This window comes from Glycine soja, chromosome 18 (genome assembly GCF_004193775.1).
Source record: "Glycine soja cultivar W05 chromosome 18, ASM419377v2, whole genome shotgun sequence".
Lineage (NCBI taxonomy): Eukaryota > Viridiplantae > Streptophyta > Magnoliopsida > Fabales > Fabaceae > Glycine > Glycine soja.
Genome location: NC_041019.1, coordinates 7,913,249 through 7,985,337, shown reverse-complemented (window position 1 = coordinate 7,985,337; position 72,089 = coordinate 7,913,249). Strand labels below are relative to the sequence as shown.

The following is a 72,089-nucleotide window of genomic DNA, read 5'->3' as shown; positions in this document are numbered from 1 at the left end:
TGTAAGGCGCAGTCATTTGTTGGGTAATGCTTTCTTTCGAGCCTTAGGGGTAGGCTAGTAGTTCTTTGCATTCCATGTACGGGCCAATGTAGCCACTTGTATTTGCACTGCTTGTGCTTCTTATTATCAAAATATATATATATATATATATATATATATATATATATATATATATATATATATATATATATATGTATATTATTTCGTCGATAAGAAAAACTTATCATGTGACCCTAATATCAAATAAACAATACCAATCCACAAAAAGAAAAAGAAATAACCTACTATATAGAGTCAAACAAGTAGTAGATAATTTGAGTAGTTTCATGAAATCATAAGTTTTAAATGTTAAGTTTGTGTTCATCTTCTTAAGCTACGATAAATGAAATTATATATATTAAAACAGATTTTATTTAAAAATAAATAGAATTTTAAAAAAATAATGAAGTTTTTGTGATTAAATAAATCAGGAGAAATAATTTTATTAATTAAAATAATGTTTGTAAGGTAAATAAAATAAATATATGTCCTTAGAAAATAAAAATGATGTTTTATTTATTAATTTGATATAAATTAAAATAGAATTCCTTTTTATAAAATAAATATATGCTCTTTTAAGACTTTAACATATTCTTTTTTTACACACTATTTTCTATTAGTTGAAATTAATTATTTTGCCTCCATTTTTGTTTATAAGACTTTTAAAATGATATTTATTCTATTTTATAAAACTCAATCTATAATATTTCTTTTATTAATTATTTTTAGACTAAAAATATCCATCATTAAAAGAAGAAAGAAAATGTATTGACAAACCATTAGACGAGAGAGAAGTATAAGTACAAGGATAATTTTAAAAAATATTATAAACATAAGACAAACTTATTAAAAAGGATGGGACAAACTTATTAATCACTCATCATGGGTGGCATGTAATGGAGAATGTAACATTCAATTTTTCGTAAAATAAATTAAACAAGATTTTACTTATAAATAAATAAATTTTTAGAAAAATAATAAGATTTTTATAATTAAATAAATAAAGAGAAATAATTTTATGAATTAAAATAAAATTTGTAAGGTAAATAAAATAAATATATGTCCTAATCGACAAACATCATTTGAATCGACTAATTAGTTTTCTCTAACATAATTAGTTTTCGTACTTATTTAAAAATTGGGTAGCGTGATATGGTATGGATAGGTGACAAATAATTAACATTAACAATGGCAAATTCAGTGCTGGCATACACACGTTCAGCTATGTCTGAAACTAGCGCTGGTCATATCTAGCATCTGTTTTTAGGACAAGTGGATGATACTTCAACTTGGAAATGTAATATATTATGACTTAAACCAATATTACTTTGGCGTTTTCGTATTAATTGGTTCAACCATAATGGAATATTTCAATACATTGAAATAAATCTACTTCATAAATTAACAAGACATCCAACGTGCTGAATCAAAGAATATTAAATATTAATCAATTGTCCTCCTCTTACTACGGACATGGCTATATATAATGTTGAAGAACATCAAGTTTTGCACTCACAACAAACCAAAAAAAACAGAGCTAGCTAGCAAGACTAAAATAGCAGAAACTGCAGTGTCCTTGGCTGGTCAGCATGCGCTTCCAAAAATATTGGAAGCTGTCAAAATGTGGAGAGATCTCCCAAAAGAAGTTAGAGACATTTGTTGTTTTTTGTTAATAATAGCAGGCAGAAATATTAAAGAATGAAAGGGAGCATAAAGAAACAAATTGAGACGGCAAAGACTTGTTTTATTCTAATATGAAGCAACGTATTTAAAAACATGAAAAAGATAGTAACTGCTAATAAAAAGATAACACCACTAGCAGATCATGCCTAGAGAATAGGATTAAAACTGTTTTATCCTATCAGTCATGACTTTTATTTTTCCTAAAAAATAGCATAAAAATCTTATTTACTATAGTTTGTTAGACAGTTTCAACAGTCACATCTTAACACTCCTCCTTAACTTTGGAACTGCAAACTTCAAGCTTTTGTCTCAAGTATTCAAATTTGGCTTTTGCAAGTGCCTTGGTCAGAATGTCAGCACTTTGATTCTCTATTTTGCAGTACAGTAACTTCACTTCTCCTTCCCTTTGAACTTTTCTTAGAAGAAAAAGCTTTATCTTGAAGTGCTTAGTTTTGCCATGAAACACTGGATCATTAGCAATTGAGATTGCAGCCTGGTTGTCCACAAAAATCTGTGTGCTTTCTTCTTGTTTCATATGCAAATCTGTCATAATTTTCATGATCCAAAGAGCTTGATTCACTGCAGCAACAGCAGCTACATACTCTGCTTCTGCAGTTGATTGAGCTACAACTTCTTGCTTTTTAGAACACCAAGAAAAGACTCCAGAACCAAAGGAAAAACAATAACTAGAGGTGTTTCTCATATCATCAATACAACCTGCCCAGTCACTATCAGAATATCCATGGAGCTTAAAATTATGAGAATGAGAGTACATTATACCATAGTCTAAAGTGTCTTTAACATATCTAATAACTCGTTTGGCAGCTTGAAGATGAACTTCACTAGCACAATGCATGAACCTTGAAAGTATACTTACTGCAAACAAAATGTCAAGTCTGGTTGCAGTAAGATATATTAAGCAACCAATCAAGCTTCTGCAATGCATTTCATCAACTTTATCAGCTCCATCATCCTTGCTAAATTTCTCCTTTTGGTTCATTGGAGATGTAGTGCTTTTGCAGTCCTCCATATGAAACTTCTTGAGTATTTCCCTTGCATACTTCTTTTGGTGAATGACGATTCCATCATGATCTTGTTTCACCTCCATTCCCAAAAAGAAACTCATCAAGCCAAGATCTGTCATTTCAAATGCTTTAAGCATTTCAGCTTTAAACTCCTTTATGAGTTTCTCATCACTTCCTGTCACAAGTAAATCATCAACATAGACAACAATAATTATTAAATTTGCATCTACCAATTTCACATATAATGCAGCCTCACTTAGACTTTTGACAAATCCAAGATCTTGAAGATGATCATCTATCCTGCTATACCAAGCCCTAGGAGCCTGTTTAAGACCATATAATGACTTTTTCAACTTTTAAACTTTTTGCTCCTCTCCTTTGATTTGAAACCCCTCAGGTTGCTTTACATAAATCTCCTCCTGCAAGTAACCATTTAGAAAGGCAGATTTTACATCTAAATGATAAACTTTCCACCTTTTATGTGCAATCAAGGCAAGTAGTATTCTAATTGTATCAAGACGTGCAACTGGAGCAAAGGTTTCTGAAAAATCCACTCCAAACACCTGAGCATAGCCTTTCACCACCAACCTGGCCTTGTATTTATTTAGAGAACCATCTGGATTAAGTTTGGTTCTACAAACCCATTTTACCCCTATAGGTTGTTTGTGTTGAGGTCTGTCCACTAGCTCCCACGTGTCATTTTTTCGATCATTTTCAACTCTTCCTTCATAGCATTTATCCACTTGTCATCCTTTTCAGCTTCTTCAAATTCTGCAGGTTCTAGAACAGCTACATTACTCTTTTGATAAATCTCAGATAAAGATCTTGTACCTCTGACAGGAATGTCATCTACATCATCATCAAGGAACTATGGGATTTCTGGCAGTTGCTTCCTTATTGGCTCATCCCAACTCCATTGTTGATCTTCCATAAATTTGACATCTCTACTCACAAGAATTTTCCCATTTTGAGGTTGGAAAATTCTGTAAGCTTTGGAGGTGTTGCTGTATCCAATGAAAACTCCAGGTTCTGCCTTTTTATCAAGTTTGTCCCTTTTAACCTGTGGAACATAAGAGAAACAAACACAACCAAAGATTTTTAGATTTTGTAAATCCGGTTTGTTACCAAACCAGCCTTCAAATGGAGTTTTTTTGTGCAGAACTCTTGTAGGTAGTCTATTCAGCAAAAATACTGCAATGTTTGCAGCCTCCGCCCATAGCTCCTTTGACAACTCCTTTTCATGCAGCATACACCTTGTCATCTCCATGATACTTCTATTTTTTCTCTCACTCACACCATTTTGTTGTCGGGTGTAAGGTACGGTGAATTGGTGCTCAATGCCAGCTTCTTCACAAAATTTATCAAAAACATCATTTTTGTATTCCTTCCCGTTGTCAGACCTTATTGTTTGCAACCTGCAATCACTTTGATTCTCCACCAATGCTTTAAATTTCCAGAAAATATTAGCAACCTCAGTCTTGGATTTAAAGAAATAAATCCAACAAAATCTAGTATAATCATCAATAAATGTAATATAGTATTTATTACCATTTAAAGATGATACTCTCTGAGGTCCCCCAACATCTGTGTGAACTAATTGCAGCTTTTGAGTTGCTCTCCAAGTTGATTGAGGAAATGGTTTTCTAACTAGCTTACCATATTGGCAAGCCACGCAATCGGCTAACTTGTCTTCAAGCATTGACACACCTTTCACCAAGGCATGTTTTTGCATGTATAAAAGTCCAGCAAGATGGAAGTGTCCGAGCCTTTTGTGCCATAGTTCAACATTGGTGGTCATGCTTGAAAAAGCTATTTGCTTCTCCTCCATTAGATTTAGAGCATAGCTTTAAGCCCTCATTTTCACCCTGAATACGTCTTTTCCTTTTGCATCTTTGATCAAGCACCAATTTTCTTCAAATATAACTTTGAAGCCTTTCTCTACAAGCTGAGCAACACTAAGTAGATTTTGATCAATGTCAGGCACATATAAGACATCAAAGATATATTTCAAACCTGTCAAGCTTTCAATAGCAACAGTCCATTTTCCCTTGACTGAGATGACATCACCATTTCCAATTTTTGCTTTGGAAACAATGGTTTTGTCAAGTTCTTTAAAGAGGTTCAGGTCATTGGTCATATGGTTTGTGCAGCCGCTGTCTATTAACCATGAATCACTGGAACTATTGCTTGTGGCAAAGCATGTTGCGACAAAGAGTTGCTCATCTTCTCGTTCCTCCGCAACCACCTTTGCTTCCTCTGATTTGGACTTGCATATTTGCTCTACATGTCCCATATTGCCACAATTTCTGCACTTGACATCTGGCCTCCACCAACATTTTCTTTCAGGATGATTTGTCTTTTTGCAATGCAGACAAGGAGGAAAGGTCTCACCCTGCTGCTTGTTGGAGCCTTCTGGTTTTTTGTTCCTCCATTTGTTGTTCTTCTTGTTTTTGCCACCTCTTGAATTTTGTGCTTTCGTATGAAACACACCTTGTACCACCTCCTCTTGTCTCATAATTCTTCTCTGCTCCTGGGCTTGTAGAGCATTTATGAGTTCTCCCAAGGTGATGGTTGATAGGTCTTTAGACTCCTCCAATGCTGATATCTTCGATTCATACTTCTCGGGTATAGTGACCAGGATTTTTTGCACTATTCTTTCATCAGGAAAGTCCTTCCCAAGAAGCCTCACTCTATTTGCTATGCCTAACAGTCGGTCAGCGTAGCCTTTAATTGTCTCAGTCTCTTTCATGCTCTGCATCTCGAATTCTCTGTCCAAGTTGAGTACTTGTATGCCTTTGTTCTTTCACAGCCTTGATATTCTGATCTGAGATAATCCCAAATCTGTTTGGCAGACTTGAAGTTCATAATTCTTGTAAAAATAATTTTTGACACAGCAGAGAAAAGGAAATTTTTAGCCTTAGCCTTTTTGGTCTTCCTTTCTCTGTGATTCTTCATCTGAGCCACCGTTGGATCTAAAGGTAGTTCAGGAACATCATAATTTTCTTCTACTGCCTCCCAAAGATCCAAAGCTTCAAGATGAGTGGTCATCCTTGCAGCCCATAATTCGTACTCCTCACCATCAAAATTGGTGATGAACCTACTGTGTATGATGTTTCTCCCTCCATTGCGATTTCTCCCAACTCACAGATCCCTTAAAGATAAGAGCTCTAGATACCAATTTGTTGTTTTTTGTTAATAACAGCAGGCAGAAATATTAAAGAATGAAAGGGAGCATAAAGAAAGAAATTGAGACTGCAAAGGCTTGTTTTATTCTAATATGAAGCAATCGTATTTAAAAATATGGAAAAGATAGTAACTGCTAACAAAAAGATAACACCACTAACAAATCATGCCTAGAGAATAGGATCAAAACTGCTTTATCCTATCAGTCAACATGACTTTTATTTTTCCTAAAAAATAGCATAAAAATCTTATCTACTATAGTTTGTTAGACAGTTTCAATAGCCACTGTGACACCCTCTACCCCACACATATATGTACTAATAATAAAAGAATAAAAAAATTAAACTTAATTCAAGTTTTTAAAACATATTTAAATACAAGCCTTTCAAGAGGGTAGTAGGCTCACATTCACCTTTCTAACATCATCATAAAACTTTTCTAAATAAATAATAAATTCACTTCGGCTCAAACAAGGCCGTCTATAAAACCCTATATCCCAATGTCACATCCTATCAGAGCGTTGTGTCCCGACGTCCTTCAGCACATGGTTCCTTAAAGCAATTCACCTAGTCATCTGCTCCCCCAAACACAAAGTTCAAGATCATCACAGGATCCAAACACCAACAACACACGGGGAGTGGGTTATCACATTCCTAACTAATAGAGAAGAAAGACAACTAGATATACATATCATATAAGCCAAATAAAACTCACTTGCACATAACTCACGTAATTCCGTCACTTTGTCATTCAAAGTTCACTTTTCAACCATCAATCACATTACACAAGAATCCCACACTCCGATCAAGATATAATAACACATCAATTAGCAATCATATGCAACAATTATGCTAAGACTCAATCCTATATGCAATGTTGTACCATGTCAGTGAAAAACTACCCTGGGGCGCTTAGGAGTATATAACAAGACACATCACACAATGGGTTTGTCAGGTCACTCTCACTAAGTAAAATCATAGGGAGACCAGTCAGGGTCATGATGTTTTGCGAGAATGCTCTAACCATATGGGATCAGCACAGGCTTAAAGGAGCACTCAAACCCGGTGACCCCCAAGGCCTACACTCCGAAGAGTCCGTCAGGGCCTCTCCCTCCTGATTCAGGTCCAACCCCTAAAATAATTTTTGCATGCAGACACTGCTCATAAATTATACAATACCCACAACCTTACACTTATTTTAAACACGTTCAACACAATTGCTGGACCACAATATCACAACTTTAAAACAAATAATTTGATAAGTGACAAAGAAATTATTCCTTTAACAAATAATCTGATAATCACATTTTCACATAAGCTGGACCACAATATCACAACTTGCTCGCAAAAGAGACGCTGCAAAGCTCAAAGTCTTCGTCTCCGCGTACACAGTGCACTAAGTTACAAAATATCATCTCAGTATGACATAGATAAAAATAATTTATAAAAAAAAAAATTGATAACCGACACCTGTTAATCATGACTTTAGAACTTATAAATAGAGAATCATGTTAATTTTAAAATTTTGTTGAAATTATATGGTTAAGATATTATCATAAACAGTGTCCGTGTCATTGTTTGGCTAAGTACATTTATTGGCTATATAACGTTGCAGAACATCAAGTTTTGCACTCACAACAAACCAAAAAACAGAGCTAGCTAGCAAGACTGAAATGGCAGAAACTGCAGTGTCCTTGGCTGGTCAGCATGCGCTTCCAAAAATATTGGAAGCCGTCAAAATGTTGAGAGATCTCCCAAAAGAAGTTAGAGACATTACAGATGAACTTGAAAGCTTTCAAGATTTCATCAATGATGCTGATAAAGTGGCTGAAGCCGAAGAAGATGATGGAAGGCGTCATAGAATAAAAGAAAGGGTGATGCGGCTGAGAGAAACAGCTTTTCACATGGAAGATGCCATCGATGAATATCACATCTCCTGTGAGGATAAGCAACCTGATGATCCTCGATGTGCAGCTTTACTATGTGAGGCTGTTGCCTTCACCAAAACTCAAATCCTTCTCCTTCAAAGTGCGTATAAGATTCAGGATGTTAAATCCCTTGTTCGTGCTGAAAGAGATGGTTTCCAAAGCCATTTTCCTTTAGAGCAAAGACCAACCAGTTCTAGAGGAAATCAAGATGTCACCTGGCAGAAACTTCGAATGGATCCTCTCTTTATCGAGGAAGATGATGTTGTGGGGCTTGATGGCCCTAGAGATACATTGAAAAATTGGTTGACAAAGGGAAGAAAAAAACGCACTGTCATCTTTGTGGTGGGAATTCCTGGGGTGGGAAAAACAACTCTTGCCAAGCAAGTTTATGACCAGGTGCGTAACAATTTCGAGTGCCATGCATTGATCACAGTTTCTCAATCCTACTCTGTAGAAGGATTGCTGAGGCATATGCTGAATGAGATTTGCAAAGAAAAAAAGGAGGACCCTCCCAAGGATGTTTCTACCATCGAGTCGTTGACCGAAGAAGTCAGAAACTGCTTGCGCAACAAGAGGTATGTTGTCTTGTTTGATGACGTATGGAATGGAAAATTTTGGGATCACATTGAATCTGCTGTAATTGATAATAAAAATGGAAGTAGGATATTAATCACAACCAGGGATGAGAAGGTTGCAGCATATTGTAGGAAATCATCATTTGTTAAGGTGCATAAGCTAGAAAAACCTTTAACTGAAGAAGAATCTTTGAAATTGTTCTGTAAGAAGGCATTTCAGTATAGTTCCGATGGAGATTGTCCAGAAGAACTTGAAGATATATCTCTTGAAATTGTTAGAAAGTGTAAAGGTTTACCTCTAGCAATAGTGTCCATTGGTGGTCTTTTGTCTCAAAAAGATGAAAGTGCACCTGAATGGGGACAGTTTAGTCGAGATCTAAGTTTAGACTTGGAGAGGAATTCTGAGTTAAATAGCATAACAAAAATTTTAGGTTTAAGTTATGATGATTTGCCGATCAATCTCAGATCATGTTTATTGTATTTCGGAATGTATCCGGAGGACTATGAAGTTCAATCTGATAGACTGATTAGACAGTGGATAGCTGAAGGGTTTGTCAAACATGAAACCGGAAAATCTTTGGAAGAAGTTGGGCAACAATATTTATCAGGGTTGGTCCGTAGAAGTTTGGTGCAAGTATCCTCACTTAGAATTGATGGCAAAGTTAAAAGGTGTCGTGTTCATGACTTAATACACAACATGATACTTGGAAAAGTCAAGGATACAGGATTTTGTCAGTATATTGACGAGCGTGATCAATCTGTATCAAGTAAGATTGTTCGATGCCTGACAATTGCAACCGATGATTTTAGTGGAAGTATAGGAAGCTCACCCATTCGGTCAATTTTTATTAGCACAGGAGAAGATGAAGAAGTATCTGAACACTTAGTAAACAAAATCCCTACAAATTACATGCTATTGAAGGTACTTGATTTTGAAGGTTCTGGTTTACGTTATGTTCCTGAAAATTTGGGGAATTTATGCCACTTGAAGTATTTAAGCTTCCGGTATACAGGGATAGAAAGTCTATCAAAATCCATTGGTAAGCTCCAGAATTTGGAGACCTTGGATATAAGAGGCACAGATGTGTCTGAGATGCTAGAGGAGATTACGAAGCTTAAAAAGCTACGTCATCTTCTTAGTTACTATATATCTTCAATTCAATGGAAGGATATTGGAGGCATGACATCCCTACATGAGATACCTCCAGTGATTATTGATGATGATGGAGTGGTCATTAGAGAGGTAGGAAAGCTAGAGCAGTTAAGGGAACTGACAGTGACAGATTTTACGGGAAAACACAAAGAGACTGTGTTTCTTGATAAATGAGATGCCACTCTTGGAGAAAACTACTTATTAATACAGCTGATTGGAGTGAAGTAATTGACTTGTACATTACGTCACCTATGTCTACACTTACGAAGCTTGTCCTATTTGGGAAGTTAACAAGGTTGCCAAATTGGATTTCACAGTTCCCAAATCTTGTGCAACTGTATTGAAATCACTAAAAAGTATACATTGAAATCACTTAAAAGTATGCCAAGGTTAATGTACCTCCGTTTCTTTTACAATGCTTATGAAGGTGAAACATTGCATTTTCAATGTGGAGGGTTTCAGAAACTAAAGCAACTGCAACTGGGATCTTTGGATCAATTGAAGGGCATCCTTATCGACAGAGGAGCACTGTGTTCTGTGGAAAAAATTGTTTTAGAAGACCTCTCCCAACTCAAAACAGTTCCCTCTGGAATTCAACACTTGGAGAAACTTAAAAATCTCTCTATCAGCAACTCGTCAACTGAATTTGAGCAGCGCATTGCTCCTGATGGAGGAGAAGACCACTGGATCATCCAAGATGTGCCCCATGTACGTATTTGGAGGACAAGACCACGTCAACAAGCTTTACTTTTCTTTCTCTATAACTAGAAGGTGCGTCTTTTTCACATCTATAACTGGATTGAGTTTTTTATTTCCATGTTGATAAATATTTGAACAATTTCATTGTATCATTTTAAGAAGAAATTAACTTGGTGTTTTTATAGGGTCGTAAGCATATATTTCATGTAAATGTTGTGGATTTTTAAAGTTCCATTATGATTGAAGTCCAATAATGTGAATTTTTTTCATAAATTAGATTGTGTTAAATGTTCCTAATTTTGATGCTTTGAAGTTTGACCCACTTTGTACAACCATGAATTTTAGGGAAGCACGGAGGGAAGATTGTAAGAGGTGTTCCAAATCCAATGTTTCCCACTTCCAATCATGTGATTTATTAACTTTTAATTATTATGTCCATTTTAGCGTTATTAACACCAACACAATACGAAGAAGTTGAAAATAGTGTTCCTACAAAGACAGACAATTTTTTACAACGGGAAAACTCAAGATTCCCTCAAGTTCTTTCTTTTACAGCCCGTGAAATGGTGGATGCATGAGTGGATTTGAGGCATCAAATTGATTTTTTAAGCTTCCTTCTTCTCTTTCTCTTGTTTCCCTTTTTTCTAAAATGTGTACCTCAAATTTTGTTAACTTGATATAATTTGAATACTTGTCTATAATTCAAGTTCATTTCTTTTAATTTGATTGTTTGTCTTTGTTTTAATTTAATGTCTTTATAAATTGGCATTTGGATACTTATAGTGTGTTGATCGTATATATATTCCTATCCACAACTGTGAAAATGAAATAAGGATTGAATTTAAGGTATAATACAACAAGATTGGAGATTCTATAGGAATAAATATCAACAATTACGATAATTTAGATATTCTTGAACCTAATAATTGCCCTAATTGAGAAATTCTAAAGATTTAGAATTTTCAATTGCGGAAGAGTTTTTGAGTTAAGATATATTCACCTTCAATTATAATAGTAAATAATAAATTCAGTTTTCAATATGCTTCTAGAACTTGAATTGGAGTAAAAATTTGGGTGGTACATGTTAAGTTTGGGGTGAACTCGTACGGTAACAAGACATGTTAAATTTTGGCTTAGCACTTTAATCCTCTTAGCATAGTGCTTCAGCAATTTTGGTACCAAACTTTTATGTTCAGGTTTGATCCCATATTTTTCAAAAAAAATTAATGGTTGAATATATGTTATTAAAATCAATTTATATATCACTTATCTGGAGTAAGATAAATTTTTCAAGGCTTAATTTTATCTTTTTTTCTCATTCATTATTTATTTTATTTAATTTTATCCTCTTAATAATAAAATCTTTAATTTGATTGCTTGATTCCAAATCGATTCAATTTGGTCTCTTTTGTCCAAATTCACTTGATGTAGTTTAATAATAGTGGGATGAGATTGAATCAAATAAAGGAACAAATTAAATTGTTTATTAAAATTGAAAAAAAAATATGAAAAAACAAACAGTGAGAACAAGAAGTTTATTAAGGGGTCAAATTGCACCGTTTTGAAAATTAAAGTACTAAATTAAATTGTTTATTAATAGAGGACCAATGCTAAATAAATAAATAGCACGACAAAAAATTAGGGTTTCTTTTTTACTTTCAGAAAATTTGAAAATTTTATTGAATTCTAAAATATTCAATTAACTTGCCAAGTTTTTTGTTTATTCACTCTTTTTTTTTCCTTTTAATCCTTGATGTTTGAAAACTTCAAAATTCTTTTTGATCACAAACATATTTTAACTCTCATAAAACAACAAAACAATGTTTTCTAAAATGAGACTGATATAAGTTATTGATAAATCACTTTCTGAGTGATATTTTGTACAAACTTTTGTGTTATTTTGTAGCATTTTCTTGATACAATTCACATTTGAACATTAGTTTTGTATTCGAGAAGTATAACCACACAATTGAGTGAAAGAGTATGAAATTGTACAAATTTATGAAGATTTAAGAACTTTACATAACTTGATTACTATCGTGGTACATTGATCACGATAAAGTGATAACAGTCCTCCCAAACGTTTTTATAATAAAAACGTGATATTGATTCAAATGTTTATTTAATCTCACAAATCATTTAAAGAAATAGTTAGACCTAAAATCAAAATATAAATATAAATAACACCAAAAATAAAAATTTAAACAGATGAATTTTTTATAATTATGAATATAAATTTGCTTTATATCTTGTCGATCTAAAAGAGTTAAATTCACTACAACTTTTATTGGTACATCTAACACTATTAACAATTACAATAAACATTATTTTATCACATTTACAGGCTAGGAAGATCAGAAATTCACATGATGTTGTAGTAGGACAAAAATAAGGAGAGAAAATCACTAATGTGTTCACAAAAATATTTAGAATTACCTAAGGCTTTAGTTTTTAAATTTGATTTGAATCCATAAATTCTTGTCTGACTAGTCAAAGTTTTTTAACTTTAAAATTTTAATTTTTAGTTTTTGAATAAAAAATTAAACCCATTATTTTTATTAATTTAATGAGTTTTTAATAATTATAAATCAATTTTTTAAAAGTTTAGAAATTAAAAATCTTAATGAAAAAAAAGTCGAGAGACATTGACCCGTCAAATAAAAATGTAGGAACTAAAAATCTTCAACAAAAAAAAGTTAAAAGATCTTGACAAATAGAAAAAAAATTTAAAAATTAAAAACCAAATTTTGAAAAAGTTTAGTAAAAATTAGCCCAGATATTTAAGAGAGATGCTGGAATCTCAAAGTCTTCCTAAAGTTTCAAGGTAGACGTTGCACTAATTTTTTTGTAAACACTAGCATGGATAAAAAATATGATGTGAATTTGATGTGGATAAAAGTACGTCGTAATAAAAAAAATCAGCGTATATCATTTTTAAAATGATTATTATAAAAGTTGATAATTAAATTTATTATATATATATATATATATACCATTTATGATTAGATGAGAGAGTAAAGTCTTGCTTCTACAAAACGTTTATTCTTAGCCAATTTATGAAGACTCTTTGTAAGCATCTTTTAGTAGTATTAAACTCTCTAGGAAAATCTTCATCCAGTATTTTAATGACAACTAGGTGATCCTCGATCCTGCGCAAAAATAGGAAAGCAAATTTTGTTCTTCTAAATTAAAGACCAACGAAATAGATAGAAAATTTCCATTTTTGAAAGAAAAAAAGAGAGAGTAAATTTTAAAGCTTAGAGTAAAACCATATGCAATGATAAGAAGGATACACCAGCCTGTATATAGCTTTTAAAAGTAAATAGAATAGCTTAATTACCCTCTTTCACCAATGGTTAACCTAGTTAAAAAAAAAAACTGTTCCTGTGGATCAGCATTTAATTTCTTGCTCATCATATAATATATTATTATTGTCAGCATCGATTAGATCAAATCAGGTGGCTGACCTATTCAACGGTAATTCATCATCTCAGACCAGTTTCAAGATCAATCCTCAAAATGATGAATTGTGTAAATTATCGGCGCAAACTAAAACACTAGAGCCAAATGAATAATCAAAATAATATATAGATACCTGCAAGGTGACAAGTGTAAGATATTTTATTTAAATTTTATCGGTACAATAACACTGACAAATACATCTGACATTGTTTAATTAATCAAATTTATATACAATTAACTAGATAGCAAATTCACAACTTGCTATAGCACGAAAAAAATAAAGGAAAAAATATCACAACTTGCTCATAGTATATTTAAGATAAATGATGCTGAAAAGTTCAAAGTCTTCCTCTCGACAGATGTGATAAATTTTATATATCACTTATGGGTACAAAATATATAACACTAATATGCTATAGATAAAGGAGATGTATTCGACAAAACCTGATGACCAGAAAAGTTAATCATATCTGTATAATTATGCATATATTATTATTTTACTCAAAATTAATTTTATATTTATTGTATTTGTACAATTAAGATTAATTAATCGTGCGTGAGACTAACAAGAGTTGACACATTTGATGGAGACTTTTGTCCACATGCACTTGCTATAACTTGACAGTCTTCCTTGACTTTATAAGAGGTGGCATGGCTTCCCCTATTGTAATTTTTCACCTCAAAAATAGGATGAATGGTACGTGAGAACATCATCTTACACAGCTTACTGGATATAAATGCAATATGAAAATATACAAGATATTATAATAAAGTTTGTGTCAATGTGTATCATCGCGTGTGGCTAACATGCAATCAATACATTGATCGAATGGAGAAAAAAAGATCATAATCATAATAAGAAAAATATTAAGAGCATGTTCTTTTAAGACTTTAACATGCTTTTTTTTACACACTGTTTTCTATTAGTTGAAATTGATTATTCTTTTCCTGTTCTTATTTATAAGACTTTTAAAATAATGCTTATTCTTTTTTTATAAAATTTAATTTATAATATTTTTTGCATCAATTATTTTTAAACTAAATATGCATCATTAAAAAAATAAAAAATATATTAACAAACCATTAGACGAGACAAAATTTTAATGACAAAAATAATTTTAAAAAATATTATAAATGTAAGACGAACTTATTATTATGAATTAAATTAATCACTTTCTTTAATCATAATGAAATAGGTAATTGCATGGAGGGACTAAAAATCATAAAATTGAATGGATTTCATCAGTTCTTATTTAAAGGACTTTACTCATGATTTTTCATTTTTAACAAATTTCAACCCATAAGAAAGTATGCTAGAAAGTGTAATGCCAACACTCAAAACTTTGTGTTGTAATACTAATTTTAAGTGCTAATCATGAGTAGGTTTGATTTATGAAAGAAAAGTAATACTTCCTGTCATTTCAAATATAAGAAAAAAAATTATTTTTAGTCTCAAATATAAGAAAATTAGTATTAATTAAATTTATTTTATTTAATGTTATTATCTCTAAAATATCTTTCATTTAATTGATATCTTTTTTATTTTTTATTTTTTTAATACAAAGTTTCAATGAATGATAAGTTAAGAAAAAGTTAGTTTTAATTAAATGTGGTTAACTAATTTTCTTAATTAGAACAAATGAGTATTTTCTTTGGTAAATTCCAACTAATATCCTTAACACATTAGGTAAAGAACTAAAAGTAGAAATATTTTAATGGAAGATAGAAAATTATGCTGCTCATGATTTTTTTGCATTCTCTTATAATTTTTACAGTGAATATTTTCTTGTTTTAGTTTCTTAACTAGTGTTCTTTTCTTCTTTTAATTTCTTAACTAGTACTCTCAGGACACAAGTTTAGCAAGACCATTTTTCTTATATTTGAGATCCAACAGAGTATGAACTTTACAGGTTTTTGTGCAATTGGTCCAAATTTAGATTAAATTAAAATTAAATCCAAATGAGTCATGTTGGATATATTATATATTGGTTATATTTGATTTTTTTAAAAATAAATCATTCTATTAATGTCATTTAAATTTTTTTATCTCCACTAAGTGTTGATTTTTTATTATCTAAAACTGTAAGCAAATAAATATATTAGAGAATCAAACAAATTGTATTTTTTTAAGCAAATGAATATATTAGAGAATCAAACAAACTGTAATTGGATATTCATATTTGAAGTAAAAAAAAAAAAAAAAGAGAGAGAGAACTAATTAATCAAACCAATTTGAATCAAAACAATTGATTTGATTTAGATTGTGAGTTTATCAAGTCAATTTGATCAATGCTCCTAAAATGAAGAAAACAAGTGAAAAAAAGAGGGAAAAGAAGTTTAAAATGACCACCCAATTTGTTAGATTTTCTTTTTCATTTGTTACTATATTATAGGTGTAAAAGTAATCTATCAACTTTGTCAATCAATATTTCTGTTAGAGAATGTGATTCGTACACCATTAGTGATTGTTTGTTCATCTTGTATTTAATTGTGTAGTAAATAAATAAAAAATTTATATATACTCAAAATAAGACGTATATATACTAAAAATGATAGTCTTATGTAGTCCGTCTGGATGTTCCTCCGTTTTCTCGGAAAATAAACAAAGCTTGAAAGATTGGCCGCTTGAATTGATATTGCACTGCATCTGTTTAACAAGTTGTACTTTAAACATTAAACTGTTTTTATATGATATATTCACAAACAAATTTGTCTTTTTTATTCGTTTAAACTTTGTAGTTGCAGAGTTCAGATGTATATTGTTAAGCAAATAAGTTGGTAACGGAAGTATGAGCCTAAAGCTACAGAGAATAGAACAAGCAAATATTAATTTATTACTAACAGGCAATTAAGTTGACAAGCAGGGCCGTTTAATTTTGTTGGTAAAACTAATGCCGACAAACATCATTATTTGAATCGAATAATTAGTTTTCATACTTATTTAAAAACTGGGTAGCGTGATATGGTATGGATACGGTAACAATTAAATAATTAACATTAGCAATGGCAAATTCAGTGCTGGCATGCACGTTGTGTCTGAAACTAGCGCGGGTCATATCTAGCCTGTGTTTTTAGAAGGATTCCACGGATTCGTTTCAAGGTCCCGCAATTGAGAAAACTGCTATCTTCCAAGCAAACTCGTTTGATTCGATCTAGACTAAGTTAACACAAGTTTAGTCTGCGTGTCTACCGAGTCTTGTCTCAATATGCTAAAAATGAGTTTGAATACTATTTAACCCCTATAAATCAAATAAACTCTTAAACTCACATGAATAGTAACTGAAAATATCATCTTACAGACCACTGGTTATAAAAAAGGCAATATAAATAATATGTGAGAACATCATTTTACATACTTATTGGATATAAAAAATGGCAGTATGAAAATATACAATATATTATAATAAAGTTTGTGACTATGTGTGTCATCGTGTGTGACTAAGATGCAATCCATCCATTGATCAAATGAAGAAAAAAAATTATAATCATAATAAGAGAAATATTGACAGCATGCTTTTTTAAGACTTTAACATATTCTTTTTTACATATTATTTTTTATTAGTTGAAATTAATTATTCTCTCCTTGTTCCTAATTATAAGACTTTTAAAATAATATTTTTTTATAAAGCTCAATTTACAATGTTTCTTAGATTAATTATTTTTAAACTAAAAATATTCATCATTAAAAGAAAAAAAAAGAATGTATTTACAAATCATTAGACGAGAAAGAAATATTAATGACGGAATTTTTTTTAAAAAAGATTATAAATGTAAAATAAACTTATTAATATTAATTAAATTAGTCACTTTTTTTAATTTTAATTAATTAGGTAATGTGATCATGTATACAAGAACAGAGAGAGAGTACAAATCATAAAACTGTATATATTTCATCACTTCTTATTTAATGGGCCTTATTCATGATTTTTTTTTTAATATTAACAAATTTCAACTAATAAGAAAGTATGCTAGAAACGGCCAACAGTCAAAACTTTGTGTGGTAATACTAATTTTAAGGGCTAACCATAATTAGGTTTTCTTTATGAAAGAAAAGTAATACTTCCTTTATAAGATAAAATTTATTTTTTTAGTTTCAAATATAAGAAAATTTTAAGTAAATTTACTTTATTTAATGTTATTATCTCTAAAATATTCTTCATTCAATTGAGGTTTTTTCAATGATTTTTTATGTTTAATATCAAGTTCCAATGAAATATATGCTGAGAAAAAAAATATTTTTTAATTGAGATTGATGAATTAAATGTGATTAATTAACTCTCTTGGTTAGTACAAATAAATATTTTGAGACCGGAGGGAGGGAGTATGAATTTTACAAGTTTTTGTGCAATTGGTCAAAATTGAGAGTAAATTAAAATTAAATCCTAACCAGTCATATCCAATTATATATTGGTTATATTTGAAATTTTAAAAAAAAATCAATCTATTTTCTTTTAAGTTTTTATCTCCACTAAGTGTTGATTTTTATGATTTTAAACTTTATGTTAATGCAAGGAAAAAAAGATAAATTAGAGAATCAAACAAATTGTAATTTTTTAAAGCAAAAAAATATAGTAGAGAATAAAACAAACTGTAATCGGATATTCAAATTTGAAGTAAAAAAAACTAATTAATCGAACCAATTTGAATCAAAATAATTGGTTTTATTTAGAATGTCGAATTTATGATCAAGTTAATTTGATCAATGCTCCTAAAATGAAGAAAATAAATGAAAAATAAAAGTAAAAAAAGAAGTATAAAATGACCTAATTTCTTAGGTTTTTTTTGTTGTTATTATATTATAGATGCAAAGTAATTTATCAATTTTACCAACAAATAATTTCTGTTAGAGAATCGGATTTGTTCATCTTTAGTGATTTTTTTATGAGAGAAAAAATTAAAAAAAGAATTTTTATTTTATATTTAATTATGTAGAAAATTTTAAAAAAAGTTATATATACTCAAAATAAGAAGCATATATACTACAAAGGATAGTTTTATATCGTCCATCTTGCATGTTCCCTCCGTTTTCTAGGAAAATAAACAAAGCTTGAAAGTTAGCCCGCTTGAATTGATATTGCACTGTAGCTGGTTAACAGGTTGTACTTTAAACATTAAAATAAGAAGTATATTCACAGAGATTGTCTTTTCTATTCGTTTAAACTTTGTAGTTGCTGAGTTCAGATGTTATTGTTAAGCAAATAAGTTGTTGACGGAAGTATGAGCCTACAGCTTCAGAGCCAATAGAACATTCTAAAGCAAATATTAGTTTATTCCTAACAGGCTATTAAGTTGACAAGCATGGCCGTTTAATTTTGTTGGTAAAACTAGCTAATACCGACTAACATCATTGAAACATAATTATTTTTCTCTAAGGTATTAGTTTTTATAATGTTGGAGAATATAAGTGTGACGTGAAATCAAGAGTAGAAGTGAAAAGTTACATCATATAAAAAGAAAATTCATAAACTAAGTGTTAAAATTTTGAATCAAAGCATGTTGTCAAATTTTCTTATTTGATTTTTTATGGTTCATTCATATAAATCTTCAATTATATGGTAGCATGACATGGTATGGATACAGTGACAAGCAATTAACATTAACAATGGCAAATTCAGTGCTGACATGCACGTTCAGCTGCGTCTGAAACTAGCGCTGGTCATATCTAGCATGTGTTTATAGGACAAGTGGATGATACTTTAACTTCCACATGCCAACTATTATGACTTCGTATTAATTGGAATAAATAACTATTGTTTTATCACATTTACACATTAGGAAGATCAGAAATTCACATAATGTTGTACTAGGATAAAAATAAGGAGAGAAAATCACTAATGTGTTCACAAAAATATTTAGAATTAGCTAAGGCTTTAGTTTTTAAATTTTTTAAATTTGATTTTAATCCCTAAATTCTTGTTTGACTAGTCAAAGATTTTTAACTTTTAGAAATTTTAATTTTTAATTTTTGAATAAAAAATTAAATCCATTATTTTTATTAATTTAATGAGTTTTTAATAATTATAAATTGATTTTTTAAAAGTTTAAAAATTAAAAATCTTAATGAAAAAAAGTGGACACATTGACCCATCAAATAAAAATGTAGGAACTAAAAATCATGATAAAAAAAAATTGAAAGATCTTGACCAATAAAAAAAAAATTTAAAATTAAAAACTAAATTTTGAAAAGTTTAGTAATAATTAGCCCAAATATTTAAGAGAGATGTTGGAATCTCAAAGTAGACGATGCACTAATTTTTTTGTAAACACTAGCGTGGATAAAAAATATGATGTCAATTTGATGTAGATAAAAGTATATCGTAATAAAAAAATTATATTAAATGTGTATATTATTTTTAAAATAATTATTATAAAAATTGATAATTACATTTATTATATATATATATATATATATATATATATATATATATATGATTAGATGAGAGAGTAAAGTCTTATATTTTCGCATTAACTATATCTTGCTTCTACAAAACATTTATTCTTAGCTAATTTATCACCAGAAGACTCTTTGTAAGCATCTTTTAGTAGTATTAAACTCTCTAGAAAAATCTTCATCCAGTATTTTAATGACAACTAGGTGATCCTCGATCCTGCGCAAAAATAGGAAAGCAAATTTTGTTCTTCTAAATTAAAGACCAACGAAATAGATCGAAAATTTCCATTTTTGAAAGAAAAAGAGAGAGTAAATTTTAAAGCTTAGAGTAAAACCATATGCAATGATAAGAAGGATGCACCAGCCTGGATATAGCTTTTAAAAGTAAATAGAATAGCTTAACCCTCTTCCACCAATGGTTAACCTAGTTGAAAAAAAAAAAACTATTCCTGTGGATCAGCATTTAATTTCTTGCTCATCATATATAATATATTTTTATTGCCAGCATCGATTAGATCAAATCAGGTGGTTGACCTGTTCAACGGCAATTCATCATCTCAGACCAGTTTCAAGATCAATCCTCAAAATGATGAATTGTATAAATTATCGGAGCAAACTAAAACACTAGAGCCAAATGAATAATCAATATATATATATATATATATATATATATACCTGCAAGGTGACAAGTGTAAGATATTTTATTTAAATTTTATCGGTACAATAACACTGACAAATACATTTGACATTGTTTAATTAATCACATTTATATACAATTAACTAGATAGCAAATTCATAACTTGCTATAGCAGGACAAAAATAAAGGGGAAAATATCACAACTTACTCATAGTATATTTAAGATAGATGATGCTGAAAAGTTCAAAGTCTTCCTCTTGACAGATGTGATAATTTTTTTATATATCACTTATGGGTACAAAATATATAACACTAATATGCTATAGATAAAGGAGATGTATTCGAGGAAACCTGATGGCCAGAAAAGTTAATCATATCTGTATAATTATGCAGATTATTATTTTACTTAAAATTAATTTTATATTTATTGTATTTGTACAATTAAGATTAATTAATCGTGCGTGAGGCTAACAAGAGTTGACACATTTGATGGAGACTTTTGTCCACACTTGCTATAACTTGACAGTCTTCCTTGACTTTACAAGAGGTGGCATGGCTTCCCCTGTTGTAATTTTTCACCTCAAAAATAGGATGAATAGTACGTGAGAGCATCATCTTACACAGCTTACTGGATATAAAAAAGGCAATATGAAAATATACAAGATATTATAATAAAGTTTGTGCCAATGTGTATCATCGCGTGTGGCTAATATGCAATCAATACATTGATCCAATGGAGAAAAAAAGATCATAATCATAATAAGAAAAATATTAAGAGCATGTTCTTTTAAGATTTTAACATGCTCTTTTTTACACACTGTTTTTTATTAGTTGAAATTGATTATTCTTTTCCCGTTTCTATTTATAAGACTTTTAAAATAATGCTTATTCTTTTTAAAAAAATTAATTTATAATATTTTTTGCATCAATTATTTTTAAACTAAATATGCATCATTAAAAAAATAAAAATATATTAACAAATCATTAGACGACAGAAAATTTTAATGATAAAAATAATTTTACAAAATGTTATAAATGTAAGACAAACTTATTATTATGAATTAAATTAGTCGCTTTCTTTAATCATAATGAATTAGGTAATTGCATGCAGGGACTAAAAATCATAAAATTGAATGGATTTCATCAATTCTTATTTAAAGGACTTTACTCATGATTTTTCATTTTTAACAAATTTCAACCAATAAGAAAGTGTGCTAGAAAAAGTGTGCTAGAAAGTGTAATGTCTACATTCAAAACTTTGTGTTGTAATACTAATTTTAGGTGCTAATCATGAGTAGGTTTGCTGAATGAAAGAAAAGTAATACTTTCTTTCGTTTCAAATATTGTTTTTAGTCTCAAATATAAGAAAATTAGTATTAATGAAATTTACTTTATTTAATATTATTATCTCTAAAATATCTTTCATTTAATTGATATCTTTTTTATTTTTTTATTTTTTAATACCAAATTCCAATTAAGGATAAGTTGAAAAAAGTATACTTTTAAATGTGGTTAACTAATTTTCTTAATTAGAACAAATGAGTATTTTCTTTGGTAAATGCCAGACTAGTATCCTTAACACATTAGGTAAAGAACTTAAAGTATAAATATTTTAATGGAAGATAGAAAATGACGCTGCTCATGATTTTTTTGCATTCTCTTATAATTTTTACACTGAATATTTTCTTCTTTTAGTTTCTTAACTAGTGCTCTCAGGGTACAAGTTTAACAAGACCATTTTTCTTATATTTGAGATCCAACGGAGTATGAACTTTACAGGTTTTTGTGCAATTGGTCCGAATTTAGATTAAACTAAAATTAAATCCTAATGAGTCATGTTGAATATATTATATATTGGTTATATTTGAATTTTTTTAAAATAAATCATTCTATTGTCATTTAAAATTTTATCTCCACTAAGTGTTGATTTTTTATTATCTAAAACTGTAAGCAAATGAATATATTAGAGAATCAAACAAATTGTATTTTTTTAAGCAAATGAATATATTAGAGAATCAAACAAACTGTAATTGGATATTCATATTTGAAGTAAAAAAAAAAAAGAGGACCAATTAATCAAACCAATTTGAATCAAAATAATTGATTTAATTTAGATTGTGAGTTTATCAAGTCAATTTGATCAATGCTCCTAAAATGAAGAAAACGAGTGAAAAAAAGAGGGAAAAGAAGTTTAAAATGACCTAATTTGTTAGGTTTTCTTTTTCGTTTGTTACTATATTATAGGTGTAAAAGTAATCTAAAACTTTGTCGATCAATATTTCTGTTAGAGAATGTGCTTTGTTCACCATTAGCGATTGTTTGTTCATCTTATATTTAATTGTGTAGTAAATAAAAAAAAGTTATATATACTCAAAATAAGACGTATATATACTAAAAATGATAGTCTTATATAGTGCGTGTTGATGTTCCTCCGTTTTCTCGGAAAATAAACAAAGCTTGAAAGATTGGCCGCTTGAATTGATATTGCACTGTATCTGTTTAACAAGTTGTACTTTAAACATTAAACTGTTTTTTTATGATATATTCACAAACATATTTGTCTTTTTTATTCGTTTAAACTTTGTAGTTGCAGAGTTCAGATGTATATTGTTAAGCAAATAAGTTGGTAACGGAAGTATGAGCCTAAAGCTACAGAGCCAATAGAACAAGCAAATATTAATTTATTCCAAACAGGCAATTAAGTTGACAAGCAGGGCCGTTTAATTTTGTTGGTAAAACTAATACCGACAAACATCATTATTTGAATCGAATAATTAGTTTTCATACTTATTTAAAAACTGGGTAGCGTGATATGGTATGGATACGGTAACAATTAAACAATTAACATTAGCAATGGCAAATTCAGTGCTGGCATGCACGTTGTGTCTGAAACTAGCGCGGGTCATATCTAGCATGTGTTTTTTAGAAGGATTCCACGGATTCGTTTCAAGGTCCCGCAATTGAGGAATAAATGACAATCCTAATCGCTAATTGACCCAAGAAAACTGCTGTATATCTTCCAAGCAAACTCGTTTGATTCGATCTAGACTTAGTTAACACAAGTTTAGTCTGGGTGTCTACTGAGTCTTGTCTCAATATGCTAAAAATGAGTTTGAATAATATTAATTTAACCCACATGAACCAAATAGATTATCAAACTCATATGAATAATACGTGAAAATAGACTTGTGAGTTAACAGAGTTTAGTTTGAGTGTAGTGAGTCTTGTCTCAATATGCTAAAAATGAGTTTGAATACTATTTAGCCCGCATGAATCAAATAAACTTTTAAATTCACATGAACAGTAACTGAAAATATCATCTTATACACCAGTGGTTATATAAAAGGCAATATAAATAATATGTGAGAACATCATTTTACTCACTTATTGGATATAAAAAATGACAATATGAAAATATACAAGATATTATAATAAAGTTTGTGGCTACGTGTGTCATCGTATGTGACTAACATGCAATCCATTCATTGATCGAATGAAGAAAAAAAATCATAATCATAATAAGAGAAATATTGAGAGCGTGTTCTTTTAAGACTTTAACATATTCTTTTTTACATATTGTTTTTTTATTAGTTGAAATTAATTATTCTCTCTTTGTTTCTAATTATAAGATTTTTTAAAATGATATTTTTTTATAAAGCTCAATTTATAATGTTTCTTAGATTAATTATTTTTAAACTAAAAATATTCATCATTAAAAGAAGAAAAAGAATGAATTTACAAATCATTAGACGAGAAAGAAATATTAATGACGGAATTTTAAAAAAAAAAAGATTATAAATGTAAAACAAACTTATTATTATTAATTAAATTAGTCACTTTTTTTTAATTTTAATTAATTAGGTAATGTGATCATTTATATAAGAACAGAGAGAGAGTACAAATCATAAAAGTGTATATATTTCATCACTTCTTATTTAATGGGCCTTAATCATGATCTTTTTTTTAGTTTTAACAAATTTCAACCAATAAGAAAGTATGCTAAAAACGGCCAACAGTCAAAACTTTGTGTGGTAATACTAATTTTAAGGGCTAACCATAATTAGGTTTTCTTTATGAAAGAAAAGTAATACTTCCTTTATAAGATAAAATTTATTTTTTTAGTTTCAAATATAAGAAAATTTCAAGTAAATTTACTTTATTTAATGTTATTATCTCTAAAATATCCTTCATTTAATTGAGGTTTTTTTCAATGATTTTTTTATGTTTAATATCAAGTTCCAATGAAGGATATGTTGAGGAAAAAAAAATAATTTTTATGACACCCTTTATCCCATACATATATGTACTAATAAAAAAATAAATAATAATTCAAATATTAATTAAAAATATTGAAAATATTTTTATAATACAAGTCTTTCAAAAGGGTAAAAGGTTCGCATTCATCTTTCTAACATCAAAATAAAATTTATCCAAATAAATAATAAATTCACATTGACTCAAAACAAGGTCGTCAAAAACTTCATACAATTAATTTAGAACCTATACCCTAATGTCACATCTTATCAGAGCATTGTGTTCCCGTGTCCTCTAACATCAAGTTCTTCATAGTCATTCACCTATTCATCTGCTCCCACGAACACAAGGTTCGAGATCATCACAGGATCCAAACACAAATAGTACACCGGGAGTGAGTTATCACATTCCTAACTAATGAAGAGTAACAAGATAACATATATGTATAAATATCATAAAAAACTAATAAAATTTACTTAAGCATGACTCACATCATTTCACCACTTTGTCACCCAACATCACATCATAACACAACACGTCTCATTCATTTTGACGACATTCACGTACTCAAGGATCAACACACAATATCACCAAGTCAATCAATATCGATCAATACACAAGCGTTATGCAACATATACACTAAGACTCAATCCTATATGCAATGTGGTACCATGTCAGTGAAAAATCTCATCAGGCGCCTAGGAGTACATGACAAGACAAACCACACACTAGCAAGTTAGGTCACTCTCACTAGCTAAGATCATAGTGAGACCAGTCAGGGTCACAGTGTTTTGCGAGAATGCTCCAACCATATGGGATCAACATAGGCTTAAAGGAGCACTCAAACCGGGTGACCCCCAAGGCCAACACTCTGAAGAGTCCGTCAGGGCCTCTCCCTCCTGATTTAGGTCCAACCCAGAAAACATTTTAGCACACAGACTCTATCTATGAATTGTACAAAACACACGACTCCTCAATTGTTCTCAAAATAGTTTATCTCATCGCCCTTAAAAGGTCTTAGCATTAACTCGTCGCCCTTAAAGAGACTTAGCATTAACTCATCGCCCTTAAAGAGACTTAGCATTAACTCGTCGCCCTTAAAGGGACTTAACATTAACTCGTCGCCCTTAAAGGGACTTAGGGTCGTGTGATTGTACAATTCATAGTTCACAACTCAATGCACACAACATCTCAATGCACATATATATCTCAATCATATACATACTCAATTTATCACATACATTCGATCTCAATCACAATGATATAATCTCAATTTAACACGTTATCACACCTCATGAATCATATATACTTTACCTATGAACTATGCAATGCACACAATTACTCAATTGTTTTCAAAATCATTTTTACTCGTTGGATTCCCACAGTAGATCCCATCACAATACTCGTCGCCCTTAAAGGATCTTACAATTGTGTGATTGCACAGTTCATAGCTTACAATTCAATACACACATATCAATACACATTTATTTCACCATTTATCATAGATTCAATTTATCACATACTAATAATTTGAATCACCATTTCATAATCTCAATATAATAATTTATACAAAAGATTTATCACAACATGGACAGTAAAATCCCTCAAATAATTTCACACAATTATATCAAAATCATGGGTCAAAACGCAAAAACATCAAGAGCACTCAAGTTTATCAATTAATTCTTATCAGGACATCAATTGGTGCATAAAGACAATAATATTGTATTTATAATTGTAAAGGAAAAATTATAATTTAATAAACACCCCAAAATAAACCTCAATTTAATCCTCTAAGTATCCCTACACATGTTCTCACTCATCCCCAATTGTGAATAACTCGTCTCTTACCTCTAAGCGGGCTCACGTATGTTCTGACAACGATAACGGCATCTCTAGAAATTTTTTGAGATTTCTCAAGTTTCTCTCTGATTGCTCTGATAGGGTTCCCAAACGTTAGAGAGAATGAAAAGGGATTGAAGCCTCCATTTGTACCGTCTTCGTGCGATTCCATTATCTCCCTCCATAAATATTATCTTGCAAATCCCAACATTGAAAGTGTGTGGAATTGAATCGCGAACAACATATCAAAATTTCACGACAATCCAACGGTTAACGAATCCGGGATCGTAGTTTTACCGAGACAGTTTTGGGTTTTTGCGGGAAAAGAAAAGGTTACGATGCGAAGGGTTTTTATCCCAGCTCAGACATTGTTTTGAAGTTCCCAACGGTGAGAAAGCCTGGAATTGAGTTGCGAACCTGGTGCTCAAATTTCACGACAATCCAACGGTGAATGAATTCGAGATCATCGTTTTTCTGAAATAGGTTTGGTGGTCTACGAGAAAAAGAGAGCATTTTGGAAGAAGAAGAGAGAAAAACGAAAATGAGGGGAAGATGAGGCATCGTGAGTCTCAAAACTAACATAACATTGCTATTTATACCTAGGGTACTCACAAATTATTATTTACTCTATTTATTTACTTTTATTTTTATTATTTTATAAAAAAAAGAACTTTATTTTATTCTCTATCAAATGATAAATAAAATATTTTTTTCTCTCAAACCATTATTTTATTATAACAATTTTTCTTTATTTATTTAATTATAAAAATCTCATCATTCTCTAAAATTTTATTTACGAAAAATGGGATGTTACAATTTTTAATTGAGATTGATGAATTAAATGTGATTAATTAACTTTCTTGGTTAGTACAAATAAATATTTTGAGACCGGAGGGAGGGAGTATTACAAGTTTTTGTGCAATTGGTCAAAATTTAGAGTAAATTAAAATTAAATCCTAACCAGTCATATCCAATTATATATTGGTTATATCTGAAATTTTAAAAAAATAAGTCAATCTATTTTCTTTTAAGTTTTTATTTCCACTAAGTGTTGATTTTTATGATTTTAAACTTTATGTTAATGCAAGGCAAAAAAAGACAAATTAGAGAATCAAACAAATTGTAATTTTTTAAAGCAAAAGAATATGGTAGAGAATCAAACAAACTGTAATCGGATATTCAAATTTGAAATAAAAAAACTAATTAATCGAACCAATTTAAATCAAAATAATTGGTTTTGTTTAGAATGTCGATGATCAAGTCAATTTGATCAATGCTCCTAAAATGAAGAAAATAAATGAAAATTAAGAGTAAAAAAAGAGGTATAAAATGATCTAATTTCTTCGGGTTTTTTTTGTTGTTATTATATTATAGATGCAAAGTAATCTATCAATTTTACCAACAAATAATTTCTGTTAGAGAATCTGATTTGTTCATCTTTAGTGATTTTTTTATGAGAGAAAAAATTAAAAAAAGAATCTTTATTTTATATTTAATTATGTAGAAAATTTTAAAAAAAGTTATATATACTCAAAATAAGAAGTATATATACTAAAAAGGATAGTTTTATATCGTCCGCCTTGCATGTTCCCTCCGTTTTCTCGGAAAATAAACAAAGCTTGAAAGTTAGCCCGCTTGAATTGATATTGCACTGTAGCTGGTTAACAAGTTGTACTTTAAACATTAAAATAAGATGTATATTCACAGAGATTGTCTTTTCTATTCGTTTAAACTTTGTAGTTGCTGAGTTCAGATGTTATTGTTAAGCAAATAAGTTGTTGACGGAAGTATGAGCCTACAGCTTCAGAGCCAATAGAACATTCTAAAGCAAATATTAGTTTATTCCTAACAGGCTATTAAGTTGACAAGCATGGCCGTCTAATTTTGTTGGTAAAACTAGCTAATACCGACTAACATCATTGAAACAAATAATTAGTTTTCTCTAAGATATTAGTTTTCATAATGTTGGAGAGTATAAGTGTGATTAGAAATCCAAGAGTAGAAGTGGAAAGTTGCATTATACAAGTGAGAAGAAGATTCATAAACTCGGTCTTAAAGTTTTCAATTTTTATGACTCATTTGTGTAAATCTTCAATTATGTGGTAGCGTGATATGTTATGGATACAGTGACAAACAATTAACATTAACAATGGCAAATTCAGTGCTGACATGCACGTTCAGCTGCGTCTGAAACTAGCGCTGGTCATATCTAGCATGTGTTTATAGGACAAGTGGATGATACTTTAACTTCCACATGCCAACTACTATGACTTCGTATTAATTGGAATAAATAACTACTTTATAAATTAGCATTACATCCAACTTGCTGAATAAAAGAATATTAAATATTAATCAATTGTCCCCCTCTTACTACGGACATGGCTATATATGTTCAAGAACATCAAGTTTTGCACTCACAACAAACCAAAAAACAGAGCTAGCAAGCAACACTAAAATGGCAGAAACTGCAGTGTCCTTGGCTGGTCAGCATGCGCTTCCAAAAATATTGGAAGCTGTCAAAATGCTGAGAGATCTCCCAAACGAAGTTAGAGACATTACAGATGAACTTGAAAGCTTTCAAGATTTCATCAATGATGCTGATAAAGTGGCTGAAGCTGAAGAAGATGATAGAAGGCGTCATAGAATAAAAGAAAGGGTGATGCGGCTGAGAGAAGCAGCTTTTCGCATGGAAGATGTCATCGATGAATATAACATCTCCGGTGAGGATGAGCAACCTGATGATCCTCGATGTGCAGCTTTACTATGTGAGGCTGTTGCCTTCATCAAAACTCAAATCCTTCGCCTTCAAAGTGCATATAAGATTCAGGATGTTAAATCGCTTGTTCGTGCTGAAAGAGATGGTTTCCAACGCCATTTTCCTTTAGAGCAAAGACCAACCAGTTCTAGAGGAAATCAAGATGTCACCTGGAAGAATCTTAGAAGGGTTCCTCTCTTTATTGAGGAGGATGAGGTTGTGGGGCTCGATAACGATAGAGCTACATTGAAAAATTGGTTGACAAAGGGAAGAGAAAAACGCACTGTCATCTCAGTGGTGGGAATTGCAGGGGTGGGAAAAACAACTCTTGCCAAGCAAGTTTATGACCAGGTGCGTAACAATTTCGAGTGCCATGCATTGATCACAGTGTCTCAATCCTACTCTGCAGAAGGACTGCTGAGGCGTTTGTTGGATGAGCTTTGCAAACTGAAAAAGGAGGACCCTCCCAAGGATGTTTCTAACATGGAGTCGTTGATCGAAGAAGTCAGAAACCGCTTGCGCAACAAGAGGTATGTTGTCTTGTTTGATGACGTATGGAATGAAACATTTTGGGATCACATTGAATCTGCTGTAATTGATAATAAAAATGGAAGTAGGATATTAATCACAACCAGGGATGAGAAGGTTGCGGGATATTGTAGGAAATCATCATTTGTTGAGGTGCATAAGCTAGAAAAACCTTTAACTGAAGAAGAATCATTGAAATTGTTCTGTAAGAAGGCATTTCAGAATAGTTCCAATGGAGATTGTCCAGAAGAACTTAAAGATATATCTCTTCAAATTGTTAGAAAGTGTAAAGGTTTACCTCTAGCAATAGTTGTCATTGGTGGTCTTTTGTCTCAAAAAGATGAAAATGCACCTGAATGGGGACAGTTTAGTCGAGATCTAAGTTTAGACTTGGAGAGGAAATCTGAGTTAAATAGTATAACAAAAATTTTAGGTTTAAGTTATGATGATTTGCCGATCAATCTCAGATCATGTTTATTGTATTTCGGAATGTATCCGGAGGACTATGAAGTTCAATCTGATAGATTGATTAGACAGTGGATAGCTGAAGGGTTTGTCAGACATGAAACCGGAAAATCTTTGGAAGAAGTTGGGCATCAATATTTATCAGGGTTGGTCCGTAGAAGTTTGGTGCAAGTATCCTCACTTAGAATTGATGGCAAAGTTAAAAGGTGTCGTGTTCATGACTTAATACACGACATGATCCTTAGAAAAGTCAAGGATACAGGATTTTGTCAGTATATTGACGGGCCTGATCAATCTGTATCAAGTAAGATTGTTCGACGCCTGACAATTGCAACCGATGATTTTAGTGGAAGTATAGGAAGCTCACCCATTCGGTCAATTTTTATTAGCACCGGAGAAGATGAAGTATCTCAACACTTAGTAAACAAAATCCCTACCAATTACATGCTAGTGAAGGTACTAGATTTTGAAGGTTCTGGTTTACGTGATGTTCCTGAAAATTTGGGGAATTTATGCCACTTGAAGTATTTAAGCTTCCGGTATACAGGGATAGCAAGTCTACCAAAATCCATTGGTAAGCTCCAGAATTTGGAGACCTTGGATATAAGAGACACACATGTGTCTGAGATGCCAGAGGAGATTAGTAAGCTTACTAAGCTACGCCATCTTCTGTCTTATTTTACGGGTTTAATTCAATGGAAGGATATTGGAGGCATGACATCCCTACAAGAGATACCTCCAGTGACTATAGATGATGATGGAGTGGTCATTAGAGAGGTAGAAAAGCTAAAGCAGTTAAGGAAACTGTGGGTGGAAGATTTTAGGGGAAAACACGAAAAGACTCTGTGTTCCTTAATAAATGAGATGCCACTCTTGGAGAAACTACTTATTAATAGAGCTGATGAGAGTGAAGTAATTGAGTTGTACATTACGTCACCTATGTCTACACTTAGGAAGCTTGTCCTATTTGGGAAGTTAACAAGGTTTCCAAATTGGATTTCACAGTTCCCAAATCTTGTGCAACTGCGTTTGGGCGGCTCCAGGTTGACTAATGATGCATTGAAATCACTAAAAAATATGCCAAGGTTGTTGTTCCTCGGTTTAGGTTACAATGCTTATGAAGGTGAAACTTTGCGTTTTCATTGTGGAGGGTTTCAGAAACTAAAGCAACTGTCCCTCGGAAGTTTGGATCAATTGAAGTGCATCCTTATCGACAGAGGAGCACTGTGTTCTGTGGAAGAAATTGTTTTAAATGACCTCTCCCAACTCAAAACAGTTCCCTCTGGAATTCAACACTTGGAGAAGCTTAAAAATCTCTATATCGACGACATGCCAACTGAATTTGAGCAGCGCATTGCTCCTGATGGAGGAGAAGACCACTGGATCATCCAAGATGTGCCCCATGTACGTATTTGGAGCACGTATGCTGAAGAACCTTCGCATATATTAGGCAGAAGTCATCACTAAGATGCGTCCAAATTTGAAAATAGAAGGTGCGTCTTTTTCACATCTATAACTTTGTAGAATGACATTCGTGGCCTTTTTCTTTTCTTCAATAAAAAATGCAACCATTATGTAATTCCTAACATAATTACTTTTGCCTCATTTTCTCTTCTAGTATTTGCTTCATTTTTCTTTCTCTACAACATCTCTCGTACAAGTTAGGGATAGAATTGTCAAACAAGTATATGCCTACACCAACCAAAGTTAACGTTTCTTCATTTTAAGATTCTCACCATTATAATCCTTTCTATTATTGTGCTCAGAATTGGTAGATGTTGACCTCAACTGCATTGAGTTTTTTATTTCCATGTTGATAAATACTTGAACAATTTTATTGTATCATTTTAAGAAGAAATTAACTTGGTGTTTTTATAGGGACGTAAGCATATATTTCCTGTAAATGTTGTGGGTTTTTAAAGTTCCATTACGATTGAAGTCCAATAATGTGGATTTTTTTCATAAATTAGATTGTGTTAAATATTCCTAATTTTGATGCTTTGAAGTTTGACCTACTTTGTACAACCATGAATTTTAGGAAAGCACTGAGGGAAGATTGTAAGAGGTGTTCCAAAACCAATGTTTCCGTCGTTCCAATTATGTGGTTTTTTTAGTGTTAATTATTATGTCCATTTTAGCGTTATTAACACCAACACAATACGAAGAAGCTGAAAATAGTGTTCCTACAAAGGCAGACAATTTTTGACAACTGGAAAACTCAAGATTCCCTCAAGCTCTTTCTTTTGCGGCCCGTGAAATGGTGGATGCATGAGTGGATTTGAGACATCAAATTGATTTTTTAAGCTTCCTTCTTCTCTTTCTCTTGTTTCCCTTTTTTCTAAAATGTGTACTTAAATTTTTGTTAACTTGATGTAATATGAATTCTTATCTATAATTCAAGTTCATTTCTTTTAAATTGATTGTTTGTCTTTGTTTTAATTTAATGCCTTTATAAATTGGCATTTGGTCACTTATATATAGTGCGTTGATCGTATATTCCTATCGACAACTGTGAAATTGAAATAAGGATTGAATTTAAGATATAATGCAACAAGGTTGGAGATTCTATAGGAATAAATATCAACAATTACGATAATTTAGATATTCTTGAACCTAATGATTGCCCTAATTGAGAAATTTTAAAGATTTAGGGTTTTCAATTGCAGAAAAGAGTTTTTGAGTTAAAATATATTCACCTTCAATTACAATAGTAAATAATAATTAAATTCAGTTTCCAATTATGCTTCTAGAACTTGAATTGGAGTGAAAATTTGGGTTGTACATGTTAAGCTTGGGGTGAACTCGTATTGTAACAAGACATGTTTGATTTTGGCTTAGCACTTTAATCCTCTTAGCATGGTGCTTCAACAATTTTGTTACGTACCTAAACTTTTATGTTCAGGTTTGATCCCATATTTTTGAAAAAAAAATTAATGGTTGAATATATATTATTATACTCAATTTATACATCACTTATCTGGAGTAAGATAAATTTTTCAAGGCTTAATTTTATCTTTTTGTCTCATTCATTATTTATTTTATTTAATTTTGTCCTCCTAATAATAAAATCTTTAATTTGATCGCTTAATTCCAAATCGATTCAATTGTACAAAAAGGAAGCACTGAGTGCGGCTATTATGTCATGCACTAGATGTCCACCATCATTTTAGGAAGTTTCAGGAATAACTGGGAAGCAGTATGTTTATTTCAAACAAATTCAATTTTTTTATAATTTGTATTACATTATTAACTTATTATCATTTATTTCATCATGCAGTATTTTAACGATCCTAGACCATTGGAGCTAGAGAGATTAAAGGCGCTTCAAATCCAGTGGGCACAGTATTATCTCCGAGTTAGAGCTCAGAGCTAAGATTTAGGGACATTAAATTTAGCTTAGTTTAATTTGGCTTAACATTTTTGCCATTTCCTATGTTGTTTGAACATTGAATTCATTTGTTGATAGTTGTTAATAATAAATCAATTACTCATTGTTTATTGTGATTAAAACTGCTTGAAAGCAGAATAAACTGTTTATGTGCTGTGAATTGGGTCTGAAATTGCATTTTATAGGTACAATTTTGGGTTTATTGTAAAAACAGAAAGTTTATATAAAAAAAAACTTGAAAACAACATCGGTTATTAATAAAAACTGAAGTTAATGTAGTAAATAACATCGATTATTTAGAAAAACCAATGTCAACATACACCTTAACATCAGTTTTTCAATAAACCGATGTTGGTTATTTATACATAACCGATGTTAATGTACAAAAGTTAACATCGGTTATTTATAAATAAACAATGTTATATATAAATAACTACAGCAAAATAAGTGTATACATGATGAACATTAACATCAATTTTCTAGAAAACCGATGTTAATCTATTAGTTAACATCAGTTTTCCTAGAAAACCGATGTTAGCATTCTTATGTTAACATCGGTTTTTCAACACCGATGTTAACAATAATACATTCAACATAGGTACTTTCAACATCGAATTTAAATCCAATGTAGAATGTCGTAAATAATCAATGTTAAAAGTGTATTTTCTGACAGTGTCATGATGCAGACAACGTAGGAAGCAAGACCTTGTCAATGTAGAGATAGGACCGTGGTGGTCTCGTGAAGAGTAGAGTGATGCGGAGTCATCTAAGGTTTGAATTCAACTTGGTTAAAGGTCTTGTCACCCATCTGGTGGAGCTTCCTTTTATTTTGTGGAGCTTCTCCCCTAATAGTTTTGAGAAGTTGTGTCTAAGTTGTCCTTGATTGAAGGTCTTGCCTGAATAGTATTGGGATATATGTCGCTTGACCTACTGAGTTTCTCCTCTGATGGTTATGAGGAATGAGTGTGAGCTGCACCGGATTGAAGGTCTTGTCATGTAATCGGTTGGTGGGTCGTCTTGACCTGCAAAAGTACTCCTCTGATGGTTGTGAGAAGTGAGTATGAGCTTTGACCTGATTAAAAGTCTTGCCAAATAGTGGGGTGACAGTTGGTTTGGTTGAACTTGGACCCTTAACAATGGTCATCATAGTTGCTACATGTGAGCAGACAAAGGAGGTACATTGGGTTACGTAGAAGTATGTACCAAGGGCGGACCTTAGACTTTGCAAAAATGTGTACCAAGGGTGGACCTTTGGTTTTGGAGATGTGAGTACCAAGGGCAGACCTTGGGTTTTTAATAAGTCTATATTCCTATACATATAAAGGTTAGGCATAGAGAAAATTGACAAGGGTAGACCTTGCGTACCTTGAGTTCTCGTGGGGATGAAACTTAGTAAAAGAAAGGGTTTTGATTTGTCGAGCCTTGGACTAGGGACATGTTTGCCCTAGGTTTTGTCAAGCCTATGGAGCTATGTCGAGGCTTACCAAGGATGGGCCTTGGATTTTGTGGACCTGTAACGATCAGCAAGCGAGAAACTTGGGTTTAACAAGTCTTGCGTGTAGCGTAAGTGTTGTGATCTTGCATATTTGACATTCGTCGTGGATGACATGTATTAAAGACATAATTTTGTGCTCTTGCATACATGCCTCTTACAAAATGATAGGTATTAGAGACATGGTGGTGTAAATCAGTAGGACTTACCAAGGGCGAACCTTGGATTTTGCGAGCCCTTCAGAGGATTGACCAGAGAATTGTTCTACCTGGGTTTTGGACATTATGCTCTTGCATACATGTCACTCGTCATGGGACTTACCAATGATGATAGAAGGAGTAAAAGGGACTTACAAAGAATGTGAATGAATGAATGGGTAAAGCGGAGAGAAAACAATGTCGTCGCCAAAGAAAGAGTGGAAGCGTTTGGGGTCGTCCCTTGGAATGAATGAATGGCTCCTTCTCGATCCACTATTGTGGAGAGTTGTTGTTGCAGCGTGGGAGACTCACGTGCGAGGAAGCGTGGCAAGGAGGGTTTGGAGGGGAGGAGAGGGGTGCAGCGTCATACATGGGGTGGGGTGCGGCGTCATATGTTTGGAGGGGAGGAGTGGGGTGCGGCGCGGGAGCCTCATGCCTGAGATTGAAAACACAATCGAAAATGAAATGAATGAGAAGCTAGGGTTAGTAAAAAAGGAACAAATACGAAGGCGGTTTTTTAAGAAACCCTTCCTTGTTTAAATTTTCAATAATTACATAAATGTCATTGTGTCACATTCTAAGACGGTTTTTAATAACTGCCTTAGAATGTGCGTTGTAAAAATAAAAAATAGTGATTTTAATTACAAAAGTGCCATCGCGTCACATTCTAAGATGGTTTTCGTATAACCGCCTTAGAATGTGCGTCGTAAAAAATAACTTTTTTAGTAATGCTAGAGCTGTCTTGGTAAAACTACGATCCCGGACTGGTTAACCATTGGATTATAGTGAAATTTTTATATGTGGTCCGAGATTTAATTGCACACACCTTCACCGTTGGAATTTATGAGATAATATTCACGGAGGGAGAAAAAGGAATCGCACGAAGACATTACAAATGAAAGCTTCAATCCCTTCTCCTTTTTTGTAACGTTTGGGAACCCTAACAGAGCAACCAGAGGAGGAGCTCTAGAGAGCACCAAAAATGTTCCAATTGATAACGGAGAATGCTTGAGTGACTACATCGAGGTAAGGGATGAGTTATTCACAATTGGGAATTAGTGAGAACATGTCTAGAGTATCAATTAGAATGGGTTTTGAGGTGTTTTCGTAATTTTTTATTTTATCCTTATAATTATAACTGTGAATTATATGTGTTTGATGAACTAGTGATGTCCCAATGAGAAATTGCTATGAAATTTATGTGTTCTTGTGTTGAGTGTGAACCCTATAAATTGAACCTTTGTCTAATCAGCGTGAATTGATGAAACTAAGTAGAAATTTAGCGTAAGAGGAAGTGAGATATTGATTTTGTATTTTCTCATTTTTCATGTTTTTTAGGTTTTTTTATAGTTTAAAATTAATATTATATTTGAAATTGACCAAAGATTCCTTGCATACCTTGAGTTCTCGTGGGGATGAAACTTAGTAAAAGAAAGGGTTTTGATTTGTCGAGCCTTGGACTAGGGACATGTTCACCCTGGGTTTTGTCAAGCCTATGGAGCTGTGTCGATGCTTACCAAGGATGGGCCTTGAATTTTGTGGACCTGTAACGATCAGCAAGCGAGAAACTTGGGTTTAACAAGTCTTGCGTGCAGCGTAAGTGTTGTGATCTTGCATATTTGACATTCGTCGTGGATGACATGTATTAAAGACGTAATTCTATGCTCTTGCATACATGTCTCTTACAAAATGGCAGGTACTAGAGACATGGTGGTGTAAATCAGTAGGACTTACCAAGGGCGAACCTTGGATTTTGCGAGTCCTTCAGAGGATTGATCAGAGAATTGTTCTACCTGAGTTTTGGACATTATGCTCTTGCATACATGTCACTCGTCATGGGTGGCATGCAATGGAGACTGTAACATCCCATTTTTTGTAAAATAAATTAAAAAGGATTTTATTTAAAAATAAATTCAATTTTAGAAAAATAATGAGGTCTTTATGATTAAATAAATAAGAAGAAATAATATTATTAATTAAAATAATATTTGTAAGGTAAATAAAATAAATATATGTCCTTAGAAAATAAAACCGACAAACATCAATAATTAGTTTTCTCTAAGATAATTAATTTTCGTACTTATTTAAAAATTGGATAGCGTGATATGGTATGGATACGGTGACAAATAATTAACATTAACAATGGTGAATTCAGTGCTGGCATACACGTTCAGCTTTGTCTGAAGCTAGCGCTGGTCATATCTAGCATGTGTTTTTAAGACAAGTGGATGATACTTCAACTTGAAAATGTCAAATACTATGACTTAAACCAATATTACTTGATGTTTTCGTATTAATTGGTTCAACCATAATGGAATATTCTAATATATTGGAATAAATAACTACTTTATAAATTAACAATACATCCAACTTGCTGAACCAAATAATATTAAATATTAATCAATTGTCCTCCTCTTACTACGGACATGGCTACATATAATGTTGAAGAACATCAAGTTTTGCACTAACAACAAACCAAAAAAACAGAGCTAGCTAGCAAGACTAAAATGGCAGAAACTGCAGTGTCCTTGGCTGGTCAGCATGCGCTTCCAAAAATATTAGAAGCTGTCAAAATGCTGAGAGATCTCCCAAAAGAAGTTAGAGACATTACAGATGAACTTGAAAGCTTTCAAGATTTCATCAATGATGCTGATAAAGTGGCTGAAGCTGAAGAAGATGATGGAAGGCGTCATAGAATAAAAGAAAGGGTGATGCGGCTGAGAGAAGCAGCTTTTCGCATGGAAGATGTCATCGATGAATATAACATCTCCTGTGAGGATAAGCAACCTGATGATCCTCGATGTGCAGCTTTACTATGTGAGGCTGTTGCCTTCATCAAAACTCAAATCCTTCTCCTTCAAAGTGCGTATAAGATTCAGGATGTTAAATCCCTTGTTCGTGCTGAAAGAGATGGTTTCCAAAGCCATTTTCCTTTAGAGCAAAGACAAACCAGTTCTAGAGGAAATCAAGATATCACATGGCAGAAACTTAGAAGGGATCCTCTCTTTATTGAGGAAGATGAGGTTGTGGGGCTTGATGGCGCTAGAGGTATATTGAAAAATTGGTTGACAAAGGGAAGAGAAAAACGCACTGTCATCTCTGTGGTGGGAATTGCAGGGGTGGGAAAAACCACTCTTGCCAAGCAAGTTTATGACCAGGTGCGTAACAATTTCGAGTGCCATGCGTTGATCACAGTTTCTCAATCCTTCTCTTCTGAAGGATTGCTGAGGCATATGTTGAATGAGCTTTGCAAAGAAAAAAAGGAGGACCCTCCCAAGGATGTTTCTACCATCGAGTCGTTGACAGAAGAAGTCAGAAACCGCTTGCGCAACAAGAGGTATGTTGTCTTGTTTGATGACGTATGGAATGGAAAATTTTGGGATCACATTGAATCTGCTGTAATTGATAATAAAAATGGAAGTAGGATATTAATCACAACCAGGGATGAGAAGGTTGCAGAATATTGTAGGAAATCATCATTTGTTGAGGTGCTTAAGCTAGAAGAACCTTTAACTGAAAAAGAATCTTTGAAATTGTTCAGTAAGAAGGCATTTCAGTATAGTTCCGATGGAGATTGTCCAGAAGAACTTAAAGATATATCTCTTGAAATTGTTAGAAAGTGTAAAGGTTTACCTCTAGCAATAGTGGCCATTGGTGGTCTTTTGTCTCAAAAAGATGAAAGTGCACCTGAATGGGAACAGTTTAGTCGAGATCTAAGTTTAGACTTGGAGAGGAATTCTGAGTTAAATAGCATAACAAAAATTTTAGGTTTAAGTTATGATGATTTGCCGATCAATCTCAGATCATGCTTATTGTATTTTGGAATGTATCCAGAGGACTATGAAGTTAAATCTAAAAGATTGATTAGACAGTGGATAGCTGAAGGGTTTGTCACACATGAAACCGGAAAAACATTGGAAGAAGTTGCACAACAATATTTATCAGGGTTGGTCCGTAGAAGTTTGGTGCAAGTATCCTCATTTAGAATTGATGGCAACGTTAAAAGGTGTCGTGTTCATGACTTAATACACGACATGATACTTAGAAAAGTCAAGGATACAGGATTTTGTCAGTATATTGATGGGCCTGATCAATCTGTATCAAGTGGGATTGTTCGACGCCTGACAATCGCAACCGATGATTATAGTGGAAGTACAGGAAGGTCACCCATTCGGTCAATTCTTATCATCACAGGAAAATATGAAAAATTATCTGAACACTTGGTAAACAAGATCCCTACAAATTACATGCAACTGAAGGTACTTGATTTTGAAGGTTCTGCTTTTAGATATGTTCCTGAAAATTTGGGGAATTTATGCCACTTGAAGTATTTAAGCTTCCGGTATACAAGGATAGCAGGTCTACCAAAATCCGTTGGTAAGCTCCAGAATTTGGAGACCTTGGATATAAGAGACACATATGTGTTTGAGATTCCAAAGGAGATTACGAAGCTTAAAAAGCTACGTCATCTTCTGAGTAACTATATGTCTTCAACTCAGTGGAAGGATATTGGAGGCATGACATCCCTAGAAGAGATACCTCCAGTGATTATAGATGATGATGGAGTGGTCATTAGAGAGGTAGGAAAGCTAAAGCAGTTAAGGGAACTGACGGTGGTATTTTTTTTGGGAAAACACGAGAAGACTCTGTGTTCCTTAATAAATGAGATGTCACTCTTAGAGAAACTACTTATTTATGCAGCTGATAGGAGTGAAGTAATTGACTTGTACATTACGTCACCTATGTCTACACTTAGGAAGCTTGTCCTATGTGGGACGTTTACAAGGTTGCCAAATTGGATTTCACAGTTCCCAAATCTTGTGCAACTGCGTTTGGACGGCTCCAGTTTGACTAATGATGCATTGAAATCACTAAAAAATATGTCAAGGTTGTTGTTCCTCAATTTAAGTGGCAATGCTTATGAAGGTGAAACTTTGCATTTTCAATGTGGAGGGTTTCAGAAACTAAAGCGACTGCACCTCGGATATTTTCATCAATTGAAGTGCATCCTTATCGACAGAGGAGCACTGTGTTCTGTGGAAGAAATTCTTTTAGAAAACCTCTCCCAACTCAAAGCAGTTCCCTCTGGAATTCAACACTTGGAGAAGCTTAAAGATCTTCATATCTACGAAATGCCAACTGAATTTGAAGCAGGGATCATCCAAGATGTGCCCCATGTACGTATTTGGAGCAGGGATGCTGAAAAACCTTGGCATATATTCTGCAGAGTCATCACTAAGATGCGTCCAAATTTGAAAATAGAAGGTGCATCTTTTTCACATCTATAACTTCGTAGAATGACATTCGTGGCCTTTTTCTTTTCTTCAATAAAAAATGCAACGATTATCTAAGTCCTAAAATAATTACTTTTGCCTCATTTTCTCTTCTAGTATTTGCTTCATTTTTCTTTCTCTACAGCATCTCACGTACAAGTTAGGGATAGAATTGTCTAACAAGTATATGCCTACACCAACCAAAGTTAGCGCTTCTTCATTATAAGATTCTCACCATTCTAATCCATTCTATTATTGTGCTCAGAATTGGTAGATGCTGACCTCAACTGGATTGAGTTTTTTATTTCCATGTTGATAAATACTTGAAATTTTTCATTGTATCATTTTAAGAAGAAATTAACTTGGAGTTTTTATAGGATCGTAAACATATATTTCGTGTAAATGTTGTGGATTTTTAAAGTTTCATTACGATTGAAGCCCAATAATCTGGATTTTTTTTCATAAATTAGATTTGTTAAATGTTCCTAATTTTTATGCTTTGAAGTTTGACCCACTTTGTACAACCATAAATTCTAGGAAAGCACTGAGGGAAGATTGTAAGAGGTGTTCCAATTCCAATGTTTCCGACGTTCCAATCTTGTGGTTTTTTGAGTGTTAATTATTATGTCCAATTTAGCGTTATTAACACCAACACAATACGAAGAAGCTGAAAATAATGTTCCTACAAAGGCAAACAATTTTTGACAAGAAAACTCAAGATTCCCTCAAGTTCTTTCTTTTGCGGCCTGTGAAATGGTGGATGAGTGGATTTGAGGCATCAAAGGGCAAGATTCATCAAATTGATTTTTTAAGCTTCCTTCTTCTCTTTCTCTTGTTTCCCTTTTTTCTAAAATGTGTACTCAAATTTTTGTTAACTTGATGTAATTTGAATTCTTATCTATAATTCAAGTTCATTTCTTTTAAATTGAATGCTTGTCTTTGTTTTAATATAATGCCTTTATAAATTGTCATTTCATCACTTATAGTGCGTTGATCATATATTCCTATTGACAACTATGAAATTGAAATAAGGATTGAATTTAAGATATAATGCAACAAGGTTTGAGATTCTATCGGAATAAATATCAACAATTATGATAATTTAGATATTCTTGAATCTAATGATTGTCCTAATTGAGAAATTCTAAAAATTTAAAATTTTTAATTGCGGAAAAGAGTTTTTGAGTTAAGATATATTCACCTTCAATTACAATAGTAAAAAATAAATTCAATTTCCAATTATGGTTCTAGAACTTGAATTGGAGTGCAAATTTGGGTTGTACATGTTAAGCTTGGGGTGAACTCGTGTTGTAACAAGACATGTTTGATTTTTGCTTAGCACTTTAATCCTCTTAGCATAGTGCTTCAGCAATTTTGGTACGTACCTAAACTTTTATGTTCAGGTTTGATCCCATATTTTTGAAAAAAAAATAATGGTTGAATATATATTATTATAATCAATTTATATATCACTTATCTGGAGTAAGATAAATTTTTTAAGGCTTCATTTTATCTTTTTGTCTCATTCATTATTTATTTTATTTAATTTTGTCCTCCTGATAATAAAATATTTAATTTGATCGCTTAATTCCAAATCAATTCAATTTGATCTCTTCGGTCCAAATTCACTTGACATTGTTTATTAATAGTGGGATGAGATTGAATCCAATAAAGGAACAAATTAAATTGTCTATAAAATTTAAAAAACAAACAGTGAGAACAAGAAGTTTATTAAGGGGTCAAATTGCACCGGCCGGTTTGAAAATTAAAGTACTAAATTAAATTTTTTATTAATAGAGGACCAATGCCAAATAAATAAATAGCAGGACAAAAAAGTAAGATTTTTTTTTACTTTCAAAAAATTTGAAAGTTTTATTGAATTCTAAAATATTCAATTAACTTGCCTAGTTTTTTGTCTATTCACTCTTTTTTTTTCCTTCTTGATGTTTGAAAACTTCAAAACTCTTTTTGATCACAAACATATTTTAACTTTCATAAAACAACACAACAATATTTTCTAAAATGGGATTGTTATAAGTAATTGATCGATCACTTTCTAAGTGATATATTGTACAAACTTTTGTGTTATTTTATATGCATTTTCTTAGTAAAATTCACATTTGGACACTAGTTTTGTATTCCAAAAGTATAACCACTCAATTGAGTGAAAAGAATAAGAAATTGTACAAATTTATGAAGATTTAAGAACTTTGCATAACTTGATTAATATCGTGGTACATTGATCACGGTCATGGTAATCAACATAATCACAATAAAGTGATAAGAGTCCTCCCAAACAACGTCAAGATCCAACAATATTCTTGGTAAATTAACCACAATCATGGTAAATCAAGAAGGTCATAGTCAATCTATAATGGTTCAAGACTTCAATGTAACTTCTAACCACGGTTGTAGTGCTCCTTTTCGAGCAAATATCATTAGGAAGCTATATATAGGTTTCTAGACGGTGTAAAAATCATTTTTCAATTATTTTGAGTTTTATTCTTATCTTTTACAAATTTGAGACAACCTTGAGGGCTTTTAAGAGTTGAAGAACTTAAACAACAACGCTAGAATGAATTATGATCATTGTTGCTGCTTATTGGTATGTTTATGTTTATGTTTATTTTATCTAGGATTGCTAGTGTTGTTCTGATCATGAGCAGCTAGTCCTCCTAGTCTGAAGATTATTATATAAATGTTCATTTGTACCATTCTCCTCATTTTTAATGAAATTTCTCATTGATTTTATGTTAATTGATTCTCTTGTTTTTACTGTTTATTTGAAACTAGACATTTTGATACTTAATCAATTGCACAATACTAATCATTTGCATGTAATTGGTAGGTTTAGGTAGAGAATGTTTTATGCGAAATTGCATGATCAAACTATTTGGGTAATCTCCTATAGATTAGTTAATCTTTAATTAATTTTTTCCTATAATTGATTTTCTTTTGATTGATAGATCCATGATCATTGGGGTATTGATATAAGGCAAGGAGCATCTTCTAACCTTGATCATAGACTTTAGTTGATTTTGTGTATGAGTAATTAACTGGAGAAAGAATTTAATTACAACTAGTATTGAGGGAAAATTAGTACCCCAATGACTAATTGTGAATACAACTCGTCATTTGGGTTTGATATCCATACTTTCGAAACCACTATTATGATTGCGTAAGGTACACACTTGTCCCTTTGCTATCCTATCATATTTTACACATGAGGTATAACAAACATATTGGACATACAACGATGGCAACATGTAGCATTTTGCATTTCTGGTTTTGGGAATAAAAGAAGAAATTTGAAATGAAAACACTAACCTTGTGTTTTGATCAGGAATTTCAAAATTTTAAGGAATTTGAAATGTCTAGAATTTGAATTGCTTTGATTTTAATTTCCTTCATTTTTCAAATGCTTTGTGTGACACCCTCTACCCCACACATATATGTACTAATAATAAAAGAAATAATAAAAAAAAATTAAACTTAATTCAAGTTTTTAAAACATATTTAAATACAAGTCTTTCAAGAGGGTAGCAAGCTCACATTCATCTTTTTAACATCATCATAAAACTTTTCTAAATAAATAATAAATTCACTTCGGCTCAAACAAGGTCGTCTATAAAATCCTATACCCCAATGCCACATCCTATCAGAGCGTTGTGTCCCGACGTCCTTCAGCACATGGTTCCTTAAAGCAATTCACTTAGTCATCTGCTCCCCCGAACACAAAGTTCAAGATCATCACAAGATCCAAACACAAACAACACACGGGGAGTGAGTTATCACATTCCTAACTAATAGAGAAAAAAGACATCTAGATATACATATCATATAAACCAAATAAAACTTAGTTACACGTAATTCATGTCATTCCACCACTTTGTCATTCAAAGTTCACTTTTCAATCATCAATCACATTACACAAGAATCACACGCTCTGATCAAGACATAATAACACATCACTTTCATAATAAACAATTAGCAAGCGCATGATACAGTTATGCTAAGACTCAAACCTATATGCAATGTGGTACCATGTCAGTGAAAAATCACCCTGGGTCACTTAGGAGTACATAACAAGACACACCAAACAATGGGTTTGTCAGGTCACTCTCACTAAGTAAGATCATAGGGAGACCAGTCAGGGTCACGATGTTTTGCGAGAATGCTCCAACCATATGGGATCGGCATAGACTTAAAGGAGCACTCAAACCCGGTGACCCCCAAGGCCTACACTCTGAAGAGTCCGTCAGGGCCTCTCCCTCCTGATTCAGGTCCAACCCCTAAAATCATTTTAGCACACAGACACTGCTAGTGAATTATACAATACCCACGACCTCACACTCGTGTCTTAAACACGTACAACATATTGCGCTACAATTTAACACTGGTTCCTAAATAGGAACCTACACTTTCTCTTTAACACTGGTTCCTAAATAGGAAACCTACACTTTCTCTTTAACACTGGGCATTTACATTTTTCTCAAGATAACACTGGTCGGGTTATTGTACAATTCACAACTTACAACACAAATAATGTCACATCAAGAGTTAATCACACACTTATTCACAACCAAAACTCATTCACAATTTCATATCTCATAATGTCACAATCCACCATCACATGTTTTCACGTATCTCACAATTCAACACCTGTTCTACTTTACACTTTTACTCAATCTCAATAACAATATTATAATCTCAAGGTAACATATTATTCCACAATTCATCACATATTTCATTTATAAGCACTGCTCATGAATTATACAATACCACGACCTCACACTCATGTTTCAAACATGTTTAACACAATTGCGTTACAATTTAATACTGGTTCCTAACTAGGAACCTACACTTTCTCTTTAACACTATGCATAAACATTGGTCGGGTTATTGTATAATTCATAGCTCACAATATAATTAATGTAACATCAAGTGTTAAACACATCCACTTATTCACAATCGAATATCATGTCCACACTTTAACATCTCATAACATCACATCAACCATCTCATAGCATTCCTAATGATATTCATAAGTTACAACATACACATATTCATCAAATTTAATCATAATATTCTCAAACTCCAACACTTAATAATTTTTGGAATCATACTATAACACTCTACAATATTATTTACATAAATTATAAATATAAATAACTACCTCTATATATATAAACTAGCATACATCATATTGAATCACAAATTACAAAGTAAGCTTTCAATGCACAAATTCTAAATAATTATATGAACACTTTGGTCAATTTCAATTATGATACTAATTTTTTAAATTATATATAAAACCTAAAAAGCAAGAAAAAGACAAAATACAAAATCAATATCTCTCTAAATTTCTCCTTACTTTATTTCATCAATTCATATTAATTAAAAAAATACTCGATTTATAGGGTTCACGCTCAACACAATAGCATATCAATTTTACAACAATTGGTCTGTCAAATATATATAATTCACTGTAATAATTATAAGGATAAAATAAAAATTACAAAAACACCCCAAAACTCATTCCAATTGATATTTCTAAGGATCCCTACACATGTTTTCACTAATTCCCAATTGTGAATAACTCATCCCTTACCTCTGAGCGGACTCACGTGTCTTCAGCCAGCGATAGCAGCATCTCTAGCGGTTCCCTGAGATTCTTTCAGTTATTCCTCCGACTGCTCCGATAGAATTCCCAAACGTCAGAGAGACGGAGAAGAGATTGAAACTTCCACTTGTACTGTCTTCATGCGATTCCTTTTTCCCCTTCCACGAATATTATCTCTCAAATCCCAACGGTGGAAGTGTGCGCAATTGAATTTCGAACAAAATATCCAAATTTCATGAAAATCCAACGGCTAACGAAACCGGGATCATAGTTTTACCGAGACAGTTTTGGGTTTCTGCGGGAAATTAAAAGGCTACAATGCGAAGGGTTTTACTATAAGCTCAGACACGATTTTGAAATTCCCAACGGTGAGAATGCTCGGAATTGGGTTGTGAACCTGGTGTTTAAATTTTATGACGATCCAACGGTGAATAAGTCCACGATCATCGTTTTTCTGAGACAGATTTAGTGAGCTGTGGAAAAAGAAAGGATTTTGAGAGGAGAATGGAAAAAAACGAAAATGAGAGGCAGAGGAGGCTGAGGAGTCAGTCTGAAAAACCTAGCATGTTGCTATTTATAGCTAGGGGCATTTACGACCTATTATTTACTCTATTTATTTATTTTTATTATTTTTACTAAAAAAATTAAATTTATTTATGAAAAAAATGGGATGTTACACTTTGTTTGGATAAATCAATTCAAATTTCTTTCATTTTGAATTCTTTGTTTGGATAGGGCAATTCAATTTCCTCAATATGCAAAATTTCAGTTTTATATTTTAAATAGATGAAATTTTAATATTAAACTTTATAGAAAATAAACACAATCTAATTTTGAAATATTAATTAAAAAATATTTTCAATTTTTAATAATTTATAAATACAAAATATTGATAATTTTAACTAGGATTGTTTTGTCTAATCACAATCAGTGATATTTTTAAACTGACATCAACCAATGCTATTTTTTGGTTGACATCAAATAGGATTTTTTTTTGTCAAATTATGCTGAGAATATTTGTCAATTGACGTCAGTCGGGGCTATTTTGTGGCTAACATTGGTTGAGTTTATTTTTCAACCGATATTGGCTATATTTTTTTACCAACGTTAGTTAGGGTTTGTTTGGTCGACACCAGCTAGGATCTTTTCGAACGACATTGACCAAGGCTATTTTTAGCCAATGTCGGCCTAAAAAATCCTAGCAGGCGTTGACAAAAAAAATCTACTCAATATCGGCTAAAAAATAGCTTGGTTGATGCCGATCAATAAAACCTACCTAATGTCGATTGAAAAACATCATTGGTCAATGTTGGCCAAAAAATCCCTAGTTGAAGTTGGCTAAAAAATAGCTCAGACCAATGTCCGACAAAAAACCCTACCCAACATTGGTTATAAAATAACCTTGGCTGATGTTGGCTAAAAGATAGCTCTAACCGATGTCGACAGAAAAAACTCTAATGGGTGTCGACTGTAACAACCTAGTTGATGTCGACTAAAAATAGTCATGTTCAATGTCGGTCAAAAATACCTAACTGGTGTTAACAGAAAAAAAAACCTAGCTAATGTGGTTAAGAAATAACTCTGGCTGATGTCAACCAGAAAACCCTAGTCAATATCAACAAAAAAATCCTAACCGACATCGGCTAAGAAAATCTAGTTGACATCGGCTAAGAAAATCTAGTTGACATCAGCCAAAACACCCTAGCTAACATCAGCTAAAAAATAACCCTAGCTGATATTGGCTAAAAAATAGCTTTAGGTGATGTTGGCTGGAAAAACCTAGCTGACGTTGGCTGAAAAATCGTAACAGGTATCTACTCAAAAGTTAGTCATGACCGATCTCAGTACAAAAAATCTAGCCAACATCGGCCAAGAAAATCATTGGTCAACATCAACTGAAAAAACCTGGATGACAACAACCAAAAAAATCCTTGACCGACATTAGCAAAAATTTCCCATGACTGACGTTAGTGAGAAAATAACTCTAACCAACATTATCTAAAAAAATCTTAACCGATATCGGTAAAAAATATCTTTGGTTGACATCATACAAAAAAATTCTAATCGAAAAAACTTCGGCCAACGTTAGTGAAAAATAACTTATGTCGATATCGACCGTTAAAACTTTGGTCACCCGTAATTGTGAGTGTTGAGCAAGAAAGAGTCGCGAGCAAGAACATGAGTTAGAGTGAGCATTTCCGACAAAAGAATTTCAAATTCTATATTTTTTTAGAGAATTTGAAATCTCATTGTTTTATTCAATCAAAATGATTCATAAAAATACCAAAAATTAAATCTTCTTTTAAATACTCTGTCTAAACAAACTATTTTATCGTGAATCATTTTAAATTCCTTAAAAAAACGAATTTCCCTGTTAAATGCTCCATATTTACTTCATTTTTCTTTCTCTACAACATCACGCATAGAAGTTAAGGATAGAATTGTCTAACGTATAGTACATGCCTACAACGACAATAGTCATTGTTTCCTCATTAGAAGAGTCTCACCATTATAATCCTTTGTATTATTGTGCTCAGAATTGGTAGACGTTGACATCGAATGGATTGAGTTTTTTATTGCCATGTTCATAGGTGTTAGAATTGAGACTTTTCTTGTTATTATAAATGTAAAATATGTTGCTGTCATATTTCTGATATATATCAATTTAGTCATTTTGTAGTAAGTAGGTGGAATTGGGTGAAAAACCATGTTTTAAGGAAGTGAGTAAGCTATGTCAGTATTAGTTGTACCTTTTTTGCTTGTAACTTTATATTTTCACCAAATGCAAGTCTCTCTATGTAAGCTGAAAACAAGAGAACGAAAATACACTTCCCATTCCACCAATTTCTGTTGTGTGCTCTTATGCTGCTCTCTTCTATCATGTTCTTATGTTCTCTTAGTTTTTAGTTTGACAATAAGTTCTTGAACAATTTCATCGTATGATTTAAGAAGAAATTAATTTGGTGTTTTTATAGGGTTGCAAGCATATATTTCGCGTAAATTTTGTGGATTTTTAACGTTCCATTATGATTGAAGCACAATGTGGATTTATATAGATTAGATTGAGTTAATTTTTCCTAATTTTAATGCTTTGATCCACTTTTTACAATCATGAATTTCAGGAAAGCTCTGACGGAAGACTTGTAAGAGGTGTTTCCAATGTTGTCCATGTTAGACTCATGATAGTTAAAACCAGGAAGTCAGAATGAAGCTGTAAATAGTGTTCTTACATATGCAGACAATTTTTTACAACTGGAAAACTGAAGATCCCCTCAAGTTCTCTTTTGCGGCCCTTGAAATGATGGATATGTGGGTGTGGAAGATTCATCATATTACGGTAAGAGTTGCTCACCAAAAAGAAAAAGCTAACCATGTAAAGTAAGCCAAAAAAAAAATGTGGATTTCATGCTAAACATGTAACATAAGTGAAAAAAAAAAGTTATAAATTGTCGATCCAAATTAATTAAACATTTTTTCTAGAAAATTATATATTGTTATTTATTCAAAAATAATATAATAATAAGTTTCTTTACTTTTATAATAATTACTTTAAATGTGATATAACTTATCTTGAATAAGATACTAAAATTCAGGCTTATTCACTAAGAAATTATTTTTTCTTTCAATGCTTTTTAGGTTTCATTATTTATTTATTTTGTCCAAATTTGTTTTACTATTACTAAATAGTTCAATTTGGACTAACAAGTTGTTGGTCTGAATAGAACTAAACACAATTCTCTTTGCACGAATGTCATGATAACCAAAAAAATAGTTAATTTTGGTTCCTTATTTTTAAAATCAACGCAATTTGATCCCTTTTGTCCAAATTGACTTGATGTTTATTAATAGTGTGGGATGAAGTTCAACAAAATATGAAATCAAATTGAACAGTTTATTATTAGTGGAATGAAGTTGAACATAATAAATAAATAGCAAGACCAAAAAAGTTTATTAAGGGACAAAATTGTGTCATTTTGAAAATTAATGGACAAATTGAACCATTTACTAATAGTGGGACAATGTTTACAAAATAAATAAATTGTGGGACAACAAAAAGTAATTAATCATTTTTTTAACTATCAAAAAATTTGAAAAGGATTTAATAGTGATACACTAACAATGTAAAATAATTTTACATTGTCATCCAATAAAAAATTATTATTGTTATGACTTTTAAGGTATATTTATTATAGGAGATGAGGAGGAGGGGGAATTTGTGATTGCTAAATCAGTGTGGATGAAACCTTGCATGAAGGTGTAGAAGGCTTCAGGGTTGTTGTTGGCTTTGTAGTGGGTTACTGATATGGAAATGTCCCATGTTATATTTGAATTAGATTGCTACTGATAGAGTGTTAGCTGCCAAATCTGATTTTTCTGAGGCAGGTTTAATCAACCAATGACTACAGACAATTGATAATGGCAGTCCATCTTTTTATCATATGACACCTTATTGTATTACTTTTGTTATTAATAATGAAAAGTTGTAAGGAGATAAAAGTTGGTTGGATGAGTACGAAAGAAGGGAAGGAGGAAAAGGTTGCAGGTTTGATCTCTCCAGCCAACAAAAACTAACAACGATTTGGTAACATGTAGAACTTGCATTTCTGGAAATAAAAGAAGAAATGTGAAATGAAAACACCTAAGGAGATTTATTTACCAGGAAAATTCTACGGGTAAAGGAATGCAATCGTACAACAATGAATTTATCTATTATATCATCATACAGCAGGAAAAGGTTGCAGTTCCATAACAAGTGTTGGATTATCACAGCAACGGAAAAAATATAATGAATTTCTAGAAATACACAAAAAGAATAATGGCATTAAGGGATGCCCCTTTGACCCAAGTAGGATATGCCAGACAAAATTGTTTGGAGTTTGATCCAAAAGGAAATTTATCAAATGCTAATAATACCAACAGTCAATTAGTAATGCTCCTGATATATTGCTCCAAATTCTGCTCTCCATGCCTGATCGTCATATGTATAGGAGGAAGTTGCATTGTGTGCCACATCAGAATCCTCCTCTCTATACAGTGGTTGTAGTGCAGACTCAGGTAATTTGCTCTCTGTAATGTACTGCTTCATGGTATTAATCTCAGTCTTGTGTTTTCTTTTCATCTTTGCAATTTGCATCTTCAAATTTTCATTATCTTGTTGCAAATTTGCAAAGTTCTCCTGTATAACAAAAGAAATATATTACTCAGGAAATGAATGATCAGAAATGTGTTAAGACAGAACATATGCTGAAGCTGAAGCTTCTCAACCACAGTTACTGGTTTTTAAGTCACATTATGCTCCCTTCCTGTTTTTATTAGTAACTTTGGTATTTGATAAATAGGGAGGCCAAAGAAATTAGTGCAATATAAATTATATAATCCATTTTAAGAACATTCCCTGTTTCCTTTTACCCTTTTAAAAAATAATATAATGGCAGAAGTACAACTCAGCTCTCTTTCCTAGTTAATTTTGTATTTAGTTTATGTCACATTATGCTGAAGCTGAACATATGCTGAAGCTGAAGCTGAAGCTTCTCAACCACAGTTACTGGTTTTTAAGTCACATTATGCTCCCTTCCTGTTTTTTTTAGTAACTTTGGTATTTGATAAATAGGGAGGCCAAAGAAATTAGTGCAATATAAATTATATAATCCATTTTAAGAACATTCCCCGTTTCCTTTTACCCTTTTAAAAAATAATAGAATGGCAGAAGTACAACTTAGCTCTCTTTCCTTGTTAATTTTATATTCTTTTATGTCAGTCCCTTCCTTTTTCCTGTTTATTTGGTAGTTGGTGGGCAAAACACCAACCCAAATTAACACCAAAATAACACCCTTAAAATATGATGCATTGGATTAGGGAATCCCTAAATGAGATAGAAATGTACCTCTGCAGCAGCTGCTGCGTGTTCAGCTTCTCTTAGTCTAACAAGTAGTTCTCCAGCAGCCTGAACAGCTTCAGCAGTATCTCGAAGTTGAATCTTCAAGCTCTGGTTCTCTTTTTTCAATAATTTTGATTCCCTTTCTCTTTCCACTCTCAATGCAGAAAGCTCAGCAGAAAGAGATTTGGCGAAGCGAGCATGACCTTTTTTTGAGGCTTTTGCTGCTGCCTTCTTCACCTCTGCTATCCCTTCCATTGTAGCATCATGCTTAGTAACCAAGTCATCGTATTTTTCTTGTAGATCAGCATAGTGTTCTACCATTCTAGCATGTCCCATAACAGCTCTCTTTAGTGCATCATCCATCTCCGCTGAGGACTTCTTCTCTAATTTCAATTCCATCTCCAACCTCTCTGTAAGTTGGCGGTAGGACTCGAGATCAGCTCTAAGTTCATCAGTAAGACAGATCCACTCACTTTCCATTTCTGTCCATCTCTGTCTTTCATTCTCTAGGTCTTCATTGCCATTATCATAAGAAAAAACACCGCTTTTTTGCAGTTGTATGGATCTTGACACCAAAGAAGACCTTAGTTTTTCTGTAGACTTTTTAACTGGTGCATCACTACATAATTGCAGCTTACTCCTTAGATTCTGAATTTCCTTAAGAAGTGACTCCTTCTCGGTTGAATCAAAAGAGACGTCACTTTGGGCTAACTCTTCCTGGACTTCTTTAACTTCACAGTTTTCCTCTATAATGCATGGTAAATGACCACTTGAGGAAATTCCCCTTAGAAGCTGCAAACGATATCAAGCCAAAACAAATGAAAACTAACTTTCAACTGGATAGACTTTATATTTATAAGCTATAAATTATATAAAATTCAACTGACCTTTTCTTCATCTTTCATAGAGTTGTACATAGTAATGGAGTCCAGTTCTTTCTCTCCTTTCAATTTCTCCACCTGGAGATAAGACAGTCAATAAATGTAAAATCCGAACCACAGATCATAAAGGAAGATGGGAAGAATACTAATACCAACTGATTTAGTTGCTCAATTCTAGCTGCTTGCTCCTTGCAAACATTCTCAAGCTCCTTCTCTTTCATGATGCTTTTTGCTATTACATTCTCCAAATGCTTAAAGGGAGAAAATGGAGAAATGAGGTCAGGACAAGAAAAATTATTTAAAAAGATATTTAAGAAAATTAAATCAAAACATACTTTTGGAATTTTATCTGTCATTCCATCAGGATTTCCAGCCTGGGCCTTGCTGGAATCTTCATTTGATATTTTCGCCCAGCAAGATGCACAAAGGAAAGCAGCAGTTACTTCATCACTGGAAGGTTTCTGTTGTATTGTTTGGTCATAAGAGTCATCCTTGTCAATGTCTAGACATGGTGTCAAAGTTAAGTGCTCAAAGGAGAAGGAAGTTGAAGATTTGTTCAATGCTGAGTTCTGCTGATGATAGTCAATAATCTGTAATCCCTTCTGAAGGCTTGCTGCCAAGGACTTGGCCTTGCTAGACTGTAATGAGGATTGCACATGATCTCCCTGTTTAAATGATTTTCTTAACACTTTGTTACTGAAAGTTGAACTCTCTGCTACATTGTTCCAACTTCCCAGATAACTTGATGAAATAGCCACACTTCTCCTTTGAGTTTTGCTGAATTTTGGAGACTCAGACAACTGTGGTCCAGCAAGTGTTGCAGAATGATTGCATGAATTGAGTGAAATGCTATCTCTGAATGAAGATTCAGTTGCCACTGAGGGGTTGCTCAATGTTTTTCCACAGTATACATCAGCCTTTTCAACTTCATCACAACTATTGGTGTCTGCATCACAATATTCCTCATCAGAATAAAACTGGACACAATCTTCATCGACAGATATGTCCTTTGGATTCCCTTCAGATGAATTATCCAATTCATCAATTTGCTGGCGTAATTTCCTTATGTCATCCTCATTGACATTTACATGTTCATCAGTATCATTATCTATGTTAGATAGGAGAAGAGAGTGGTTTAAGCTGACTCTCATCAGATTCAGGCTTTCCCGCATATTATGTTCTTGGAAGTATCCATCTTTACTCCCAGCTGAGCTATGAACATCATCCTTTGCTCTAATAAGTTCTTCCTAAACCATAGAAAACACTTGTAATTCAAAGATTTGCATAAGTTTAATCTTTCAATAACTATTACCAGTAATGAGTCCAGGAATATACCTTCAAGTGTCGGATATTATTACTCAAATCAGCATCAGTCTCCTTTACTACATTGATAACAGGCTCATTTCTAATGGATCTTACTTGCTCCCCAAATCTGAGTGTCTGCAGTGTTGCATCATTGCTCCTACAATCAACAAACACAATTTTTATTTCCAAAACTCAAAAATACCCTCCCACTACACTCTACACGTGAACAAATTATGGTTTCAATCCAGGTAAATAGTATATATACTTGTTATCAAGGGAGATGGAACATATCACTGAGAGTTTGCCATTTCCGCCAAGTGATTCTTGTAGTAAGCGTGTTAAACAGGAGTCGCTGCGTGGAATGTCTTCCTTTTTTCCAGACTGAGATTTGTTAGTCAGAGCGTCCACTAAATGCCTACACACCAATGAAATATAACAGTTTAAAAATAGAAAACAATCATAATCATGGACTTGGCCATTAATTAGTGACAGATGCAACTAGCTCAGAAGTACCCAGACCAGGATACTGTTTTTCAAAGAATAAAAAAATACCTCAGCAATATATGGAATTATCTAGCACAGTAAAATAATGTGTTATTTTTATGTTTCAACCTACATAACAGCAAAACCCATCCAATCAGGCTGTAGAAATTTTAATTAAGAAGGGTCTGTTTGGCAGAACTTGTTTACAACTTATTAAGGCTTATCTTCTGACAAGCAATTGTGAGTATTCAGGACAACTTATGAATATAGCTAATAATGTGTCCTTAAATTATTTTCAGCTTATTTCAATAAAGTCTCCAAGATAGCTTATAAAAACAACTTGCAGCTTATATGAAAATTGTTAATCCTATTTTCTTTTCAATTTCAGAATTGGAAACATCTTATACATAAGCACTTACATGATAAGCACTTCAATAAGTACTTAATTTATATTTTTATTTTTTTATAGGCTTCAATAAGTACTTAATAACTTGTTTACCCAAACACACCCTAAGAAATAATTTAGTCATTGCATCTTACTTGAGCTGAGATAATGATTTATCTACATGTCTGCTTTCCCTTGGACATTGGCTACCTCCATCATCAACTTCATCCCTATCCAATCCAGCAATATCAATAAGGATGATTCTGCTAGTTTTTGAGGTACTGAAACCCTTTGTGGTTCCCTGCAACATCAGTTTATGAAAATCATGTTTAACAACAGTTTCCATACACAACTGCTGGTAATGTTAGGTAGAATTACAAAATTTGACAGTACCTTACACAAAGACTCAATGACAAATGTGAAAATTATATGTGATCTTGAGCTATTAGAATTTAAGTTCATTGCTTCGTTTTTTCTCCTTGAAAGGCCCTGCAGCATACATAAACAACTCAACTTAGCTGATGAAGATTAAAAATGAACTGAAGTCATTAATGGACAAGTGTATACAATACAATTGCTCGACCAAAAATATCAGCGAACAAAACCAAGCTTTCAGCTTCAAATAAATTGCATTATCTAACTTCCAACAAAATATATGCTTTGGTGATTTCCCTACCTTATTCAGAATTTGTGCCACATCATCATAGTTAGTGATGTATTCCTCAATCAGATTCTCAATATACAAGGCATTGCTGGAATCATCCTTCATCTACAATCATTTGGACCAAGTCATAACTATAATTAATAATCATGAAGTAACAAGAAAAAGAAAAAACATAAAACAATGCAGCGATTAAAATTTGTACCATAGAGGATAGCAGCATATGCCTACCTCAAGGTTCTGCTGGATAGGATTGAGTAAATTCCCAATTTGTTCATTGTATATCTGTTTTAAAACACAGAACGAAAGTAGAAAGAAGAAACACATTAGCAACATTAAGCGACAAGCTCATTGCTATTTTGGGAAGCTTTATAAAGAAATTCAAGTTCAAATTTACCTCAAGAAATGAACAACGGCATTGATAGTTGAACTGTTTCTGATCTGACACAAGCCTCTCCTAATATTGTAATTCAAACTCAGTCATTCAAAATAAAAAAACATATATGCAAAATTTCTAGAATTAGTAATTAAAGTTGGAAATAGAACATACTCTCTCAAGCTCAGAAAATAACATTCTGATGATCCGAGGAACAATTCCCTGTTGACTAGAAAGTGAGGACTCATCAGCCATGGCACTTGGAGGACCCCACATTGTATAAGTCTTTCCACTTCCAGACTAGAAAGGAAGTACAACACAAGTGAGAAAGAAAAAATAACCCTCAATATTCCACAAAAGTGCTAAACATATTGTCACTAGGAAGATCAAAAATATAGTAAGCATCGAAATGTACCTGGCCATATGACAGAATTGTAGTGTTGTAACCAGCTAAAGCATTTCTAACCAAGGGAACACCCACTGACTGAAAAACATCTTCCTGAATATACAACAGCTCATACATCACATTCATCATTGATCTTCTCTTACGCAAACCAAGCAACAAAATACAACATTGAATCAAAGAAGGTAAAGTCCTCATTCCCTCATTATAACAGCAAACTAATGTTATTTCAAACTACCCTTTTCTTACATCGAGCAAAATAATCGAAGATTCAAAACACAAATCACAATTACACAGTGAAGTGAAATGAAGTTCCAACCTGATTGGAGTTGGCATCAAAAACTTCATCAAACGTAAACTTTCTGTCCCCAACACACAAGGCATCAGAAGAAACCTTCTTAATTTTCAAATCTCCCTCTTTTCCATTGCTATTTTCAGGTCTAATTCTCACCACAACCTGCTCCAAAACAACACAACATATCATAAACCCAAAAAAAAAAAAAACAATTATTTTAGCAAACCCGTTGCTGGGGTTACAAATTACAGCTTGAATGTTGAAAAGTGGACCAAATAGAAGCAAGTTGTGAACTTGCCTTCACATGTGAGTTGCTGTGAGAAAATGGGTCGTTGGGCTTTGATTGGTGGTGAAGATTGATGGGAATGTTTGGATGGGTAGTCGGAGGAGTGTTTTCAGTGTCAGACTTTGGGGGTTTAGGGTTTGAAGAAGTGGGTTTGCGATTTGAAGAAGAGATTGATCTGAGAAAATTGGAAGAAATGCTTCCCAAAAAACCACTAGAATCTGCGTTGTTGGTCTTTTGCCTCATGATTTTTGGCAAATGAGAGCTCAGAAGAGTGAGAGTTTGGATTCAAATGTTGGATGCAGAGTGAAAGTGAAGATGAAGTGTTTTGAATTGGAGTAGTTGGATAGGGGAGCGAAGATGTACGTTATGAATTTTTCAACTGAAATCCCTAAATTGTCCTTTTTGGTTTATTATGGGAAAATAATTGCCTTTTTTTGTTTTGGTTACAAAAATGATTGCTTTTAAATAAAGGTAAGCTTAAAATATGATAGTTTTTATTATAATTTAATCTTTATGGTTCATATCATCTATTTTTATCATAACATGGTCAGAACTACACTGTGAAGCATGTAAATTAAAGTGAAAATAATTGTTATGTGCGTATATATATGCATTGAATTTTGAAACCTGTTATATATAAAAACTAAATGATACATTAACCAAAATATTTATATAAAAAATGTTAGTAACTATTTTTACTTAATTATAAATTATTATTGATGATAATATTATTAATTTTTTAAATAATTATTATCCAAATTATTTATAAGATAAATTTAAGTTATCAACAATATAAAAATATTTCCTTTCTATGTCTGTGGTGATTAAGAAGGAATAAAAACTCAATATGATTATAAGAATCTTTAGATAAATATATAGGGGATTAAATTTTATAAAGGCAAATATTATTTGTATAAGATTAAATTATTTATTTGGTTCCTATAGTTTTATGATTTTTATTTTTTTGGTTCTTATAATTTGAAAGTACTTTTTTTAATTCCTATAGTTTATATTTTAATTCTCTTTTAATCTCAATAGTTTTAAAAGTGATTTTTTTAGTCTTATGATTTGTATTTTAATTCTCTTTTATCCCTATAGTTTAAAAGTGGTCTTTTAGTCCATATACCTTATATTTTAATTTCATTTTTGTTCTTACCAATAAAAATATGAATAATATTATCAATTATAATTAACTACAAAAATATTAACAAATAATTCGTAATTAATTTATCGTAAGATGATTTGTATTAAAAAATAAATGATGATTTATAATTAATTTGTAGCTAATTATTTTTATATTTTTTTTATTAAGGACTAAAAGGTAATTAAAATATAAATTATAGGGACTAAAATATCACTTTCAAACTATAGGGATTAAAAGGGAATTAAAATAAAAATTATAAGAGCTAAAAAAATACTTTTAAACTACAGGGACTAAAAAAGAATTAAAATATAAACTATAGAAACTAAAAACACTACTTTCAAACTATAGGAACTAAAAAGACAAAAATCATAAAACTATATAAATCAAATAAATAATTTAACATTTATATAATAAAGTATTCAACCGTTTATATAATAATATTTTATCTATTTTTCTTATGTGTGCATGATTTATTTATTAGATGTTATACCATAAAAAGACATATAAGAAATAATTTCTCTCAAAAAAAGTACAAAATTTATATTAAAAAATTTTGTATGTATATTATATTTCTTTTATAAATACTTTTTTCCAAAAAAATTAAAATATGACTATTATTTATTTAATAAATGTCAAGCGCTATTACTTAACTAATGACATCAACATCAAATTTATAATTTTATAATATGCATTTTAAATTCAAAATCGTTTTTTTAATTACCCAAAAGTCTTTCTTATTTTTTTGAAAAGTTCAAATAAACCAAAGTCATGATGAAGATTACTTTTATATTGGAAAAATTGGGAAAAAAATTAAATGAAAGAAAGCGCTCCAAGAGACAGCTGAGGTTGAGGGTCAAAATTGTCCATGGGGGCAATTAGATTCAAATAACTAGTCGTTGAGGCCGGTGGGAGCGACGACTGACTCTGGCTTCCGTCTCCTGTCATCTTTAACAATGAATTGCTGATATCCACATATCAACGTATATATAATAATGATAGGAATTTATTTACACATAAAAAGTACCAAATCAAAAAATAGTGATTTTATGCGCTTAAATATAATTTTAGTTTTTTTATTTTTAAAATTTTGTAATTTTCATCCTTTTATTTAAAATAGAGATATTTAAGTTTTCTAGTTTTTAAAATTCATAATTTTAATCTTTCTATTTTAAAATAAAGACATTTAATCCTTTAATTTAGTAAATTTTATAATTTTAATATTTTTATAAAATTCTAAAAGTATTGATTAGTAAGAAATTAATCTGATTAGTTTAAATTTAATGACGTGATACAAGATTATTTTTTAATCTACATCATAATCAATTTAAACTCTTAATCATTAATACAATTTGACGAAAATGTGTGATTAAATGTCTCTATTTTAAAATAATAGGATTAAAATTATGGATTTTAAAAAATAAAAGAACTAAATTATATTTAAGATAGGGAAATAAAATTGTATTTAAGTCTATTTTATAAATGCCTAAAAAATACACAGTAATTTAGTGCACAAAAAGGAAATATTAAAAAAAACTTAATTATCAATTTTTTCCTTAAATTATTTTAAATTATTTAATTTGGTTCCCAGAATTTTAAAATTGATAAATATCAATTTGATTCTCAACTTCTTAAAGATGAATCGATTTGGTCTCCAAATTTTTAAAAGATTCAATTTGATATTTAAATTTTTAAAAACTTGAAGACCAAATTAAATCAATTAATATCATTTAAGAACCAAATTGATACATTGTTTAAACTTGAGGGTAAAATTGAATTTTTTTTAAAAAAAATTGAGGGCTAAATTGATTCATTTTTAAGAACTTGAGATGAAATTAAACTTTTTAAAAATTTGAAGAACAAATTAAATTATTTAAAATGATTTATAAAGCATTAACCCTTTAAAAAATTTACTTTTCTTTCACTCCTCAGTTTGTTCCTCCATATTCCCTACAAAACAAACAAAATATTTCTGAAATTAAAACTCAAAAAAAAAATAATGAAGAAAAACACGCTACAAATTTGTTTTAATTCACTTTTAAATCACACATGAGCTACATCTATAGCTAGTCTATGACACAGATTAGATTTTTATTTTTCTTTTACTATGCACAATTTGAGATTACAAGAATTTTTCTTACACCACGATTATTCTTTACGCAAGTCACACACTAAGTTTTAAACTCTCTCTCACACTAAAGTGTTTGCAAAAAATACAAAAAAAATTGTTAATGCTATCAACAAATATACAATAGATTTTTCATTGATAGCTGAGAATATTCTGTATAACTAAACAAAATGTTCAAGAATTATTCTTTTTCTTTTACAAAATTACATATATTTTTTTATAAGAAAGAATCTTGTTCGTGTCAAATATATTTTTAAATCTTTTATTTTGAGATTTAGTTTTAAAGTATCTTTTAAATCATAAAAAATTTGGTCAAACAATAGTTTAAATTTTTAATTAGGTATTTGGTATATAATTTTAAAATATATAATAAAATCTATACTATTACTAACGTTCTTCTACTAGAATTGTCATATGATATTAGAAAAATAAAATTTTAACGATATTTTTGAATTTTCAAACACCTAACAATAAGAAATATAATGATATTTAATAGAGTATAAACAAATATTTTATTATATAGATAAATCTTAATTAGAGAAAAATAAAAAAAAATGCTTTAATATATCATCCATTTAGTACTATTTATGTTCTAATTTAGTTATGAAATTATCATTACAAATCTTAATGAAATGACTATTTAAATAAATCGTAATTAAATAAGCTAAGTTAAATAGCAATTTTTTTAATTCCAAAAGAAAAACTAAGTTAAACCGCCAAAAAAAATTCTAATGTACTAATAGTAGTTAGTTGATTTTCTTTTTTATAATGCATTAGTTAGTTTTTTTATTAGAGTACTAATGGTGATTATTAATTATATTCTCAAAAGATCAAATTAATTGTGTATATACATGCCCGCACGTTTTGAGATACTTTTGTCTCTTGAGTGAATAGCTACACACTATTTCCACAAATACTTTAGTTTGCAGGTTAAGACAACATTAGTACTTGACATATGGCAATACATTGATCCCTTTCCACGCACTATATAGCTTTTGATAAATGATGTTCGTTTATAAACATGATTAAGCTGCAGCTACCATTTTGGTGCCAAGATGATGTGAAGTGGAGAGTTAGAAAATTAAGGCTGCGTGGCCAATTCATTTTCTAGTATATATCCACTCAACAACCCCATTTCTTCATCATTAGCCCTTAAGGACACCATTTGTACACTTGTGCATCTTCCACATGACATGCAATGATGCTACACTTTTTCCACGCTGTTCTTTGCTACTAATTAACCTCTTTCTCAAAACTACATGCATCTAAAGGAAAAGAGGTGAAGAGTTCATAAATATGTTCTGGCTCATAAGGAAAGTTACAATTAGTTCGTTCAAGTTATTTGTGTAGGTCAAAAAGATAAGATACATATATATTGGGAATTGAATTTTTTATCATTAAGGTTTAAGTGGATTAAATGTAAAGTAGAAGATTACATTTTATTAAATGAATCTTAGTTGAATAAATGCATTGAAAGTTGTTTTTGTTTCAACTTTCAAGAGAGCTTATTTATTATAATTGGTAGGAATCTTTACTATAAATAAAGAAAAGAATTAGTGGAGAAACACAATACATGAAGAGAGAATGTGTGAGAAGAGAGATTGTGAAACAAAGTTACTTTGTTGAGACAAAAGTGTCTTTGTATGAGAGTGTTATCATTTCTTGTAATCATTGAGTGGGGTACTTGAATTTGTAAAGTGATACACTATTTAGGATGAGTTACAATCTTGTAATCACTTTTGTGAATACTTTTTGAGTCGGTTCCGTGGATGTAGGCAAGAGATGTCAAATCACGTTAAATTTTTGTATTTGTTATTATTTTTCCTATGTTGTAATCTTTGTGTGTCTTCTCACAATCCTTTATAGGTGTGGGTAATTTTATTTAAGGAAGTGTTGATTACCCAACAGTGGTATCAGAGCATTGATTTCCCAACAATAGTATCAAAGCTATGGTCGGAAACACACAAAGGTTTGAGATACCGTTGTTTGATGGAAAATAAATTTTATGATTTGACAGAGTACTATTCAAGACCTTTTGGTGCAACAAGGTTTTGACCAAGCGTTAGAAAATGAAAGATCGACTTCTTTAAATGAAATCGAGTGGACTAAGATCCAAAGGAGGGTTGTAAGCACGATTTGGTTAGTCCTTGCTCCCGAGATAAAACACAACGTATTGAAGGAGACAACACCGAAGACCTTGTGGGAGAAGCTCGAGAATATATATGCATCAAAGTCGCTAACCAATCACCTTTGTTTGAAGATGGAGTTGTATTAACTCAAAATGGAGATGGGAGGATATCTCTATGACCACATCAATAAGTTCAATTGGCTAGTAAGTCAACTGTTGAATGCAATTGATAAACTCTCTGATAAGGAGCAGGTTCTATTATTGTTGGCCTCACTACCAAGGTCCTTCAAAGTTTTGGTTTAAACGTTGCTTGTGAGAAGATCAACTTTGAATTTGGAAGAGGTGACTACCGCTCTTAGAGAAAATGAGAGAATGATGAGAACTAAAAATATTGATGATGAACACAATGCAATAGTTGTGGTTGAATCTGAGCGAGGGAGGAATCATTCAAGGAGACATGATGGTCCAAGAGGAAATTCAAAATCGCAATCGCGTCCACAACGACATATGAGTAATATTCAATGTTACTATTGTGGTGAAAATAGTCATGTGCAATTGAAGTGTAAACAAATGAAGGAGAACTTGAAGAAATTAAGAGATATGAACAAAGATGACGTTAACTCCTAAGTTAATATAGTAAAAAGTGTGGAAGATGAAGATGATGTGTTTTTGGCAACAAATGACGAGATTGCTAAACCAAAATGGATGATGGATTCTGCTATCTCAAAAGCACATTTGCAGAGATCGAGAAATGTTTGATACTTTGAAAACTAATGGAGAGTTCGACCATTTCAAGATAGGGAATGGTGAAAAGATGAAAGTTGAAGGCATAGGGAGTGTGAGGATGAAGCTCTGTGATAATGCTATTCGAATTTTCTCAAATGTGAGGTTTGTACTTTCTGTTGTTGTCAATATGATTTCTATAGGGAGATGACATCATAAGGGTACAAATATGTTAGTTCAAAGTAGGGATGCAAAGCGTAGAAGGGGAAACACTTGGTGTTGCGATGACATAAAAATAAATGTAACATTTGCTATTTGGATGGTCAAGTCTTGAAGAGGAACCATGATAGCAAAATGAAGAAGAAAGTGAAGTGGGAGATACTTCCATTGGAGGGGGAGTTTGTTCCCTCTCAAATTAATTGAAGGATATTTCTCTTTTGGCTTGAGGGGGAGAATTGTAGAGTTTCAAGTCAAAAGATAAGATGCATGTACATTGGAAATTGAATTTTTATCACTAAGTTTAGGTGGCTTAAATGCAAAATGAAAGATTGTATTTTACTAGATGAACCTTAATTGAATAGACACATTGGAAGTTATTTTTGTTTCAACTTTCAAGAGAGTTTATTTATTATAGTTGATGACAATCTTCACTATAAATAAATAAGAGAATTAGTGGAGAAACAAAACACATGAAAAGAGAGAGTGTGAGAAGAGAAATTATGAAATAAAATTACTTTATTGAAAGAAAAATGTTTTTGTGTGAGAGTGTTATCATTTCTTGTAACCATTAAGTGGAGGTACTCAGGTTTGTAGAGTGATAGACTATTTGATGTGGATTACAATCTTGTAATCATTTTTGTAATAGTGAAATACTTTTTGATTTGGTTCCATGGACATAGACAAAAGGTGTTAAATCACATTAAATTATTGTGTTTGTTATTATTTTTCCTACGATGTAATATTTGTGTATCTTCTAATGATCCTGTGTATGAGTAATTTTATTTGAAAAAATATTAATTACTCAACATTTTTTTACTAATATAAAGGTCTAACTTAACTTTAATTACTTTAGTTATGAGAGGAAATTACACTCCTTTTTCTAGAAGGTTTAAATACTTAGATTGCATTAACATCCTTAATACTTCATTTTCTTAAGAAATTATACATTTTAGTTTATAATATAAATAAATTTTGTTAGTAATGATGTGTGATATATGAATGAGTCTCATAACTTAGAGAGAATAAAATTATTGTTAAAAAAATCACGAATAACTGGTTGTAAACATCGTACGTGTTATTGATTTTAGGATTTTAGTAGATGAAACAATGTTTTATAGAACCATATATACAATCCGCTTCGGAGGTTATAGTTATACTATTTGATTTACTGATAATATATATATATATATATATATATATATATATATATATAAGCAGCTTGTATGCAACCATTGTTGGTTGAAAAAAAAAGACACTTATTTTTGTTATTCAAAAATTACACAATTAAGAATAAGAAACAACACCATAAACAAAAAAATTATAAATTTATTTAAAGTGATTTAAACTCTCATTCCTATATCCATAATTTTAACCTCAATTTATTTAACGTGATTTCAGATCTTCATTTTTATATTTATGATTTTCCTGAAACAAGTTTTATAGTGGAAAAAACTTATAAATTTTCTCTCAATATAACCCTCCTCTTTAAGTTGGCTAATTATTCTTGTCTTAAAAATCTCTATATATAAATTTAACATCATAATCTTAAAAGAAAAAATAATTTTTTAATTTATAGAATATATCTTTAATTATAAAAAATCTAGAAATAAGATAAATATCTTCTTTTTTTTTAAATCTAAACAATATTCTAAATATTTGAAATTACAAACAACAAAGCTCATTCACAATAAAGTGGTTTTGCTAAAGTGTGGCAAACACATAATTTTGTTTTATTTTATTTTATTTATTTATGTTCTTTTAAATTTTCTCTATCTTGAATAAATAATTGACAAAATTTATTTTACACCTAGTAATAAAAAAACATAAACAAGAAGAAAAATGAAAACAGACCAATTGAGTCCAATCCAAAAGAATGAAAGATGCACTAAAAATGACAGGCAAAAACAAAAGCAGGAGAAACTGGTTTGGACCAATAGGCCATATTTCAGTTTTTCACAACATTATACAATTAAATAAACAAAATAAAATAAATAAGGCCTTTGTCTTTTAGCTGAATGTAACTGTTGCTCGACAGCCTCATTTTGGTGTTCCTTAGTAAGTTATCTCTGTCGCAAGCAACATGTAAACATCAAAGAAGAGTTTATCCTCCAATTACAACAACTCCTTTCCATTGATTATATCTAAGTTTGAATTTTTAGAGATTGATGATATGAACTAAATTTTTGTTGTACATTAATTGTCAGGGGCTAATGCCTTCTATGCAAGAGGTAATGCTTAAGTAGATTGATAAATTCATATCTCATGAATTTATGTGAATAAAATGATAGAAGAACACCGAAGAAAATTTACTTAGATAAATAATCAATGGAAAATTGTAAAAACAAAAGATAGAAAACCTTATTAAATTTATAGGTTTAAATACCATTTTTTACCTTAAGTGTTGTGTTGGTTTTTTTTTTTTTCCTTTGGAACGAAAAGCAAGTATTGGAAACTTTTGTCTCAACGCTTGATTAAGTACTAGATCGCAACTAGAAGCAAACCCAAAATACAGACACTAGTGCTAAGCATTAGAAAAGGAACTACACGGTACTCAAGATTGGATTTATCTATTCAACACTAAATGTGTGTTTGATTTGTCGTTTCAAAAACTCCAAATGACATTTGACGTGTTCCTAGACACTCAAGAAGTAACATACTTGTTGCTTTAAAAAAACGTTGGTTATGTTTAGAAAAACGATAACCCAAGCACATGTTAAGTGCTAGGATAGAAAAATTATTGTAGCATTGTAGACAGTACCTTAGCCTTGTAAATACACAATTTGTGTGGGAAAATAGGGGTTTATAAGATCTAACACGATTTTTGGCATTCTTTCTTCCATCTATCGAAGATATCCACTTTAGAGACAATTTCATAACTTCGATGCAACCATATATTTCATCTTTTACTTCTTTTCTTTCTTTAAATTCATGATTTTCTTGATGTTTTTTAAATCTTGGCTAGGTTATGGTAAACACCAAAAAAAAAAAAGCTAGGTTAGGGTAAATAAAATTAGTTGATTTTTTTGTAAATAAATATTTATATTCAATGCAGGTTTCCTTTATGAATTTGAGTAATTTTTCTGTGTTTATTCCAAGTAGCGAATTTTTCTTGTTTAATTATGATGATTTTGGGGGTAAAATTTCATGAACAAGCACTCTATTAAATTTCTTTTCTCAATGCTTAATTAGATCTAGGTATATCTAAGATATTAGAATCTTACATCATGTGGAGATATTGATTAAAATTTATTAAAAATAAAGAAATTATGTGAGTTTCACTTACGCTTTGTATCAGGGTTGAATCAGTTCATATGACAAATTACCATTCGAACTGAGGATCTCAATTGTGAGTTTTACTTTTTACTTAATAAACTTTACTTATAATTTTATAATTTTTAATAATTTTAACTGATAAAAATATATTAAAAAATATATTACTAACATTTCTTTTTTAACTAATACTATATGTATACTCACTAAGTCTAAAGTCTGTGAATGGGACAGAGAAATTGGATAATCTTTCATCCTCAATCTTTTTTAATTATTATATTTCTTCAAAAAATAATGAATAATACATTTCTCCTATTTTCTCTTTCCCAACCTCCAAAAGAACATGCAGCCATGCAGGTATATAATTAAGGAAAATCTAATACAAAATTTGCAGTTACATCTTCCTCCCATACTTGCTGCTTATAAAATTAAAAAAAAAAAAAACCTTTTTACTTGAAATACTAATTGCAACTTGCGAGCTAGTTCGCATAACTGAATGTTTATACATATTCATAATTTTTACTGCATTTTGTTGGACTCTGTCATACTATATAATTATCTCAAAAAAGAAAACAGAAGAAAATTAATCTCTCTTTCTATATATTATATATGGCTCTTACACTTCATTCAAGCTTGTATGTAAATATGTGCAGACAGTGCAGCACCACCAAATCAGGGACCAACATTTCATGACTGTTATATATGGTCAAGACTTTAAATTTTGGCTCCTTTAAAATAAGGAATTACTTCAATAAAAGAGTGCACCTACGTTGAAGGGGACCACACCTTGTTTATACAACTTATATACTATATTAATTCTGTATATATAACAAAAGAAAAGTTCAATTAGAATCTGTCAACATTCAATATTGGCGAATAATTTAAAATGGTAGATAGGGACCGTTACTAATTCATTTTTGAAAAAAAAATATTATATAACATTTTTCTCATGATTACAACTTTTAGAAAGGGCGCGGCTTTTATTCAATAATTTCTCATTAAATCTCAGGTGTAAAGAGAGGCAACCAAGTTTAACAAAAATTTATTGGTAGACATCTCAAACTATTTGAAACATAATGAGAGGCAGATAAAACAAAAAATATATAAATATAATAGGTGATATTATATACTAGGAAAAAAATATATGTATATCAAAGATCACGTCAATTTTGTAAATTTGTTCTTGCTAGCTGCTGCTTAGACGTAAATTAGGTTTCACAGACGGTAATCCAAAACATGCCGATAGAGAGATAATAAATGCTAAATAGAATATATATTCTAACTTAATATAAGGAAAATTTGAACATTGTTTTAACTTAATATAAGGAAAATTTGGGCACGTTACCTTCTGCTAAATTAGTTTATATTGAGAAGTGGGTTCCCTGTGGTAGCTAAAAGGACAGGAATGTTCCGAAGGTTTGATTGTTTATGTATTTTGTACATCAAGAATGACTAATGAGGGAGTAGGTATGTTCCATGTCAGGCACGGGGTTTTCTAAGTCAAAGAGGGCCATCTAAGAAAAACACATGAAAGTGAAGAAAAGGGTCATAAGATGCAAATTTTTCAAAGCATATTGATTCTTCAAGTAATCACACAATATGGTTTCAATTTATATGTAGTCAATATTTGCTGAATGCTGACTCTCTTTAGTTAGGAATGCAATCATCCTCTGCGTCACTGCTTGTTGTAAAATAATCAATTTTATATATTTATTTATTTTCTTAATTGATTTTGAGAAAGAAACTATACTGTTACTGCCTAGCAATTTTTTTAACAATGCCAAAACGAAAAGAAGAAATGTTCATTAGTTAACGGTCTAATAACCCTTTTAACCATTTCTTTTCATATTTTACATCACTACACCATGGCTTCTTAATCAACAAATGTTTTTAATTGTTTGTTCATTTTAAAAGCGTGAAATAAATAAATAAACATGTTTTGGGGGGACCAACAAAAGTTTAAAATGTCCTTAAAAAAACAAAAGTTTAAAATGATACCCACCTATTAATTACGACTTGTTACCGGAAATCAAAGCTATTTTTTTTCTTTTTCTTTCTTTTTTTACACAATTTCTAAACAACTTGGACCTGTCAAAATAAATGCTCTTGCAAATAAATGCTGGCTGAAGAATTCATTTTTTGTGGGGTAAAAAAAGTCAAACAAAACATATGATGTCATTTTTGTATACATAATAACAATGTCTAAGAATATATTTTCAAAGCTCTAGTGTAAAACAAAAGTATATCTCTTAATGATCTGTAAGACATTTTTGTATACATATATAATAACAATGTCTAAGAATATATTTTCAAAGCTCTAGTGTAAAACAAAAGTATATCTCTTAATGATCTGTAAGACAAAACATTCTAACTAAAAACTCTCCACGTAGAGTTATGGAGAAACACACAAGAGCTAGCTGGTCCGATGTTAAGCAAGTTATATTATGAGAAGAGAATTAGTTCAAACTTCGGAGAAGATAATTAATCATTTGAAAAATTTGGTAGTTTGAAACAACGTGGGAGAAATTAATAGTCTTAAATATTTTTTTTTTTAAAGTTCTCCTTCAAGTATTTGATTCGAATCCAAGATTACTGTTAAGCTAATTTAATTAATTTGATGTCAATTAATTCATGTATTTGATGATCTTAAATATATTTTATTTATGTTTGTGGAGATACCTAGTTAAAATACAATACATATTATATGTTGATTGCTCAAGATAGATCAAAGAAAGGAAGTTAAGACAAATTATAGAATTTGAAACTACTTTTCCCCTACAAAACCAAATCCCAAACTAATTAGCTCGATAACTCAGTCAAATAAGCTTATCTTTTTTCATTCTTGAAGAGACAATACTCATCCCATAAATATATTGACAAAGAGAAAGTTTACAATATTTGAAGTCCCAATCACTTAGCACCTAAACATTCTCCCAAAGAGCTTGAAAGTTGAAATCTAATGCTATGCTTATTGGGTCGGTTGATTTCATTTATTTGTCTAATTTTGTTTGAAGTCTTCACACGCAATTTACGGAATCGATATACGTGATCAAAGGTAGAAAAAGCACATCAAACTACTCTTAATATACATGCACCCATCTCCTCAACAGAGATGTATCTCATATCAACTTCAAAAGAAGAAGAAGAAGAAAAGGCTGAAACGAGTACGGAAAGACCAAAAGGAAGAAATAGAGACTTCCATATACTTATATACATATCTCTATATATTGGAGTTTTCACCATCATGTGTAGTACTAGTGGTTAATAGCTTGAAACTTTAATATGATAAGAATTTTGATATTTTACTATATGCATGTATAAATAGCACTTGTGAGTAAAAAAATTGTCTGATACTGTATTTCATCTTCGAATAAGAACGAATATCTTTTTATATTAATATATATATATATATATATATATATATATGAAATATGAAAAAAAAAGGTGTTCGTTCTTATTTTAAAATGAAATGATTCTATGAAATATTTTTAAAATAATATTAAATGTACTCTTTCTATTTCTTACTCTATATTCTTTTTTATTTTGAAAGAGTTAAATACATTAATTATATTACTTTTGTTGGAGAAATAAGGTTTATTTGATGGTAAATAAAAAAAGAAAAGGAGAGAAAGATGTTGTAGGCTTGTATACCTCATTAAAAAATTAAAAATTAATATTTATTCATAAAAAAAGCATTTTGTGAAACTTGCATGGTTTTTTTATATGAATTATTTAAATTGTCACTTTCGTTAATTCTTTTAAGAATAATTCAAACCAAACTTTAACCTAACTATATACCTTTAAACTAGTAGATTTTGATGAGTTATATTGGGCATCAAATTATATCATTTAAAGACATTCAAAGTCTACTAATGAGTGATTATGTTAAATGGTAAATATTTAATTTTGGTTAAATTACCCATTTGGTCCCTATATTTTATGGTTCTTATCTTTTTAGTTTCTATAATTTAAAAGTGGTATTTTTAATCCCTATAGTTTACATTTTAATTCTCTTTTAGTCCCTATACTTTGAAAAATTACAGGGACTAAAAGAGAATTAATTAAAATATAAATTATAGGGACTAAAAACATCACTTTTAAACTATAAGGACTAAAAAAGTAAGAATCATGAAACTATAGGGACCAAATGAGTAATTTAACCTTTAATTTTCTTTTAAGTTAACTATTGAGTTTAAATCTTATAAAAAAAAATATTCTCCCTAAAAGAACTAAACCCCATACTTATATAGATGTTCTTTTGTGAAAAATACCTATTGTTTGAATTTTATTTTTTTTAAAGTCAAAATCTCTAATCAAATTGCCTAGTGACTATGTTTTCAGTCCGAATAACTAGTCCCAACCGATTCTTGCAACTACCATTAAGAGGCAGGACAACTTAGTAGCAGCAGTGGGCCGCATGTCTAGGAATCTCGAGGCCTACATTGGATGGAGTTTGAAACATTTCAAAGATATAGTTAAGAGTCATTAATTGAATGGTGTAACGTTGACCCACCTTATATGATAATATAAAATAACTTTATATAATTATTTAATTACAAATTATCATTTACATGATTTTTAATAAAATCATAATAAAAATTAATAAATTTTCTATATATTATACAATATGATTAAATAATTATATAAATTATTTTACAAAATCCTAATTCTTTTTCTCTATATAAAACACAAGACCCCACCATAATTATTCTTATGATTTTGCATGCACAATTTATACATGGTGCAAATTAATTGCACGATACCATGGGCGAACGAACAAGATGCTTTGGGGCCAATGCATGAATAAAAAGGGAAAACTTCTAGAATTAAAGCGCAAAAGCTCTTGTTATAAGTGGGCGATTTTTTATGCTGATCTAGGAAATCTCTCGAGTTCTACACTATTTTTTTTCCCAAGTAATCATTTATGCTTTTTTCC

General features: G+C 31.2%; 3 protein-coding genes and 1 pseudogene across 3 annotated transcripts; 3 read left to right on the top strand and 1 right to left on the bottom strand.

Moving 5' to 3' along the window:
- The first annotated feature begins 7,477 nt into the window (after positions 1-7,477).
- LOC114395394 lies at positions 7,478-10,985 on the top strand (annotated as a pseudogene).
- Positions 10,986-29,301: 18,316 nt separating this feature from the next.
- LOC114397598 (disease resistance protein RPM1-like) lies at positions 29,302-33,034 on the top strand. Its single transcript, XM_028359713.1, has 2 exons — positions 29,302-32,111; positions 32,657-33,034. The coding sequence occupies exon 1, from the start codon at positions 29,326-29,328 to the stop codon at positions 32,083-32,085; it is 2,760 nt and encodes a 919-aa protein (XP_028215514.1). The 5' UTR covers positions 29,302-29,325; the 3' UTR covers positions 32,086-32,111; positions 32,657-33,034.
- A 5,111-nt stretch (positions 33,035-38,145) lies between these two features.
- LOC114397596 (disease resistance protein RPM1-like) lies at positions 38,146-41,895 on the top strand. Its single transcript, XM_028359712.1, has 2 exons — positions 38,146-40,960; positions 41,506-41,895. Exons 1-2 carry the CDS (start codon positions 38,203-38,205, stop codon positions 41,514-41,516), a joined length of 2,769 nt encoding a protein of 922 aa, XP_028215513.1. The 5' UTR covers positions 38,146-38,202; the 3' UTR covers positions 41,517-41,895.
- A 9,380-nt stretch (positions 41,896-51,275) lies between these two features.
- Positions 51,276-57,884, bottom strand: LOC114394750 (kinesin-like protein KIN-12F). Its single transcript, XM_028356427.1, has 16 exons — positions 57,557-57,884; positions 57,283-57,420; positions 56,976-57,059; positions 56,735-56,860; positions 56,582-56,641; positions 56,416-56,469; positions 56,200-56,292; positions 55,917-56,012; positions 55,679-55,824; positions 54,921-55,070; positions 54,686-54,812; positions 53,686-54,597; positions 53,503-53,601; positions 53,357-53,428; positions 52,476-53,261; positions 51,276-51,767 (listed from the first exon to the last, which is right to left on the bottom strand). Exons 1-16 carry the CDS (start codon positions 57,785-57,787, stop codon positions 51,516-51,518), a joined length of 3,426 nt encoding a protein of 1,141 aa, XP_028212228.1. The 5' UTR covers positions 57,788-57,884; the 3' UTR covers positions 51,276-51,515.
- Between the last annotated feature and the right edge of the window lie 14,205 nt (positions 57,885-72,089).

Excerpts from the sequence above, each read along its gene's own strand:
- LOC114394750 (XM_028356427.1), bottom strand. The coding sequence starts at position 57,787 with ATGAGGCAAAAGACCAACAACGCAGATTCTAGTGGTTTTTTGGGAAGC. Across the intron at positions 57,060-57,282 it reads TTGATGCCAACTCCAATCAG|GAAGATGTTTTTCAGTCAGT; the intron begins GTTGGAACTTCA and ends TTGTATATTCAG. Across the intron at positions 54,598-54,685 it reads ATAATATCCGACACTTGAAG|GAAGAACTTATTAGAGCAAA; the intron begins GTATATTCCTGG and ends TCTATGGTTTAG.
- LOC114397596 (XM_028359712.1), top strand. The coding sequence starts at position 38,203 with ATGGCAGAAACTGCAGTGTCCTTGGCTGGTCAGCATGCGCTTCCAAAA.
- LOC114397598 (XM_028359713.1), top strand. The coding sequence starts at position 29,326 with ATGGCAGAAACTGCAGTGTCCTTGGCTGGTCAGCATGCGCTTCCAAAA.